Below are 60,948 nucleotides of genomic sequence, written 5' to 3'. Positions count from 1 at the left end.
TAAGAAGAAATACTAATCTATAGCCTAAATGTTACTAAATTTATTACAGCTTAGGAACCCCTCTCAATATTACATGGCAGGAACCATGGTTATCTTTAACTGAGTCCCAGTTTGCTGTTAATAAAGCTCTCCTGAAAGTTTAGGATGAGCTGCAGAGACACAGTGACAAAGGATGGCACATAGGCCAGAGGCAGCAATGAGAACAGCTAAGCTAGACTCTGAAACAACTTTTGCAGAGAGAATTCTGCTAGAACCAGAATTCCACTCAGAAAATGCCAACTGTTGTTTAAAGCCCACTGTTAAGTGGCACTGTTGTGTGCGAAGTGCAATGCACTGCAGCACAAGGCAGCAAAGCAGCAGGTCACAAGCACTGAAGCTGCAGCAGTTTTAAGGGCTGCAGCCTGAGCCAGCTACTGAGCCCTTCAGTGACAGTTGCATTTTGCAATAGCAGAAATCCTTTAACAGGCCACAAGACAATGCAGTGTCTACCGCAGAAGTGTAGATTGGGAATGAACACACTATACTCTCCAAACTGGCAAAATTTGCGTTTAATTTACAACATAGTAAAGGTTACAGGTAAAAAGCTCAACAGAAAGTGTGAAAACGCCTATTACATATTACACAAGTGTACAAACTTCTGTACAAAGCCCCTTGATGTTATACTGTCCCCTCCTGTACTGGCCAGCTATGGCCTCTAAGCTCTGAAATAATGAGAGCTTGTAAAAACCCAGAGAGGAGAAGAGCTTTAAAAAACAATTTTCAGTAAAGCTTCCCTTTTCAAGAAAGTTCTTGCAAAGAGCCACTTGCAAAATAAACAAACAAAAAACCCTACCAAACCCCAATAAAAAAAAAAAAAAAAAGAAAAGAAGAGAAAAAAGACGACCTGTTCAACTTTTACTTGCTCTAACTAGTCTTACCGTAAAGAGTTGCCTTCATAAAACTGACTGTCTGGAAAAAGAAAACTACATCCTGTAAAGAAGCAAAACTAAAAATTAAAGTGAGAAAGGTTTTGAGAGTATGGAGTGTTTGAAAGAAGAACGTAACAGGACTGAGTCATTTTTAATAGCAACTATGCACAGAGTGGCATAACTATATCATGAAGAAGTTACCACATTCATTCATGTAACAGTTTGAGCTAGATATGAAGGCATGGAGAGGAACAAGCCAGTTTCTAAAGGCATCACTCTTGGGAACAGGGTAGCTACTAGCTCTTTTTTACCTCAATACCATGATAGAAGCAATCACTCTGCAGATGCAGAAGTTGCACTGATTTCGGAGCATCTGTTCAAAACAGGTCTAGTGCCTACAGCACAGCAGATGCATTATAAAACAGCACTGTTCCAGCAACCATCATATTTTCACAACTCTACATAGCCAGGTAGCTACAGTACTGTACACATTAATGAACAGCTGGATATACTACTGCCATTTTAGTACACATTTCCTGGAGGATTCCCCCAAACAAAGGAATATGACTATGTAGCTGAACTGCATTATGCAATGTAAAAAAAAAAAATTAAAATAAACCTAAGAAAGAAAGGGCTCTGGCCTTACCTTTTATAAAGTCATAGGGTCTGAATACGTTTGAATCAGATTTTGAAATCTGAAACTGTGGATTTGATGGGGTAAAGCAATAGTCCAAATCACATTTCTCATTTTATTCAATGGGAGAAAATGATTAAGTAGTCAAAAAAAAAAAAAAAAAAAAAAGTAATGCCATGAAACCAACTTGTGTGCTTCTTTTATTCAAGGTGAGGCAGACCCTCTACTAGGAATTCATATTCTAGCTTTAGGTAGCACTTGATTCCTACCCACTGTTACTAGCAGCCAAAAACCAAAATAGTGTGTAGATTGCAGTTTTAGTTGTTACACATATGAATCCTCTGACACTATGGCTGCTCATTTGCATGTGTGCCTTGTCATATCTCATGTACTCTAAGCACACAAGTTCCATTTGTAAATAAAAGCAAAATTATTTAAGTTAAAAGGGCCACCAAGTTTAAAAAAAAGTGTATTCCCCTATGTTAACTCCACCTTAAGTTATCACTACTTTGTCAATTATTATTTGTATGCTGTAGGTAGTGTCTATCCAACAGTCAAACGTACCTAGACTTGCCATGCTTGTATGCTGCCATTAGTACCAACACAAGCTCGGATCCATCCATGCGTGTACCCCTTTATCCATCTACACGGCACTCCATCGTGCAACACTGGACTCCACAACTAAGGAAGTCCATCTATTCCTTGTCAATCTCAACTCCAGGTACCCATCAACTCATAGGATGTTGTAGTGTCTTAGGTGGAAATTAAAACAAGCTGCAGCCGAACTAGGAGAAAAAAAAATGCCTCACATTGGTAGGGTTTTGAAAAGGTACAAATAAAAGCTAGCCTGTATTTTGCAAGTTTTAGAACTCAGACCAGTGGGATTTCTGAAAGGCCTGGCCCCACAAACATTTACTTCTGATACAGCTGACCTGCTATAAGCAAGCCCAGCAGGAACAACATTACTCATAGTAAGCACGACACCTAAATACACTCATTTGCAGGGTCATGCCATAAATGATAATTAAATTGTGTGATTCTGCCCCTTCGACTTATGGATCAAAATTCAGAGTAAAGACCTCAGGGGACAGAGGCTAAGAAAAGGCTGCCAGATATTTTGGTTCAAAGGGAGATGGTAGCTATATTGCTTTGTTGTTGTTGTTTTTTTGTGTTGTTTTTTTTTTTTTTTTTTTTTTTAACAGATATAAAAATGTTTGAAGATAGATCTTTAAAGAATTATTTCACTTCTCCAATCTCCATATTACATCTGGTTAGGACATTAAAATTTCAAAAGGACAATACTACACACAAACAGTTTGTGGAGTTCATAACTCCCACCCTCCCTCAACAAAATCTAACTCAGATCAGTAGGGAAGGGGTTGGCTTCTTGCCCGGCCATGCCTCCTTTGCATATTTCTTCTTCTTGGGTTCATTCACAGCTTCAGGATTAAAGACAGCAGGATTTGGAGCTGGGTTCATGTTAACTGTTGAGGGTACAACAGGAGTCAAGTCCACATCCGGGGCAAGATTGGGGTAGGGCATTGGCAGACCACCAATGAGTGCTGTCCCATGGACGCCATGTGATTGGGAACCCGCCTCATTGTGAGTTGGAGGTAAGCCACCATATAATCCTCCACTGTAGGGAAAGTTTTGCATACGCCGTGATGCAGAATCATCTGTGGTCAGTGAGCCTGGATTGTCCAGTCGCTTTTTCTGCGGAGGAAAGTATTTAGAGAATTATTCAAAATATACGAAATAAGCAAGCTATTTAAACTGGATGCCAATGCCATTTTCCTCCCAAAATGCACCTCAAATAGCCACTTGAAATAAAGAAATGAGTGGAAGTTTTCATATCTTCCTAGAGTATTCAAATTAAATATTGTACTGGCAACATACTTATCTTGGGGGAAATCTTAACCCTGCTAGTTCTAGTAAACAACCTTATGAAATCTTTAGCATTTACACTGTTCAACCAAATAATCTCTCATTTTTCCCTTTTTGTTTTCCATACTTCCCACAATTTTAACTGATGTCTAGAACTACCATACTGAATTTTTGGAAAGTGGTTCTTTGGGGAAGGAAAAAAAATGCCATTGATCCCATGTGTTAAAGAAAGGAGCTAAAGATGGACTTTAAGGAAAGTGGTCAAATTGCTTTTCTATACATATATATATAAATAAATAAATATAAATATAAATTTGTAATACTTCTCCTTAACAATAAAATATTTCCCACAGTAGGGCATTATGTTTCTAAGGTGTAATCCACATGTTGAGTTCATCAATGTAATAATGGATCAAATAGAGAGTTAAAAGTTACTATGTACCTTAACAGGCACTACTGCTGTCTGTACCATGTTCCTGAAACGCCCAACAGACGGGTCCACATCCTCTGTAAAGGCAAGAACAGTGAAGCTTTCAGTAACAACACAGAAAAAGATAAAACATCTGTCAACTAAAGCAGCCTATATGAAGAATTGATACATGGACCTTCTCTTCTAAAAGCCAGCACTCTAATAGCCCTCAGTAAACACAAGCATGCTTAAACAAAAAGAGGAGATAAGTGTATGGGTGGGGACACCTAGTGGTTTTGTCTCAAGGTGGGTTCATCAGTTATTCTATTCTATCAGTTATTCTATTAAGGAAAATGCACTTCCACTAAGGAAAATGCAGAAGTGCTCTGGGGATGGGGATGGACAGTCTATTTACACTGTTCAGACAGAATGGAGTTCTGGGTTAAAAGCCGCTGCTGTACAAGGCAGGGAGATGAAAAAGGTAGAAGTCACAGGCTTAAGTAGGACATGACAGCTTCTCTGAAATAGCAGAATATTCTCAAATATTCACTGTCAAATTTCTGTTCTCCTTATCTGTTTACAGCCATGATGAATCTCTATGTGAACACCCGAAAGAGGGTATTTACAGTCACGAACTAGAGAGTAAAGCCAACTACTTACCAGGATTGATGATTTCATCATCATCACTGAACGTCACTCTGGAATTCTTTCGTTTTCTCTTTGGTCTCTGAATATCCAAGTTTCCTTCCTCTATGGTTAGCGTGGAAATTCTTTTGTTGTGGGCTGTATTAAACTCTGTCAGGTTCTAATAAAAAAAAATGTGAAGAAGAAACAGTTTAAGCGCCTAGTGTATGAAGTCTGTGTTAATCACTGGTTGTACCCACTGTAGCTTCAACTTTAGACTGCTAGGAAGAAAAAGTGTTTCAGTGCTGGAACAGATCACCCAGAAAGGCTTGGGAATCTTGTCTGTGAAGATATTCAAAACCCAACTGACCATGGTCTTCAGCAACCTGCTCTAGCTGACTCTGCTGGAACAGAGGATTTGGACCATTATGCAAACTGCTTTTCCACTCCACTGGCTAACTGTAGGAAACAGGGCTGCATTCACTGTTATTTGGGGAAATCACCAAATAACAGGGGAAATCACCCCTGACCTAGGGCAATGCTAACTGGAGAGAGACAAGGGAGCTCTCTGCAACCTTTTGCAAAAAGATAATTGGAATAGTAGGATTAGGGCACTGATTCTGGAAAGCAGCATGAAAACAGGCTTATTGTGGTAGAACGAGATGATTTGTGTATAGTCTGAGGTGTCTTCTGCCAGAAGATATATTCAAGAACAAGAAATTAAGAACCTGAACCAAGCAAACAAGTAGGGAATGCCATTTGTTTAGATGGATATACCATCTTGGTACAATGTAACATCACACTCACATCAAGTTCTGTCTCCTCTTCTGGCAGGCCCAGCAAACCCTTGAGCTCTTCATCTTCACCGCCCATTTTCTCATCTCCTTTAACTGCTGATGGCAGTGTCTGAGGCTTCTCTCGCAGAGTATATGCCCGTGTAGAAGCACCAAATGAAACTGTGGAGTCAATGGGTATCTGCTGGGGTTTGTGAGCTTCCAAACGGATATGACCCAAGAATGTGCCATGTGCTGAAAAAAACATCAGAATGGAAGAGTCTGTAAGTCATCTGCTTGAGCTCACAGTATTCAAGTTTATGACTTGAGATGTTCAGAAGCTGTACATGATTGCCATGAAATACAAGTCACTGAAATACTGCTGAAAACATTAGTTATTAAGTATGTTTTACCTGATATCTCACAAACTAAGATAACTTACATCAGCCCATAGAAAATCATGAAAATAAACATCATTTAGTTTCTGGATTCTTGCAGGTCTCAATGGACCATGTCTGGAATCATTCCCTCAGTATGTCAGGTTTTAGTTCTTGGAAACTGCCCTCAGAACAGAAAGCTTCATTATAATTGCAAAATGAAGTTCAAGTCACTTTCTTCCTCTCTCTTGAAAGGAAGACTCCTAAGAGTCTAGAAATACTGTTTTCAACACCAAGTGAAGCAGAAGTAAGTTGACTGGAGCATTCATTCTATTGCTCCTAACCATTGCCAATCGTTCACTAAGGTGCTAATTTAGATTACCGCCATCTAGCCACACAGTGTAAACAACAATAACGAAGAAAAGGAATGTCTCATTCAAAGATGTTTAAGCACTGAAACATAGTACTTCTGTCTGGTTATATGTCATGTTACTTACTGCTGTTTAGATCTATGAGGAAAACCCTCTTGAGATGTTTGTGATAGACCAAGGCAGCATGGACCCGAGAGCAAGACTGGTGGTCAATGGTAAAATCACACAGATCAGGATTTCTCCCAAAGAGATAGTATTTCTTCTCATCAATTATGAGCTTCTGAGGTAGAATATCAAACAGAAGAACATATTAGACTCCTATAATCTTTTGGATCTTCCTGAAAAAGTTCAAGACCATGAATAAAGAGAGCAAATTCAAAGGAAAGCATCAACACTTGATCAATATTTCAGTTTTTCCTGAGATTGTTCAATATAGAAACTCACATCTTCTAAAAATTGAAGCAGCTGAATATGGAAGATACCCAGTTATTCCCTTCTTTAACAGCTAATGTAAGACAGTCTGGCAGGAAGTATGAGTATCTCGCTACAGCAGGTTCTCTCCCACATCCACTCCCAATGATTTTTACGTGTCACTTGAGGCAGATGATCTCGGGCCTTGTTGAAACCAGGAATCTATGCTAAATGATCTCTAGTCCAATATAGAACATCAAAATTATAAAATTTCAAAACAGAAATGGGCATATAGATTTAAGACCTTTATTATAAAGATGTAAAACTAAAGATGTTCTGTCATATGAATCCATGCTGGCCTATTCAAGCAAACTATTAATTTTTAGACTTTCTTCTTAAAATTCATCCTAGTTCTAATCTCTTCTTCAAGGAAGATCTTGCATACTGTAATATCAGTCATGTAAAACACCTAAGAAAACCAAAGGAACATGTTGACACTGTTCTATGGTGTATACAACATATTCCTACTAACATACTTTACTAAAAGGAACTCCTTATGCCTAAATGCTGAAGTACCTAAGCAGTGCAGCCATCTTCCTCATTGCATTGCAAGAGCTTAATTTGACCTGTGACACTTCCAGCTGCACAAATCAAAAGCTGGCAATCCATTAGGTATTTGTTAACAGATGGTTTCTCCTGCTTTTCTGAAACATTCACCAAAGCCCACGCAACGTTTCAATAGCCTGATCAAGATATTAAACAGTACCAGTCCCAGGAAAGGCTCCTGAGGGGCAACACTTGTCATCAGCCTCCACCTGAGGAGCCACTGACCAAAACTCCCTGGGTGCGACCTTCAAGCCAACTCCTTGTCCACTGAATGGTTGACCCATCAAATCCATCTCTCCAGTCTGGAGATCAGGATGTCATGTGGGACCGTGTCAAAGGCCTTACAGAAGTCCAGGTAGATGACATCAATCAGTCTTCCCTTGTCAACTGATGCAGTCACTCCATCACACAAGGCCACCAGATTGCTCAGGCATGATTTACCCTTGGTGAAGCCACACTGGCTGTCTCAGATCACCTCTTTGTGTTGCATGTGCCTTGACGTTGCTTCCAGGAGGATCTTTTCCATGATCTTGCCAGGCACAGAGGTGGTGCTCACCAGTCTGTAATTCCCTGGCTCCACTTTTCTACCCTTTTTAAAAATGGGAGCAACGTTTCCCTTTTTCCAGTCACCAGGGAGTTCGCCTGACTGCCAGGACTTTTCAAATATGACGGAGAGAGTCTTGGCAACTGCATCAGCCAATTCCTTCAGAACCCTGGGATGCATGCCATCAGGGCTCATAGACTTGTGCTTGTTCAGTTTCATCAGGTGGTCTTGGACCCACTCTTTGCGTACAGTGGGTGGGACTTTGCTTCCCCAGCCCCCATCTACAGGTTCAGGGGAACAAAAGACTTGGGAAGCCTGCTGGTAGTGAAGGTTGAGGCAAAGAAGTTGTTGAGTACCTCAACCTTCTCCATGTCTGTTCCTACAGTTCTCCCTTCTCATCCATCAGTGGGGGAAAACTCTCCTTGGCCTTTCTTTTCTGAGCAATGTACCTATAGAATCCCTTCTTGTTAGTCTTTGCATCCCTTGCCAAGCTCGGTTCCACCTGTGGAACCTACACTCATTAAACAGCGTTTCAAGACATTTTGCGAAGATTGAAACAAATTCATAAATTTGAAATGTTGCAACAAATCACCAATAGCAAAAATCATTTTATTGGCTTTACTTCAGTATAATGTTTCTTACAATTTTTGTGCCTCTGAGCTATAACCCAGTGTCATCCTTTATACACTGAGCTTAAACACTTCATGGTTTGTTTTAATGTTGCACTTTTCAGACCCAGCAATCACAAAGTATACCTCAGACCTCTATACAAGACCTGGGATACAGATGGCTCGGTTAGTATCAAGTGCACAATAATCACAAAGATTTAAGGATGTTCTTAGTTGGTTACTACTGCCTACTATGAAAGATAAAGAACAGTAAAACCATTTACCACACATCCCAAACCCAAACCAGAAACAGATGTATCAGATCCAAATTATGCTCATCTGTTGAAGAGTTCCCATACGTATACACAGTACATTATGTATAGCTGCTGACTTAAGTTCTCAGTTATGGTGATTACAACAGACACACTGGTACACACTGTATGGCAGTCAAACTGTACCTCACTGAGATGCTTTGACACTGATAACCAACATCAGATACTAAGGAGATAAAATACAAACTCTACAGTCATTCCTTATCTCTGTGCTATTACATTCCCCAGTGAACCTCAGAGTACTTGGATAGCAGACTAGCAATGGCTGCTAACACTACGCTTTGGAATGGCAAAAGAACTCCTTTAGGTTATCAAGAGAGTTGATGGCAGGAAAAAGGAATTTGGATGTTTGTTGTATCACTTTTTTTTTCCCCCAATACAGAAGGAGACGCCAGGCTTACAAAGCCAACTTGGGCCTTCTGTAGATCCAAAAGCTTTGGTCCACACAGCCTAACTACCCCTTCTCAGATTCTGAGGACACCAGGACTGCCAGTTTATCAACACTGAATTTGTTTGTCCATTGTCAAAAGCAACGATGCATGCTCAGGATCCATATAGCATTCTGTTGCCTTTTTTCATTCCCAGCCGGGTCTCCCATGGTAGCCTTTATGGATGAATTTAGCAGAGAGCTCCATATAAACTCTTTCATCCTAAAGCTCTCCATTCTCCAAAATCCGAAAGAAACATGGTAAGAAAAAGCCGGTCTCATAGAGTAAGTCTCGAAGGTGGGAAGACTGCATTATGTTTGGCCACCTGCCACATGCCAGAAAACAAACAAACAAACAAACTTTGTAGGCTTTGCTCACTATCTCATTACATGGCCTGAAAGGAAAAGTGGAAAACCTTATCCCAAATACAACCCTTACCCCAGGTGCTACTGGTAGGATGGCAGTCGGAAGGCTGAGCTGAGAAGCAGCCCTAATACAGCTCTCGAACTTCTAAAAATGTTTCTGAACCTATAACAGTACCATGAGAAGCTGAAGACACAGGCCATGGTTTGAAAACAGAAAATGCAGTGGGGCTGAAAACAGAAAATGCAATGGGGTTGAAAGCCATAGGAAGAGCTGGAGAGGGATAGCTACAATGCAGTCCAAGTGGCTGGTAGGAGCCAACTCATTCATGTCTTGTATCATCTAATGAAGTACTGTGAAGATGTGATAAATGTGTTAGTATCTAGCTGGGCAGCCTGCTCAAAGGAACCTGCTTTAGCAGGGGGGCTGGACCTGATGATCTCTCAAGGTTCCTTCCAACCCCTACAATTCTGTGACTCTGCTTTCAAACTAAGGCCGAGCAAAGATCTCTCATAGGTCAAGGCTAGCTTTGCCAATTGTCTGTGTCTTCAAATTTGGACTAGGAGTACTCTCTCAAAACAATCTGTAAAATGAGCAGTTATGGACTATTTCACTAAAAATAATCATTTTAGTGGTTTCTGGCCTGGAAAAATACAAGGTTATTTGCAAGATCTCCACTTACCTTTGCAGAGCATATTATGCTCTCTTCATCAAATTTTAAAGAGGAAATTTCTCTGCTAGACACTAGGAGGAATACTCGCTACTTTCTGATGCTCCTGTGGTAGCATACAGCACAAACCAGGAAAGACAGAAAGTTCACAGAGTCATAGAATGGCTTGTGTTGGAAGGGACCTTAAAGATCACCTTAGTTCCAAGCCCCCTGCCATGGGCAGGGATGCCACCCACTAGATCAGGTTGGCCAAGACCCCATCCAACCCAGCCTAGAACACCTCCAGGGATGGGGTTCCTTAAGTCCTTCATCTAACGTTGAGCTCTTAATTTTCCAAACTTCTGCTCATAAGGGTTAACTCAACTTTGTAAGCTTCTGTAATCCAGAAACTTTTGTCTTTTTCAGTCAATCAAAGGTTAGAAGTCTCTTAATGACTACAGTAGGGTCACTGGCTTGCATCCTCTCTGTCACCAAAGGTATAAGCTTCCCCTCCCCCTGCTGCCTTGTTTTAATTTATTACTTTTGATTGAAAGATCTCCTTTTGAAAAATCTGAATGTCAATCAGTACAACACCAATAATATGACTCAACAGGGAGAGCTAAGACGACACAAAATAGAGGAGAAAGACTCCTTTGCAGTAATAAAAATTGTTCACATCTGTGTTCACTTAGATCTAGAGCACGGGATGAAGATCATGCTGTATTTCATGCTATAGGACAGGGCAACAATCGTGCAAAATACGGGATGTCTAGTTAACCTTACTGTAAAACAACATAAAAAAGTGAACTGACCAGATGAGTACCTCAGACTAGAGCATAACATGAACTTTTATTCTTAGTCTTTTCTATTTGAGATCTCTTTCCCCATGTTATTTGAGTTCCTGCTCCTGAAATTCCTAAGACAATGTGCCTTCTGGCTCCAGTCTGATACTACATATACAAGTATATTGTAGGAAACAAAATGGCAACTTTAGTCCAAAATTAAGTTTGGAAGCAGTAAGCCTCTGCCAACTACTGAGTTCCCTCACAAACGTTTTGTTTTTTCCTCTCTTACTAGGACAGGGTTAGTATTCAGAGATCAAATTATCATTGTTTCAAAGCTGAACACTGCAGTTTTGTATCCCTTCAAACATTGCATCTAATAGGAAGATAACTGATAAAAGCACTGCATAGGTAGAGACAATACAGGCAAAGGAAAACACTTCCACTTCATTCAGAAGTTTCAGAACGTAACAGTGATTTGAAAATAACAAACATCAGAGAGAAGGGAAATACTTCTAAGTGTGGAAAACATTGGAAAATTTTCTACTGTTAGTGCCTACATATATGATATACCGAGCTCATACAACATCTACTTTCATACCTCAATGAGTTTGTCTCCTTTGACTACATCCAGATGTAAGCCAGGTGGAGGTTTTCCTGCCCTGGAAAACAAAGGAAGTTAAATATAACATCACAATATTTGGTAAAAGGTTTATCAGTATTAGAGCTAATACTGTATTAGATCTACTGACTAAACAAAAGGAAGCAGATTTATTTTAGGAAAAATATGAAATTACCAAAGATTGTCTTTTTCCTCCCTGCAGATTCCTTCTGACTACAAACAAACCATGTATTTTTACGGTATGATTTAAACTAACAGAACACGAAGTATTTCAAGCTTTACTTCTCCAGCCAAAAAATAGCTAATTTACAAAATTAACAGAGCACCTCCCAACAGGAAGGTCCCGACAACTAGAGAAGAGGACAGAATGTACCTGTCCACTTAAGGACTTGCTTGAAGGCTCCATTTGCTCATGTTACCTTCAAAGCAGTAGATCCCTTAGCTGTGGAGAGGAGCTGAAACTTCTACCATGCTCATCTCTAGAAATGGTAACGACCACAAGCCTAAAGGGGGCTTCATGCATATTAGTAACAATATAGAAAAACGTTGGCCAATGGCTGGTGTTCTTTCATGCTCATCCTGTAATCAACCTTTCCTACCAACACAGGTAGCATGGAAGAGACCACAGCATTAGACAGCAAAGAGACACTTATCCTACAACTGTACAGTCTTTCTCCACCAAATTCTCAAACACAAACAGCTAAGTTCCCCCATCCCTCCGGCTCTATCCCTCCTCACCCTGGGAAGCAGATTTTCCTGTCAGCTTTATTTCCACCTGGGCAAAGGGAGCACAGAGGCATATAGGACTCGACAATGCACAGCAAAGCAATGCCAACACATATCTGAACACAAAAGCATTAGCAGCATCAGAAACACGCTTGGCATTCTGTGGTCATGACATGCCTGTGGTATTGATATGCTGCCCTTCACAACACAAGATCTTTGACTGCTCAGAGCAAACAATCTTTTTCTTTAAAAAAATCTGTATTTGTAGTACTGCTTTACTGATAATATCACTGCTGCTTGTCTCTGTCGCTGCATTAGGCTTTCTATGAAATAGCGATGACCCAGTTCTCAGCTGCATTGCTGCCCTTCAGAAGAACCACAGAGATCACATTCCCATTTACTGCTTTTCTTACTGCACACAAGCCAAGAGAATGGTGACAATGGGCAGTGACATTCTCAACATGGTTGCAGAAGAAAGGTCCCCTGAAAGTTGTTTGAAGAGGTTAAATATAGATGTTTCTGTTCCTGGGGCGTTTTGAAGGTCTATTCTGTGTCAGTTGGTTACTACACCAATGCTCTCCTAGATAACTTCATACATGAACACGGTCCTCTATTATTCCTATTTCGTTTCTTTCTCAAGTATTGCACATGTGTTTTTCATTCTTGCTTCAAATCCATTATACCAGCCTGCTTAGATCTCTCCCTGGCCCTTCCTGAAAATGCCAGTTGGACTTTCACAAGTTTTTGTACCAAAATAAGATATCAAAGATGGATATAGCTGGTACTTTCTTATTCTTTTGGACGAAAAACAAACAGCAGCATGGAAAAGTGTCTAATCATAGACTGAGTTGGAAGGGACCCACAAGGATCATTGAGTCCAACTCTTGAGTCCCCAAAGGACCACTCGAAAAATCAGACTGTGTGTTTGCGTGTTGGCAAAATGCTTCTTGAGCTCTGGCAGACTCAGTGCTGTGACCACTTCCCTGAGGAGCCTGTTCCAGTGCTTGATCACCCCTGTGATCTAGTGAAGAACCTTTACCTGATATCCAGCCTGAACCACCCCTGTTGCAGTTTCAAGCTGTTCCCTGGGTCCTTTTGCTGGTCACCAGAGAGCAGTGCCTGCCCCTCCGCTCCTCTTTGTGAGGAAGCTGTAGACCACGGTGAGGTCTCCCCTCAGTCTCCTCTTCACCAGGCTGGACAATCCAAGTGACTTCAACTGCTCCTCATATGTCTTCCCCTCTAGACACTTTACCATCTTTGTTGCCCTAAGCAGACAAATCAAGGTTCCAAGGGCAGTCTGCTAAAATGGTGACTATCTCCTAGGAATGGGATTCTGGCAGTGTGGGGAAAGACCAGCAAGTAAAAATGCCCCCAGTGAAGCTACACTACGTGGATGTTTAGTTTTACAAAGATTGAGTCTGCCAAGCACTCAAATACAGCTAGGGGACCATCTCCTCTTAAATATTCCTGTAGGACCACATAGCCAGGCAACGCGCTCTTTCTCCCTGTGCTGCTCTAAGGTCTCAGCTCTCATTTTTCATTGTAAGACAGATTTCATTCACAGATTTACTCCTCAGGTCCACTTCTCAGTGTCTCTTCTTTTTCCCTCCAGCACTGGCAAACTTGTTTTTCTCCATTCCACTGAAATTGCCAAGTTCTAGTTACTCTGCAATATAACACCCCTTGATAATTTTTGCAAAGCCTGCCTTACTTGAATGATAGAAAAGCTGTCACACCTCCTTTAAAAATCAGTAAGCCTTCCAGCAAATTACCTCTACAAACAAGTCCCCTTACTCAGTCTTGCCTCTGCTTCCCCCTCTTCAGTGAGCTCTTCCTGGTTCTTCAAGGGTCAGCATGTCTTAAAAAAAAGATTTTAGCGACATCCTCAACCTACCTGTAGAATCATGAAAAATGTCACTGTTTTAAATCTGCTTTTACCTTCACCTTTACTTTTGAACTCGTAAAAAAAGCCTAGCAGCAACAGAGGAAGATGTTGTCCTCAGCTGTGAATTAAGACGCTTTAAAAATTTATCCATTCTCTGGTTTCTTATGGAATGAGAATCCTTTGCAGACAGTAAACTTCCCTCTCTACCTGTGCCTATAAAAGACTGAACACAGTTAAGGCAGTAAACACCAATTGGCATACTACCAAATCAAACTCACAGAAATCACTTCTGGTAAGAAAAGCCCTTTAGAAAAGACTAGATCAATGTCACTCTAAGGTTGCTGAAGTTTGATTCCTGTAAAAACCTTAATAAAAAAAAAAGTTCTATGTTCTAAACTAATTAATTGCAGTCACTGAGTATCAGTATTAACAGCTCTATCTGGAAGTATCAACAACCCTCATATGCTCTGCCCTGTCAGACCCCCAATCTAATGGAACAAGGAGGTAAAACACTGAAAAGAAACCACTTGCAAAAATCTACTGGAAGAAAGTTTATTAGAAAGTTGGTACTGTGCTGATTAGAAGAGAACAGTCTAGAGAACAGTCTTCCCTCTCTCATTTTCGATACAAAAACGTTCTCTTTCTCCTACTGACCGATGTGTTAAGATATCCACTAAATTATTCTTCCTACACTGTTGTGAATGATGGAGAAGTTACTTGAGGTCTACAGAATCTTATCTCCATAGAGCAGGTATGAGCAGCCTGGCTTAGCACTGCTATGAGACAAGTGATCTCACTTCACAAGTTATCATCAGCAGTGCTTGTGTTTGACAGAGAAGAGGTTGTTCTGTACTTTTCGGATCGCATATCACAATCCCCACTGCCTGAGCACCTTCTACTCTCTACAGGCCAGCATTCTGCATATGACCTTAAAATCAGACCTGCAAATGGACTGTTACTGACCATTAATTTAATAATTTGAACTGAAACAAAATATACTTAGACTGGATCTTCCAAAGCTTACTTGGAAGAAGAGGAGCCTTCCACCGAATTAGCACAGCTGATTGGAAAGGAGAATATGACAGTATCATTAAATTAATTGTCTTGATCAGAGCTAAGAGGACACCCTACACTAGAATTTTTCTTCACTGAAAATGAGTACAAGGAACTCAAGTAAGTGTCAGTAAATGAGAATTTATGGCAATTTGTAAAAAGGAGTAATTAAATGCAAAACCCAGATATTTAGCGAAATATCCTAAGAGACTCCAAGTATCAGTCTTCTACACTTAAGAGTTCAGCAATCTATTGCTTAAAATACCCTCAGCTCTCAGATAAATTAAGGCATCAACCAATGATACTAATTTTAAAACATATTTCATGGGCAATGTGGAAACTACAAACAGTAAATTCAGATTCTGACTGGGAAATAGATAGAAAACATTACAAAAAGGATCTAGCAGACACAGGAATTGACTAGCAGTCTGACCACAACAGTCATCTAATCTGTACTCCAATATTCAACAATATTTTCATTTGGAGATATGTGACCATACATGGGGCATGATAGTTCTTCCAATGCCAGGGAAGCATTTTTCTTGTTTTAAAGAAGGGCAATTCTTGCTTTGAATTACACATATTCTGCTCCTTTCAGCATCTGTAATAATGCCAAGACAACTACCATGCTGAAGGAGCATCTTAGTTTGGGACAATACAACCAAGCACTGAAGTGGCTTCTTTTCTACTTAGATGAGTATCATGAGAAGGAGTTATGAATATGGCATGTTGAAAAAACATGATACTTACCAGCCAAATCATTTGGCTTCCTGCAAGAGGGAGTGCATATATTCATGGACTATGACAAATGAGCAGAGAAATGACACTAAAAATGTTACCAACAGACAATGAAACAAAAGTGCATGTTATTCACTACCTGTAGAATAGATGGGGAGTTACAAAATGGACTGCCTTCACACTCAAAATATTCCCAAATGGATTAATGGAATCTTTTATATATTTTTTTCCAACACCGCAAGGTGAACTTTCCTTAGAATTATTCTCTTCAAAAACACACAAAAGATGTGTACTACTTACACAGTAGTCCAAAAATACTATATTCAAGTTCCTTTAGACCACTTCTCTGTAAAACAAGAGTGCTATCAAGAGTCCATTGCTGTTTCTGTATGATAAACATTAAGAACTCTATCTCTTGCATTCCTATGGAATTGTGTTGGGCAGACCAAAGTGACAAAGAGTATAGAACCTTTTGCAAAAGAAAATCACCTCCAGTAACCAATATGGGATGCCTCAAACAGCAATACTTTCCTGGTTTCCAACAGTTAGCAGCCACGAGATTCCTTGAGCTGGCATCTATACACACAGGTATCCACATAAATTGCTCTGTGAACCTCTGTAAACTTAAAGCATTCACAGAATCTTACACAAATGGTTTCACAGATCACCTACAAAGAGCTAAAGTACCATCTCCACTTCTTGGCCACAAATCTACTACTAATTTCATCTTACAACCCCTGGTTATTCTGAAAAGGACAGCAAATACTTGTCTTCTACAGATTTTCTGTACACTATTCAAGACATCCAACGTATCCTTCAGTTGTTCCTTTTCCAGACCACAGAGAAGCCTAAGCTAGCCATCTGTAGTACAGCTTCTTCTATCTTTGAGATAATACTTAAAAACAATACGAGAAAGAAATCACATTCTTGAATTTTGAAGAGGCAAGTAATATCTCAGTGTACCAGAATTGCTGGAGACAACTAAGACGACGTCAACAATGGTATTGGTGTAGTAGACCATCATTTTTAAAAAGCTTTTGACAAAATTATCAAATGGTCTTAGGAAAACTGAGGTGTGACAGGGAAAGGACACAGTAATCCACAAGGGAATGTAAATGATCAAAAGTCAGGGCTCTGTGATGTTTTTATGCAGTCTGGAAAAAAGGGAGCCAATGAACAAATGAGAAAAATCACTTATGAAAACCACTATGTAAGAAACTCAAATTGTACTACAATACTGCAAATAAATCCTGTGATACAGAACAACTGCTTCAGAAGACTCTCTGGGGGGAAAGAGTAGGAAGAAAGAGTACTCTTGACTGCTTATACATGCAACAGAGGAAGACCACCTCAATCATACATATGCAACTATGACCTCCAAATTCCTTATTGCCACTCAGGAAAGACCTGGAGCCATCATGACTTTGTTCAGAAAGAATCAGAAGAACACTCCTCAACAGCTGACAAAAAACAAAAGACATCACAAGGTATAAACTACAGAAATAAAACATTTTCCAATCTTGAAAGCTCTTGTTACCCTGTAGAGAAGGGAACAAGAACAATAACCAGGTCTTGCACAAGGGGGAAAAAATAAACAGGACTACCTCTCTTCAGGGGAGAAAAAAAACAAACAACACACAAGTATTTATTCTCTTAGTCCTCTTAATGAATGCTACAAAGCTAGCGTATTTATTATTTCTTGAAACACAGGAAACAAGGAGACTTGAATTTGAAAACAGTGCAGAAAGCACTGTCACTTGATGTTGTGGAGTTAAACTGTAAGATAACAAAGGAAAATTAGAACATTTGCGGAGATTAGGTCTGGTGTTAGTTGTTGAACACGACCATCCAGACACAGTATTCAGCTCACAAAATCCTTAACTTCTGGTAGCCGAAAGCCAAGAGTGTAGTCAAGAGGTCAGAATAGACAGGGCTTGTGCCTAAGTTATTGGTCACTATCATAACAGGAAGCCATCTTGGCTGATGCTTTTAATTAGTACTACCATTCTTAAGCTCTTTCCCATGGAAAGAAATCAGAATAAAGACCCCCCTCTTATAAAAACACAGGCTGATGTTAGTGATCTTGTGTATCAGCAACAGAAATAAGTCAATTGCCTTTCTCAAAGCTTGACAAAAACACCACAGATGTTGAGACCAAGCTAGCACTGTAACTTGGTTAGGTGACTTAACACAAAGAGGTGCTATAACAAAGTTAAGGCCAATACATTTTGGGTAATTATTTCAGCTCACACATAATGGTTTCTCCCAAATTGGATGAAGAGGGTTGCCAAAAGAGCTGACCAGTAATCCTGATCCAACCTCATTCAGTCTGGAAGAAATATAACGGTTAGGGCTTTTCAACTTTCAATAATACAGGTTGCTAAGAAACATTTACGGTTTCCTCTATTCTTAGAAGCATTAAAATGTTTCTTGCCAAACTTTCAGCTATAAGAAATTCAGTTAAAAAATCCTTCAAGTTTGAACTTGATGACCTTTCCTGTGTCAGTAGAAGGAAGGGATGTCATCCAAGGGGACCTGGACAAGCTTGAGACGTGGGCCCACGAGAACCACGTGAGGTCCTGGGCAACCTGGTCTGGTGGGTGGCATCCCTGCCTATGGCAGGGGGTTGGCACTAGGTGATCTTTAAGGTCCCTTCCAACCCAAGCCATTCTATGATTCAAAGTATTTGCCCCACTTCACCTTGGCACTTTATTTGCTTGTTACAATGCACAGTTACATGCAGTAAAAGATTTTACCGGTTCACTATGGTTCCCTTGGTTACTTATACAGAAATAAAGTCTCTATGGAATACAGGGAAATTTGGAAATCATACACAGAATTTAATTCCTGAGAGCAAAACCATAAATATGCTATTAGTGAGAACTAAAGGTTTGATGACAGAAAGCTGGGAGGAGTGGTTGATACCCCAGAGGGCTGTGCTGCGTTCAGAGGGACCTTGACAGGATGGAGGGTTAGGCCAAGAGGAACCTCCTGAGGTTCAACAGGGGCAAGTGCAGGGCCCTGCACACAGGGAGGAATAACCTCAAGCACCAGTATAGGCTGGAGGTGACCTGCTGGAGAGCAGCTCTGCAAAGGAGAACCTGGGAGTCCTGCTGGCCAGCAGGCTGACCATGAGCCAGTGATGTGCCCTTGTGGCCAAGAAGGCTGAGGGGATGCTGGGCTGCATTCGGAAGTGTTGCCAGCAGGCCAGGGGAGGGGATTCTGCCTCTCTGCTCGGCCTGACTGAGGCCACACGTGGAGCATTGTGCCCAGTTCTGGGCTCCCCAGTACCAGAGGGAAATAGAGCTACTGGAGCGAGTTCAGAGGAGGGCTATGGAGATGATGAGAGGACTGGAGCACCTGTTGAATGAGGACAGGCTGAGAGATCTGGGCCTGTTTAGCCTGGAAAAGAGGAGACTGAGGGGAGAGCTCATCAGTGTGTATAAATATCTGAGGGGAGGGTGTCAAGAGGATGGAGCTGGTCTCCTTTCAGTTGTGCCCAGCGACAGGACAAGAGGCACAAACTGAAGCCCAGGAGGTTCTGGCTCAATATGAGGGGGCACTGGGACGGGTTGCCCAGAGAGGTTGTGGAGTCTTCTCGGGAGATAATCAAAACCCGCCTGGATGCCATCCTGTGCAAGGTGCTCGAGGTGATCCTGCTCAGCAGTGGGGGTGGACCAGGTGATCTCCAGAGGTCCCTTCCAACCTTGGCCATTCTGTGATACTGTTTCATGGCATCAAAAATTCAATTTGAACTACACTGAATTAAACAGAAATTCATGTTCATTCATTAAGTAGTGAGCAACAATTGAACAATTATTTGATAAAACTATACCTACATTTTTTGAGTGAGAACTTCCCTGTAGCAATCAGAGGAAGAAAAGAAAGGACTTAAAATATCAGCAAGGCTAGCCACTGCTCTGGCTGGCCATCTTGCTGTAACCACTATGCTTACCAGACAGTTGTTCAAAAGCCTTCTTACTTGGATAGTTTCATTTCTATCTTATTTTTTCATCAATTTTTTTCATTTCCATACTAAATTTGTTTATTGTTCTTGTCCTTTAGCTGTGGTTTTTTTTTTTTTGTTGTTTTTTTTTTAAATTGCCAATACCATCCCTCTTGTCCCTCTTTCAAAATATGAAGCCAGTGAACACCAGCATTGTTTCTATTTACGGGGCAACTGGAGCTCTGTTCTGTCTCAGTAAGATCTCCATTTTCCATTTATGAATTGGGACATTGCACCTATTTCAATCCAAACAGAGCTTTCCTAAATGCAGTTAACAGAAAAGACACTTTTTCATAAGTACCTTCTTAAAACAGCAGTGTTTTAAGACTCTTTACAGAGATACATACTACTACACATCAAGTGGAGTACTAGTCTTTTTATTTATCTATTTATGAACAATGATGTTACTAGTCAATGACAGTCACTCTGTGATTAACCTATGTACTTGCACTTTATCCTTTTATTTCTGAATATTAAGTTTCTGGCTTTTAGAGATTCCTAATTTAGGCAGTTAGAGATCTGGGCAAACAGCAGTGTATGAAGTTTAACAAGAGCAAGTGCTGGATTCTGCACCTGTCATCAGCATGCTCTGGCAGTCAAAAGAGCCAACCATACCCTGGGGTGCATCAGGAACAGTACTGCTAGCCGGTTGAGGGAAGGGATCGTACTGCTCTGTGCTGTTGCGGCCTCACTTCGAGCACTGTGTGCAGTTCTGGGCACCACAGTATAAGGACATAAAACCATTAGAGAGCATCCAAAGGAGGGCTATGAAGACGGTGAAGGGTCTAGAAGGCAAGACACATGAGGAGTGGCTGAGGTCTCTTGGTTTGTTCAGCCCAGAGCAGAGCAGGCTGAGGGGAGGCCTCATAGCGGCCTGCAGCTCCCTCGTGAGGGGAGCGGAGGGGCAGGCGCTGAGCTCTGCTCTGTGGGGACAGCGACAGGACCCAAGGGGACGGCATGGAGCTGGGACATAGGAGGGTCAGGCTGGATATCAGGAAAGGGCTCTTCACCGAGAGAGGGACTGAACACAGGCACAGGCTCCCCAGGGACATGGTCATGCCACTGAGCCTGCCGTTGAGTTCAGGTAGCATTTGGACAATGCTCTGAGATAAGGTTTGATTTTTGGGTGGTCCTGTGTTGGACAAGGAGTGAGACTCAATAATCTTGCTGGGTCCCTTCCACCTTAAGATATTCTGTGATTCTACTGTCCACCCTACACTTCTGTATTTTCTCTTATTTTTATTGTTCTCATGTTCAAATTACACTGAATTATACCAAAAGGACTGGATAGTACTCTGACATCTTTATGTTGACTACACTTGTCACCAGTTTTTCTGTATTAGAAACTAAACAATGTTTTTCTTCAGTTTCTTCGCCTCATGCTCCAGAGGCACTGTGTTATGCTCTGTGTTATGCCAGGATGACTCTGAGGGATTTTTATAGATGATCTCTGCCCTTGATGGCAAACCAGCTACTGCAGAACCATACAGTAATGGAAGAAGTAGGTATGGACAGTCAAGAAGATGAAGACTAGTCTAGGCTGAGCTTAACCAGGGAAGGGGCAACAAGAAATGAAACATTTCAGAAAAAGTGGACAAAGCCACTAATGCTTTGGGATGTGATGCTAACTAAGAAATGCCAAATAATGGAACTGAAGTCAAACAAATGAGCTGACAGTAACTTTTCAACAACTCTAGGGTTCAGTGTTGACATACTAGCAGGGTTACAACACCTATACCCAGCTGAAACTGAGCAGCCTCACTGAAATCAAATCCTATCCAGCCTAACGAGAAATTTTGAGTTTTAGCTGTTAAGATTAAAGTTGTCCTGTCTATGTCCTTATCGTGTTAGTTTAAAATCAGGTCAATTATTTAGGTTTCTAAATGTGGACTCAGAAGCCTAATTTAGCCAATTCCTAAAACGTTGGCCTAGGTGACTACCATGCACATCATCATGACCAACTTCAAGGACAAGGTAGAATTTCCAGAACTCTAGAGCACGCCCTGTCCAGGGATCTGTGTAAAATAATTTCCAAGAACAGCCTGTTCTTAGCTCAGAGAACTGAAGAGATGCCACTGTTACTTTTAAGACATAGTATTTTATATGTATATACATTCTAGAACAGGCCTGAAACCCCAACTACTGGTTTGTCCAGACAAAGTAAGGAGAGATTCCTGATCCCAAATGAAGGTTAAACCAGGAGAAAAGGAGAGATGGACAATAACCATTTAAATCATGATACTCTCATCAAAAGTGGACCCGGATCATTTATATCTGATATAAACTACTGTTACTCGTTAGAGGTACCTCAGAAGGTATGCTAGTGTGTTAGTAAAGCCAGGATAAGTAATTGTTTTATAAGGACATTTTCTAATCTCATGATATGCCTAAATTTAATCCACAAAAAGCATTTTCAACATCTTTATAACAACTTCATTCCAATTTTAAAACGTATAGTCTACGTCTTTACTAATGCATATGGAAGAATTACAGTACATGCATAAGTAAAAAACCTAGTTGGAAATAATACTTTAAAATATGTAATACTTTAATATAAAAGAAATACTTTAATATAATTGGAAATAATACTTTAAAAAAAATGTAAGAAAGAGTATGTTATGAACTATGAAGAAGTAACCCATACCAGCATGAGAACTAATTCCAAGTCCAACATTTAAGCCAATAAAACCTTTCAGTCTTCTCTGGAAACTGGATACTAAAACATTATCCACGTTAGGAGAGAACAGATAAAACAATGAGAGCAGACATCAAAAGCATGGTCAATAACTTAAAGACAAGAAAAAAACTACTTCTAATTATGTTTAAGATATATTTCTCTTATGATGGGTGTTCACAGTCCCCACGGCAGTTACAGTTGGAGGCAGGAAAACAAATAGATAGGTAAAGTCTATGATTTTGATTTTAGTGTAGGTTAATTAGATTGAAAAGAACTCACTGCAGAAGAAGCTGCTCCTCACCACGAAGATCCCCTTTAACTCGATGGTTATATCTCTCTCTGCTAAGATCTATGCTGCTACCTAGACAAAAGATTTTTCAATGCTCATGCAGCTTATGTATACACTGAGATTTTCTGGAAGTCAGAGCTTCAAATAATGATACCACTGCTCCAAGCCTACTACTGCAAGCTATTTTCACTCTAGAGAATCCTAGCTATGAAAGACCCATCACTTATTCAATGTCACATCTGTGTGCTTGTTGGTTTGCCCTGGAGGAAATAACTACTTTCAAATTGTGAGAATCTGTAATGCAGTAGATGCCAAGGGAAGTCACATAAAGCTTTAACAATAAATATATTCTACTCTCTTTCCAGAAAAGAAAAATAAACCATAAGTAAATAAATCGAACAAGCGAGAAGAGCTCCTCCCTCCTAGTGGATGAGACAGTAGAATACCACTAGCCATGACTGCCTAATATTTTCCATTTTGAGTTGCCTGTACTTTTAGCAGAAAACAAACACACTTGTACTGGTAGCTATCTGTATTGCTTTCCTGATCCAGATTATTATTATTTTTAGGTTTATGAAACAACTTACCTGTTTCAAAACAAGCGTTAAGCAAAACTTTTTTTTCCCACAAAAAGGAATCTTTCGCTTTGTCACACTTTTGCATGACAATTTGAGTAAGATCAAACTGTATCAGGTATGCCTTTTAAGTATCCTTGTGTAAACATACAGCTTTTACTAACTCAGTACCTAAAATATTACAATTTGCACCTATACAATAGAGGAGTAAGAAAAATAAAGAGCTCCCTTAGAATGCACAAAGAGAGCATACACATAGGAGCTCTGGTTTACCTATGAAGTACTTTAGGAAATTATGGTAAAAGAACATACAGATTGCAAGAAAATAATCACCAAAAAGCTTGGAATTGTCAGAAAGAAACAGGCCTGAACAGTTCAGTGCCTGACCATGACCTCCTTTCTTCTGGGCGTGAAAACTCCAGCTTGGATCATATTCCTGACTCCCATCTCATTGCTTTAGTATTCAGTGCAATGGATTGTGCTTCAAAAACAAGTAAGGTCAGCACCAGCACAATGAAGAAAGCCGTCTGTCTGTAAGACCCTGTCCTGTTTGTAGCGGAAGTTAGAAAGTACGCAGCTGAAGAGGCCCTCACAGTTATAGTCTATATAGTCCTGCCCTCCAGATGGTATTTATTTAGGAATTCTTCTGCAATAGCTTACAAGTGACTGAAACGAGGTATTTAGCAAGCTATACTGTTCCAGCTGTTCAATCTATGGCTTTCAGAGGCAGAAATTGTTCAGATTTACCACCAAATATAATCTAAGTTGTGAACACTATTGTATAAAAATGCTAAGGAAAAAAAAACAAAACTATGTTTCAAATTTCAAGTTGAACATCCAGAACATACTGAACATTTTTTTTTGTTTTTATCTAACTCTATCACATCACTATTTTACAGCCATCTTGCCTCACACAGATACTTGATATTGTACACATTCAGTATACTTTTTATTTAAAATTTAAATGACTGTACTAACGGAAGCAGGCACTTATAGAGCGTGTAAAAATTTGAAAGCACATTCACTAAGCATCTATGGATTAAGCACTGCCATCAAGCACCACAAAGTAGGAGACGTAGTAAAATCCAGATGACTATGCAATTAAAGACTGCAATCATGAACAGGTATATGTGCCTAGCTTGTACAAGTATATAAGCCCTTGAGTTTTCAGCTTTAACGTCGTGTCACTTTCTATGTGACTTAAACTAAAACTACACACATCCCCTGAATAATCAGCGATGCGGCACCTGAAGGAGATGGCACAGCAGAGACCTATTATTAGTCATCTATTCAGAAGTGCTAAGCAAAACAGGGCCCCAGACAGCCTCACCTAAGGCCCTGTTTTCAGAAGAAGGCCGGACCAGATGATTCCCAGAGGTCCCTTCCAGCGGAGCCTTTCCTACGAATCTAAAATCAGCAAAATTCACGTTCCTAAGGCTGCATCTCCAGCTCATCGCTTTACCCTGGCTTCTTAATTCAACACAACGCAAAACCAACAAAAAGGCTGGTTTCAAGCTGGCAGATTTCTCGTGCTGCACACATAGCACACCCCGCGAGCGCCGCTCGGACCCTGGGGAGGAGGCGCAGCACCTCCACAGCGCCGAGCCGCGGGTGAGGGCCGCTGATGGCCGCAGAGCCGCCCCGCCGGGACCGCTGACAGGCCCGGCGCGGCCGCCGCTGCCCGCGACCGCCTCTGCAGAACGAGGGAGCTCGGGCCCGGGCCGGCGGCCCCATCCCCGCATCCGTCAGCCGCCGCCGGCCCGCGGCCCGGCCCGCCCCGGGCTCCCCACACCCGCCCGCCCGCGCCAGCCCCGGCCGCGGCGCCGCCCCCTCGGCCCCGTCCCGCTCACCAGCTGGGGCACTCGAAGAGCGAGAGGCCGCCGCCGCCGGCCGAGTTCGCGTTCGCCGCCATCTTGCGTCTGCCCCATTCAGGCGGGCGGAGGCAGGCTGGGAAGCGGGAGGACCGGCGCGGGGCGCGATCCCGGCGTGCCCCGCGCGGCGCCGTGGGCGGGGCCCCAGCGGAGCCGGCAGCCGGGGGCTGGGCCCCGCCGGGGGAGCGGGGCGGGAGGGCTGCGGGCGGCCCGGGGGCAGCCGGCGGCAAACGGAACGGGGCTCCCAGGCCTCGCTTTAACGCGTGCGACGGCGTCTCGCCTTTCAGCGAACGGCAGAGGACAAAGCAGATGGCAGCTGGTACTCGCCACGCACCGCGTTACCGTTACCGGTACCTGGAGTTGGAGGGACGGGCAGCGGGCGGCTCTGGAGCCGCAGCTCCAACAAGAGCAGCTCCCTCCAACAAGAGCTGCTCCTGCAAGGGTCAAGCACCCAGAGCCCTGCAGGAAGAGCGGCTGCTCCCACAAATCAGCTCATCCCTTCCCCAGCTCTCTACGCAGCGCAAGCCACCCGTGAGCCTGCCACACGTGGCAACAACCTGCTCCTGCTGCAGCAGAGACGCGCTTCTCACTGCAACTCCTCACGCTTCTGAGCATCACTCAGGATTGCTGCTCAAAACAGTTCCTGTGGAGCTTAGCTGTGTAGCTGCTGCAAAACAAGGAAGACAAAGGAGTCAAGCAACTGCAGCAATCCTAAGTCCAGGGAGCTGGGTTAGTGTTCTCAATTCCCACTGCCTGAAATTGGCTGGAAATAAGGCACCCAGGCTTGCCTTAAAGCAGGGGAGGGGGTAAGCTCTTTCATTTCTTACAGAGGTGTAAGATCCAAAGGAATCTCCCCCTACAGCAGACAATGCATGAAGCAGCAGGATCTATTTTTAAATAAGGAGCAGAACAACACGTAGTCAGTTTCCTTGCTCTCAAGTAAGATTTTACAGTACAGCTTCAGCAAGGACTTCAAGTTCTACTGCTCTGCAAATAATCAAGGTTTACCTGCATCAGAGTCAATTTTATATCAGCTACTGTGGTTTATATCCATGTGAGAAAAATCAGTGGTTTCAGCTGTTTCATTCTGAAGAATCAGGGCCCACACAATTAACATCAGAAGAAACACTGCTGTTGCTTATATAAAGCAGGGTAGGTGTCTAAATCACAAGAGAAAGAAGCTGTGACAAAGGCTTTTAAAAGTGTTTATTAACAGTTATTAGATGGAATGATGGCGCAATAGTGCAAACCACTGTGCAATTGGGAGAACATCCTCCCTTCCCAGCTTTCACATTTACTTTATTATACAGGAGACATGGAATAAGGATTAAATACAAAATGGGTCAGTATGATGCATTTACCACACTGTGTTGGGCTTTGGACAGATTGCTGTTCCCTCAGTGCACGTCAGTTCAGAGCTACACAGTGAGGAGTGCTTGCTACATTCTGTCCAGCTCTGCTAGCAAGACAGTTGGAACCAGCAATCTTTTTCATTTGCACGCTCATCCACAGTCTCAAAAACCTAGCACTTCACCCAACCAATTTCTGCACTTTATTTCATAAAGAATGGAAAATACCAGACATTCACAAGCCATACAATATTTGCTAATACACTACAATAATCTTCAAGATGCAAGATTTCACCTATAACTCATCTATCTTGCTGGCTTGTAAACCTGGAAATGCCCACTTCCTTATATTTCCACAGTTTTCTCCCTGAAAAAAACAATTAGGACCAAGCAGCTAAACTGTGTATTTTAGTGCTTTGAGTCAGCATTGGAAGAGATTTATTTGTCTAATAACAAGTCAGCTAGTTTCTCTAAGGAAGCTGCATTGACAGACTGTAAGTTAAAGGACATCCCTGTCCTCAAATTATGTGTTCCAAAAAAAAAAAAAAAAAAGCCATGCACGGAAATTAAAAACAGTGAGCCTCAAGGCCAAACTGACCAGTTACTAAGTACACAGTGGTTCCAACTATCATCCATACATACTTCTCCTTGCCTTTCAGATCTGCAATGGCATCTCTCTTCAATTGAATTTAGAACACAGCCACTTGGAGACTAATAAAAACCATGGGGCTGGAGACTTTAGAAACTGATGAATTAAGGTAGTGCAAATTATTGTTGTGCCCTCTTTGAATGTCATTCTTATTCCAGTCCAACAAGTTACCTACACATATAAAAAGTTAAGATTGTGCCACTTGTCAAAAAACAAGACATCTCCAATTATTGATCACACTTCAGCGTACAGTTGGGACAGTGAATAATACATTACAGAAAGCAAAACCACAAGATGTTAGTTACATAAAACAATATAATTTGTATATAAACTGATATATACTGTCTCCATGGTTCACTAATTCCAAATACTAGTTATCTGCACATTAGTTGCTAATATTAGTTGCTATTACTATAAGTAGTACCAGCTTGTGCTCTCTCAGGGTGGTCAATTCATTTCTGAGACTAGTCAGCCTGTTGGTGCTGGGGGGAGGAGAAGGAATTCTCAGCAATGAGACAAGGTTCCATGTGAAGATTTCATTTTTTTGTCTGCCAGATAATCAAGACTATGATTATAGAAACCACAGCAAGACCAACAATCAGGATACAGATCTTCTTACGGGATTTCTTCTAATGAAAGAAGAAAAAAAGCCACTTATACCAAGAACAGATGATGACAAAGAAGCAAGAGTTTTATCAGTTAATGTAACTAATGTTTCATCCTGGCTTGCATAAGAAACAGTGTGACCAGCAGGGCTACGGAGGTGATTGTCCCCCTGTACTCAGCTCTGGTGAGGCCGCACCTCGAGTACTGTGTTCAGTTTTGGGCCCCTCGCTACAAGAAGGACATGGAGGTGCTTGAGTGGGTGCAGAGAAGGGCAACGAAGCTGGTGAGGGGCCTGGAGAACAAGTCCTACGAGGAGCGGCTGAGGGAGCTGGGCTTGTTCAGCCTGGAGAAAAGGAGGCTCAGGGGCAACCTTATTGCTCTCTACAGGTACCTCAAAGGAGGCTGTAGCGAGGTGGGGGTTGGTCTGTTCTTCCACGTGCCTGGTGACAGGACGAGGGGGAATGGGGTTAAGTTGCGCCAGGGGAGTTTTACGTTTGATGTTAGGAAGAACTTCTTTACTGAAAGGGTTGTTAGACATTGGAACAGGCTGCCCAGGGAAGTGGTGGAGTCACCATCCCTGGAAGTCTTTAAAAGACGTTTAGATGTAGAGCTTAGGGATATGGTTTAGTGGGGACTGTTAGTGTTAGGTCAGAGGTTGGACTCGATGATCTTGAGGTCTCTTCCAACCTAGAAATTCTGTGATTCTGTGTAACTAGCTTCAGTGAACTAGAGTACTCAATATCCATACTTATTCAGCGGAAGTAACCAGAGCAGTCTGTACACTTGCATGTTCCTTAAACAGCATGATCCTGCAGCTAAATGTAGCTAGCTTAGGAGCACAGTGGTCCAAGACAGTCAATTAAGTCAAAATGCAACAAGATTTGCTACTTTTACAGAAAACACGAGCTTTACTTCAAGTTAGCTACAGAAAGGGAATTTAACGCCTACCATATATTTTTCACCCAAAGCGATGCCCCCATGGCTTCAAAGGAAAGCTAAACATCTCTAGCTATTTGGATTTTCTAGGTAAAACAAATAAAAACACTAGTCCTCTGATGCAGTCTCCACATAGCAACTTGGAAGTGGTGCAGAGGTATCATCGCATTTCTACAGTTTAAATGATTTAATATATAGTTACTGTACCTGGACTTTACAGCTTTGATCATCTTATTCATTGTAGGAAACTAGTCTGTCTACATACACCAAATATTTATAACTTTAAAGATTTGAGACTAGTTATAATACTTCATTTTCTGTCCAGAAAAACACATCTAATATATGCCTAATAGCTTCCAGACTTGGATTTATTAAAAGTTTTGAAATATTAGTAAGAAAGCCATGGAGACAGGGAATACTACATGTGGCCAGGTGGCAAAAGCTACCTTCCCCTCCTTGCAGCTTAAACAGCACTGGAATTCTATTGCTTTCCAGCATCTCCCCACTCAATAGCTTGAGAGCGTCCAGTTCTCTACTTTGTATGGGAGTCTGAAGTCCCAGCATTGAAGCGTTTATAGGACTGACTCCAGCAGAACCCTTGCTCCTTCACAGAACCTAAGTCCACACGTAAGGTACAACAATCACAGAATTGTTGAGGTTGGCAGGGACCTCTGGGTCCATCTGGTCCAACCACCTGCTCAAGAAGGAACACCTGCAGCAGGGTGCCCAGGATCAAGTCCAGATGGCTTCTGAACATCTCCAAGGAGGGAGACTCTACAACCTCTCTGGGCAGCCTCTTACTAGCACTCAGTCACCCACACAGTGCAGAAGCGCTTCCTGGTGTTCAGATGGAGCCTCCTGTGTTCCAGTTTGTGCCCACTGCCTCTCATCCTGTCACTGGGCAGGCACTTCCATGAACAACAATGAACAGATGCTACAGAAAACTATGAGCATTGTAAAGGAGATTTAAGCAGCAGTGAGAGCCACTGCAAAAGAGTGAATGGGACAGGAAGGTCAGACTACAGGATAGAAACTGAGTGGTTAGAAAGTTGCTGTAAAACCAGGTCATCAGAAATTTCCTTAATCTGGGCAAAGATTTTATTTGTTTTTGCATCTTTACATGTAATTTTGGCTTGGCTGATGTTTACAAGATGGGCACAACATGATAATTTGTTGTTAGCAGAACTGTTCTGCCCTCTCCTGAGAATGGCAAAGAGACGAATATTTTACTTGCTAAGCATATACAGAGAATGCATAGTCTGTCTGTTCCTTCATCTGAATTAGAACGCTAAATTCAATACTATTTTTTTGACTTAAGTGCTTTATCTATTCCTTTCAGAACTATTTTGTGTGAATGCCAGCTTGCACAAGCTGTTCTTAAATAGCTCGTTTGGTGTGATACAATCCTTAATATGTGTCCTGCTACGCCTGTACCATTATTGCTCACCTGTACATTGATAATAACGCAAGCACATAGAATTTACCTGATAATAGGCAGCTCTCTGTAACTGCTCGCTGGCTCTTTCCACATGAACTTCTGCACTTTCCACATTTGCCTCTATGCTATCTATGGAAAAATAAGAGAATGTGTTGCAAAAGAATTCAAAGCTTCACTGTTTAGAAAAAAATATCAGAAATATGATGATACTTTTTATACAAAATATCAGAAAAATTGAACTATGCAGGCAGATGACGCCATTAAACTAAAGAGAAACTTCCTATTATCCAAACACTTACCAATCATATCTCCTTGGTCATGAATCATCATGGCTAAATCCTTAAATATCTGATTGACATCCAAAATATCTGCCTGAAGACAAATTTGACAAGTTACAACAAACACTGGTTACAGCTTTTCTAAGCCTCATTCTTAGTACCTCTTCTGAACATTGCTTGAAATAACAGAATAGATACCATCATTTACTGACATAAGGGACTTGATGCTACTGTTGATGTAACTCAGGATTAACACCAAAGCCTGCTCCTCTAGTAGTGGGAGTAGTTCCCACTACTCACTATTTGTTTCATGCCACTAACAATTAGCACGGTAGGGAATTGAGATGGACATTGTGACATGAGTTGCTCCTACCACCTCTGAAGGATCACCAGGATCTTTCCTTTCACTGAAGGAAAATATACCTAGTCTCCTTCAACAGGAGCAGGGAGATTGATCTTGGCATCAATCCTCCCTACAAGGAACTCTGTTCCTCCACCTTCAAGTCTCTTCAGCCCATCCCATTATTTAGCACTACACAACTTCTTTGGTTCATCTCCAAATACTGTTAACCATGCAGAATCTACTGTTCACCTCTAACTGCCTGATTGCTGTTTCTCTTTCTTTAATAAGTTCAAGGTCCTGTTCAGTTATTGCCACATCTTCTTCCTGAGATTGCATTTGATTCCAATCTTCACCACTAGGAAGAGATGGAAAGAAAATAAGACACTGTTTGTTTCAGCAAAGGCTTATTTCCATACTAAATTTATAAAAAGTAACAGTGAATTGAAGTTGAAAAGACTCCTACAAAACAATCTCTCAAGTTCCTGGTCTTGCAACCAGATACAGAGGCAGATTTATGACAACTACAAACAGGAACAACTGCATAGTAGTGACAGGCCAGGAAATGTGAAGGAACTGGAAAACAGTACACGCATATGATATTCTATGCTAGGATGTGACCACTGCCTATAATGTTATATAACTTTTTTTTTTTTTTTTTTTTAATATCTGTACCTTCCTTTCCTCTCACCATCCACCCCAAAAGGTGGGATCAATAAGGGTGAAATTCTTGGTGGAAAGTAGCCTGCAAGCACAACACTATCAGAACAAAAGAACACCTGAGAAGCATGTCAGTTCAAAGATGCTCACTTGCTATCTGGCATTTGGAGATACGAATAAAGAGTATATTTTAATTAGTTTAATTAAGAACTGCAAGTTAAATCACACACCAAGAGAGACGTTAAGAAAGAACTCTGCACCTCATCTACCCCCATCTTGATTTCAGCACTTTGTAACTGTATGTTACACAAACTTTTGCAGTGAAGACAGCACACATAGTACAAGGTCATCTCCGTGTTCTGCATAAGAAGTTCAAGTGTAGCATCAGGGAAGTGTACCTGAAAACACTAATGTCACAATATGCCTGTTGGGTATAGAAATCTAAATCACACAACATATAAAAAAGAAACCAAATCAAGCTACATGTCTAGATCATAGACAGCCGAAACACTGGAATTCAGCTCTGAGATGACCGTAGGGTTTTCAGGTATTTAAGGCAGAAGTTTCTGACATGTAGCACACAAGGACAATTTTAAAAGTAGAGTAGCTGCTGCTACATGCTCCTGTATCTCAATGAGCCAAAGGCCTCTGCATGAACAGGTACTTAGGTGGTTCCCCTTCCTTTAGTAAGCAAGGCCTTCAAACTCATCACAGCATATGTGTAACTGAACAACGTGGGGTCTTCAGTTCTGACTCAGTATATGGAAACACAGGGCTAACAAAGGGGATGCATACCAAACAGCTGATCAGATGCAGCACAGTTTGCAGAGGGAGTGTGGGTAGATGAGACATGTAAGCTAGGTCTCGAGTTGGAACACTAGGAGGTTTATACAGATAGGGCCAACATATTTCACCCTGCATTTCTAAAATACATATAGTAGAAACTGACACAGTAATCACAAACTTTTGGAGTGTCTAAAGTTCATTTTACTCACACTACAGAGTTGATAAAATATGCTGCATACTTACTTGCTATGCAAGCGCTGTTACTGCAGAAACTATACAAGCATCTGACGCTATCATAATGTTGAGTTGTGCATCGCAACATCAATTTGTTATTATGTCCAGGGCTTCTGAATTTAAGACAGCCTTGTACACTAGTCTGTAATAGCTCTAACTTAGCTGCTAGATAATACCCAAACCTATAGAATAGGTACAGAATAAGCTCTTTGTGGAAAGAGTCATGGTGATGGAAAACATGTCTGGTAATCTTGTGCTCAGTCCAGAAAACCAGAAGCTCCAACTGCTACGTTTTAGGGACTGTACTATTTCCATTGGGGCAGTAATCAATAACCTACATTTAAGTATAGTAAAATACTGTCATATGCACTTAGTGTTTTTTTCTATGCTGTATATTACAAGTACTGTAATAATTGCATTTCACATCTTTTGGCTTTTCATTTAGCTAACAGAGCTTTGCCCAAGTTACAATAATATACCTTACTACAATGATTTTAATTATACATAAGTAACAGTAAAAAACAAGAATGCAAGAAGTGTTACCTATCAAATGAAACTAGCTGTTCTTCTCTGAACCGCTCATCAGCCTGGAAGAGATAAATGAGTTATTAGACTTGTAGACTACCAGAAGTAGCAGCAAAACCAACTGACATATCTAAAAGACAAAGGCATGTACTGTCCAGACAGTTCTTTGAGAATGCTACTGTCACTTCAACTTTCAGATTTAACTTAAGGTAATTAAAACTAGACTTAGATTCATCTTCAGATTTAATTTTTAAATTTAGATTGTCTCAGCAAATATCAAATGCAACTGAGAGATGAAGAGTGAGTCTGTTCACTCAGATCAGGTGTCATTGTCTGTCACTTATTTTTTAAGAGCACAAACCAAGTGATAAAGGTATTCCCTTGTACAAGTTAAGAATGCATACTTAATACAAAGACTTGGGACAAGGGGAGAAAAATGCTTTCACTGGTCTTTTTATCATGACTTCTTAAGAGCTACAGGAGCTCTTGTAAAAACATAACAGGGAGAATAGGGAGAATATTTGAATATACATTGGAGATGCTAGCAAGACAGAAGCTACAATAAAATAAAGCGCGAGGTTAAAATGTAATTTAAGTTATGGTAAGCTTCCAATCAACCTCAATCTTTATAGCCTAGTGCTGATGTCAAAGACCAGCCTGCAAAACTAAGCTATTAGCTGTACTTTGACTTCCCATCTCATCCTCCACAACATTTGCAACTACAAGGATTCCTTCCCTCTTCTACTAACCTTGAGGAGAAGCACATTAAAATGAATGCCTAGTACTTATGACATCTGGAATGACAAAATAACGTACTGAGGCCTCAGTTATGTGTCAGTAGGCAGATATGAAGCTGACTGGCAAGTAGAAATCTCTGAAAACACTTGTAATTCTCTATTTGTAGGAATTTTGTAGTGACGTACTTACAGAAATACGGGATCCAGCTCTTGCCCTTGCTACAGTCTCTTTTTCCTTCTCTGATACTCGTCTCTGTATTGCCTGGAAATTATTTAAGGCTGCGGAGAAATCATTCATTAAACGTTCTTTCTGAAGCCTCTGTTGACGCTGAAGAATTGAAACAAAAACAAGTATTCAGATATTCCCATTCACTTATTGTAACCAGACACTCCAAAACATCAAAAAAACACGCTGCCATTCAAGTGATCTTTTGATTCCACCATTCTGGATCTGGAACTGGAGAGAACAAAAAGCCCATCATATTTTCATTTGCCATACCAAATGTCTACGCCTTGTTAGTGCAGAAAAAAGTTTCGTGCAACACAAAACTAGATTTAAATCAGAGAATTAAGACTGAACTAGAGAGGAGTTCTACACTATTAAGTTTATTAAAAACACATTCCAGTAATCTACCTCATTTAATTACGTACCTTTTGGATACTTACAAACTTTAACCCTCTATTCCTTTACTTAGCCAATTCGTCTTAATACTCTCTTTTCCCAGTAAGGCTATCACCTTAACTTTCTCACAAAGGAGGCCTGAGCACAGCAGAACAACTCTGGATGTGTGGGGCTGTCTGTTCTCAAGAACACGCCCCACTATCCCAGCTTAGTGAGCTGTCTCTCTCAGCCATGCCACACAAGCCTGCTGTTATTTTAATCAGAATATCCGTTCTGATAGAATAACAATTTCAGTTTATCTTTTCTTTAGTATCAAGTTATTTAGCTTCCCTAGATCACCTCCTTTGAGTGTTGTGACATCCCAGTTATGGGAAAAATGAAGTTGTGGAAAAAACTTGTCCCAAGGACAGTTAATACTAAGGCCAATTATGTTTTCCATTACAGAGATTTACAACAGCTGTCTCAGGGCTCCAGTATTCTGGAACAGCTGTTCTCAAGCTTTCTAGTATTGTGATCCTTCAACAAGCTTGTATCAATTCAACAGCGATGTCTAAGAAAAAAGCATTTTCAATGAGTTCTCCCCTGCATAAGCTGCTACAGCAGCCTTATAATACTCTGCAGTTTTCATCTGAGCTGTCTGGAAGCAATAGCCCCTCTGCCAGGAGAGATCCTCAACACGATACAAGCTCCTACAGATTTTGACTGAACAGCTCCATCAGGTTTCATTTACCTTCAGAAGTTGCTGCCACATTCAGCAACATGCATATGTCAATTTTGCTCACCAAAAGGAGATAAACTGAAAAATACTTGCTGAACAAACATGCAAAACATGGCCATGCTTACAACTAGCATTTAAACCTTTAAATACAGAATTAGATCTACTAAGAAAACAGCTGCTGACCACAGATCATCCCACGAGAGTATCACAAAAGCATATAAATCAATACCACAGTACTGATTTAAAGTAGAGTCGAGAAAACTTCAACAGCAGAGGACTGTCCTTTCCCACAGGGAGACCATGAAGGACTGTTTAGCAATCATAATCCTTGCCTCACCAAATTTATTCAACTATGAGCAAAGTGAGAGCTCCTTCCCTCCCCCACCCCCAATACAGCTAATGAATCACATGCAAGGGAAAACTTTTTTGCAGGATCACACTTCATATTGACATGCAGTTTGCACTAAGCTCTTCTCCTAAAACACCCTCATGTCACCAAACACTTCCTGATCAAGTGTATTTTTCAGAAATTTACTCAGAAAAAGAACTACATATGCAGGTCTCCATAAACATTTACAGTTATTTGCTGCTGTTGAAAAGTGTCATGTTGTCCCTCCCCCACCTCAATGTCATAGTCAGGACATAGCCAGCTTAATTTATTTTCCCACTTCAAGAACTGTCTTCACTGCAGAAGGCTGCTGTCTTTTCAGCTGTGCCAATTCAAGCTCAATGAACTTGTGTTCTAAGTTAGCTTAATGAAAAAAGGGACCAAAAAAACCCATCCTCCATGTAAATTCTGTGTGCATACCTGTTCAGAAGCAGACAGAGGAAGTGGCAGAGACCCCAGCTCCTTTAGATATTCATTGGTCTCTTTGGCAAGGCAGTTTGCAGAATGCTGTAGCTGTTGTCTAAAATAAGAGTTCAGAAGCAGTTATACAAGTTTCTTCCAAAAAAGCAGTCTCTGAGCATTTCAGTTTTCACAATATCAACCAAGAAAGCATTCTGGGTTCACATGTCTTTATGGATCCTTTTTCAGTAATGGAAACAGCTTCTACTTTGAGAAATGCAAGGCCTTTTCCAAATAAAGGCCTTAAACCCCCCACTCAGTCACAACATAAAGATTCAAAGCTATCTACTAAAAGGATCTACTGAAGCAGCACCTCCATTAGTACTGCAGTTACAGGAAGCCAATGGTTACATGAAGTATAATGTTAAGACATCATCTTGTACATGAAATACATGGTTTATTAGAAAGATTAGTGCTTCTCAGAGAACAGAACTGCAAGTTTCATTTGGCAGCCATATGTGTATATGTAACAGCAGAGACCAAGAAAATACAATAATAAAGCAAGGATCAAGTTGTACTGGAATTTAATAGGTATAAGATGTGTCAACAGATCTGGGTACTCCACATGCACAGCAGCACAAGTACAATTTAGGACAGGTAAGACAGATGCTTTATTAACTACAGCCATAATGAAAAAACATTCAGACAGCATCTCTCTCTCCCTCTGCTACCTTGTTCCATGCCAAGCAACTGCAGACACACAACCTATATACTGTTTTAGGAGGGAAAAAAAGTAAGGAAAAGGAATCACTTCAATATTAACAAGCATGTTATCCCCCCTTGAAGGGATTGACTCCTTGAGTAGCCTGTTAACTGCCACAATTCTACAAAGCAATCAAACAGAAAATGTGGCAATATGGAGAGATGTCTCTTGGTGGAGCCTATAGGAGTAGCACACCCAGTGTTAGGTTAGAAATGGGGAGTTTGAAACAATCAGACATCACTTTTTTTTTTTTTTTTTTTTAATAGAAATGTTCCTTTAGGATAAACTTTTCAGCCAGACCTCTCAAATCTTAATAATTCTATTCTTACACCACGTCCGTTTAAGTGAAAAGCAGCTATTTAGCCCAACAGATCACATGAATTGGCATATTCAGGCTGCATTACTATCTAAGTTGTCCAGCAGTAGATGAACTGCATAAGCCATCTAAGCCTTTTGTATTAAATTTGTATGGCAGCTGACAATTTGTGGAGTACAACCACTCACATCTTAGTGAAGAAGAGCCATTTCCGCAACAGAATTAGAGTGGAAATACGTTAATTTGGTCACCAGTGATTAGTTCTTTGATCTACTGATTAAGTACAGGTTAAATCACCTGAACAGCTCAGGAAAGCAGATTCCTTTTTCTCTTTGACTCTGATCACATCCTCTAAATGCAATGTACATTAGCATGAACTATCACCGTGAGTCATGCGTTTATCCAAAAATCCACTATTAGAAAAAAATTGGGATGTGGGATATTCAGAGTTTCAAGGTGCAGTCACACAAGAGATAATGGAAGAACTCGCTTTCAAATTTCCTTACTCCAAAAATTGTTCTTCTCATAACTTGCTATTTATGCTTTTCAAGTTTGTAAAAGATGCACAGACTTTTCTTTGCTGCTTTTTACTGCTCTTACATGAGGACTAAGTACCCAGTATGCCATTCATTCCTTTTAAACCACAAGTGAAGCTATTAAGACTAGTCCTCAGTATATTAGCCATGCATTAGCTGTACTTTACTACCCTTTTTAGATACTCTATACCAGTTTCTAGTCAGTCCTATCCAGCAGCTTAGAATGGCTTCTCCAGAGTCCTGGAGGCACATGCCGCGAATTACTTAACACATCTAGTCTTTTTTTTTTTTTGTGGGACTACATTAAATTGCATCTGCCCAAAGCAAGTTATTCTGTTTCTCTAAGAATACAGAGGCAACTAAAAGAACCTACATAAAAGTTAACTCAGTTAATACTTACAAGTTTTCGTGGAGCTTGCTGGAATCCTGCTTGGTTCCCAGCTGGCTCATCAAATTCTTTATCTGCACAGCTATGATAAAGAGATCACAAGATTAGTTAGTAAGACAAGTTCTAGAGTATTTTATTCCTTTTGAAGTTATTCTTCCAGCTTCTCCTAAAGAAGGATTTCTCTTAACATTTCACTTAACTCAGGCTGGTAAAACACCACTTATGCTTTGCATTTAAAGCAAAGAATGCATTTTAAACATCCCCATTTAGATGCATTCTAGATTACTAGACCAACTTTTCATCTAAGAACATGATAGAGGGGTGTACGTATCCTGAAGGCAAATACCTGTAGCTAAAGGCATGCCATGCTCCTCTTTCCTCACTCTTTGTTTCCTCACACTCTTTGTTTCCTCACACTTTGTTAGTTTTTGGAACTAACAAAGTTGTTTGTTTCTAACAACCTTATTTCAGCATTTTAGGCCATACCTCTCCTACAAAGGAAGGCTGAGAGCTGGGCATGTTTAACATGGAGAAGAGAAGGTTCCGGGGAGACCTCATTGAGGTCTTTCAATACTTTAAGGGGTCTTATAAAAAAGATGGACTCTTTACTTGGGTAGATAGTGATAGAACAAGGGGGAATGGTTTTAAACTAAAAGAGGGGAGATTTAGATTACAGATTAGGAGGAAATTCTTCACTCAGAGGATGGTGAGGCACTGGAACTGGTTGCCCAGAGAAGCTGTGGGTGCTCCATAACTGGAGGCATTCAAGGCCAGGCTGGATGGGGCCTTGGCCAACCTATTCTAGTGGGTGGCATCCCTGGCTAGGACAGAGGGTTGGAGATAGATGATCTCTGAAGTCCCTTCCAGCCCGAGCCATTCAATGATTCTATGACTGTGTTGCCATTTTCACATATTCTAAAATTGCTTAATATATTAGTGCTCTGTTTTAAAAACGGATCTGAACTAATTGCACAGGTTGCTAACAGGTTTTTTATATTTATATATATATACACACACACACACACATATATATATATATGAATTATGCTACTCATTATAGCCAAAACTTGCTGCAGCACTGGCACAGTCTTTCAAGTACAACAGATAGCACTGGTGTACTTCACAGTTATCTTACATCAATTTGAAATCAGGTTGTAGCCAAAGAGATGTTCTAGCCCTCTTTTTACCATATTACTCTCTTTCAACGGTTTCCCTTGTGCAGGCACTAAGTATCATGCAACCACAGTATGAATAGCATTAAGCTGTTAACCTTTCTGAAACGCAACTACCGCTTCTTCTCTACCTCAGATGATTATACTTGAACAGATCAGCAAGCTCATTTGCTGTAGCTGCACATTTTTTAGCATTATTAAAATAAAGATGTTAGGAGCACCACTTACGACAGCAGTACAGTGCTTGGTTGGCTCAGGTTGATCCTGACATCATATCCTATCCCCTCCAGTGGTGAGACAGGCAAGATCAAGAACGATCAACTCAATATAGTTCTACAGACAGCTTAATGGTGTTGAAATATCCAATGAGTTTAACAAAATTTACTTGCAGTTCAGTGAGATCCTACCATTGCAAGTTCTGTTATTAGCCTGGAGCATGCCACTGCAGTTAACAAAAGGCGTTGCTAAAGAAATATCAGGTTCCTACAACAGCCAATTCTTTTAAAGGGATGTCCAGCAGCTTATAATAATGGCAATTCAGATGGAGCTACAATATGATTTAATCAGTATTTAGGCAAGGATTTTGACTTCTGCATACAGCAAGCATAACAAGTTTCTTGGCTTCTGTTAGCTCATACAGCGAAGAGCTGTTTAACAACAAACACACTGAGACAAACACAACTTCTAGCAAGACCACAATAATTTCACTGTTAGTCAAGTTAAACTGACAAATAACGCACCAACTGTGTTCTGCGTATGGATATCAAGGACCAGGCAGGTGGCATTTGTGCTATAATGTCTAGATACTTTTGCTATTTATTTTTTCTCTCCTTTGGAGGAACGTTCCTGTACAAGTCTCACTTCCATGCCAGGCAGTGTGTTTTTTGTTCTCCTCTGTGCCAGGTTGATCAGTCTGCTGTGCTTAGCTTATTTCAGCCAATAACAATGCGCAGAATCTACATTAAATGACAGAAAAGCCCCTAAGAGGCCAAAGAACGAGGCTGGAGCTCTTCACCTTTATTCTTTAGATGCTGGGTATAAGTATCAATATAGATAGCCTCCTCTGCCAATAGTTTTCAATTTAAAAATACTTTTTCAGGCTGTAAAGTCATCCATATACAGACTATTACGCATTTCAGATTATTTACAGCATTTTAATCTCTCCTCTAGATGTTTAGGTAACATAGAGCCTTGCAAGGAATAGTTTTACCAGCTCCCTCCAACAGTTCACTGTACATTTTGTGTGAGGTGCTAATTCTACTGAGTTTCCCAAAAGGAGGGAATAAAGTTCAGCTGTGTCCACTGTTTGGTTGCTGTTTTTCCCTACAAGGGATAAAATGAGGAATGCGAAAGCTTAAGGCTTCAGTTGCTCTTCTCAGGTTTGAATGGAAGTCTTTTATAAATGCAGAACACAGTTAATTACCATAACAGTAAATCAGATGTTCTGTGTGCTCCCAACTACCTTGATAAAAAACTGTAAGGCTATTTGTTTCATTTGAGATAGGCGGCACACTGAGATAGGAAGGCTGCTGGTCATGAGACAGTGGAGTATCGTACAATAAATAAGAGAAGCTGAACTGACTAGAAGATCATAGAGAAGTCCCATGGAAGGGAAAAAAGAAAAAAGCCATGTTATCTGGCAAACTAGGGAGCAATTTTACAGGCAGCCATGGCTATACCAAGAGGAAACAAACATGACCGAGGAGAAGCAAAGCAGTCTCAGCAACATTCATAGCTTTGTGTAATCAAACTGGATAAGTCACCATCTTACAGTAGAAAAAACATTTTCAACTGACCTTGCCTTTGTGTGCATACATTTAGACAGCTAATTCTATTTTTTAGAAAGGCAGCATGTTTAGGAAGGGGTTGTATCAATAACTCTTTTGGAAATGATTCAATTTGTAAGCAGTATTTCAGTGATCAGTAACAGAATTTCAATGACTACCTTACGACATTGATAGCATTCTCTAACGACAAACATATGCCCAAGAAACTGCAACGCCATTTCGTTAACGACACTGTTCGGCAGCAGAACATTTCTTTGCATAATTCTGCTCGGTAATTTAAGAGGAAGTCGCAAGTAAATATAAGCCTTCAGGAACTCCTGCGGCAGCAGCTTCTCCAGGATGCCCGGAACGAGGAGGGGTGAGGACCTCTGGCTCCCCACTTCCACACGGCCGCGTCACACCCGAAGGCACCCAGACACGGAGCAGCAGCCCAAAGGCGACAGCGGCTGGGCTCGGCTCCGCGGGGGGCTCCCGCGGGTGGATAAAAACGCCACGACCGCGCACGCTGCCCGGGCTGGCGGCAGCTGACAAGCGCCAGCTCTCGTTAAACCCCAGCGAGGCGGGTGCGGAGCTGCCGCACCGGCCGGCTCTCGGCCCCCGCCCGCCCCGCCGGGACCCTGCCGGGGCTCCCCCCGCGGGGGGCTCCCGGTGAGGCGCGGCGGCCGCCGGGCTCCGCTCCACCCCCCCGCGGGTCCCGGCCGCACTCACTGTACTGCGCGATGCGCTGCACGTTGGCGCTGCATGTCTGGATGATGCCGCCGAAGTCCCGCGGCGGGGGCGGCGCCCCGGGCCGGTAGGGGTCCAGCGGGCCGTACGACATGGCCGGGCGGAGGCGGCGCGGCTCGGCCGGGCCCAGCTGCCAGCGCCCCACCGGCCCCTGCGCACGCGCGGCCGCCGCTGACGGGGCGCCCGCCTGTGCGTGAGGCGCCTGCGCGCTCGCGGCGTGGCGGGGCCGCCGGGTGCCGTGGCGACGGGGCGGCCCCGAGGCGGGGCTGTGGCTCCAGGCAGCGCGGCCGGAGCGGGGACTGGCTGAGGGGGGAAGCCGCGACCTCCCTCTGCCCCTGCCGGGGCTCGTGCTGGTGCTTGGGCTGGGCTGAGGGAAGGAACTCCTCGGTTTTGTCAGGTCGGGCGGTGTCTCGATCGGACTCGTGCTGTGGCCAAGCGCCAAAACCCGCAGGAGAGAAGGAGGGGGATGTGTAACTGCAGGGCCGGGAACAGGGGCAGACGAGCCTTTGGGCATAATCTGTGCTCTCATGAAAGCAGTACAAAACAAGACCGTCAACATTTTAGGCCTTGGGAATAGATGGGAAGAGTTCTGCTGTAGCATCTCTGAAAGGCAACGAATGATACTGACTTTGTAAAAGGCCTAGAATTTATATAGTTGTGGTTTAAAGCCAGCAGATGGCTCAGCACCACCACACCACTCTTCAACTCCCCTCCCTCAGAAGGACGGGGGAGAAAATACGATGAAGAAGCTCATGGTTGAGATAAGGGCAGGGACATCCCTCACTAATTACTGCCACAGGCAGAACAGACACAGCATAGGGAGCTGAATGTAATTTATTGCCTATTGCTAACAGACTAGAGCAATGAGAACGAAAAGCAAACTATAACCTTCCTTCCATCCATGTACTTGTATCTTCTCCCCATGAGCAGTGGAAGAAAATGGGGGGTGCAGTCAGCCCATTACACTTCATCTGCTGCTTCTTCATGGTCACTCTGCCCCTGCTCCAACGTGGAGTCCCTCCCATGGGATGCCATCCTTCCTGCATGGGCTTCCCACCAGCAGCAGCTCTTCAAGAACTGCTCTGACATGGCACCGTACCATGGGGTCTGTCCTTCAGGAGCAAACTGCTTTGGCATGGGTCCCCCATGGGTGGCAGCTCCCCCCAGATCACCTGCTCCTGAAGAGACTCCTCCATGGGCTGCAGCGTGGAGATCTGCTCCCCTGTGGTACCCCATAGGTTGCAGGGGGACAGCCTGCTCCACCATGGTCCTCTCCGTGGGCCACGGGGGAACTTCTGCTCCAGTGCCTGGAGCACCTCCTGCCCTTCCTGTTTCACCAACCTTGGTGTCTGCAGGATTCCTTCTGTCTCAGTTTCTCAATCCTCTCTCCCAGCTGCTGTTGTGCAGCAGTTTTTTCCTTTCATAAATATTATCTCAGGGAGACACAACCAGCATCACTCAGTGGCTCAGCTTTTGCCAGTGGTGGGTTCTTTTTGGAGCTGGTTGAAACTGGTCCCTATCTAACATGGGGCAGCTTCTGGGCTCTTCTCACATAGCCCTCCCCTGCAGTGCCCTGCTACCAAAATCTTGCCATGTAAGACCAGTACCTTAGTCAATAAAACACAGGGAGAATAATGAATAACTGTTTAAAAGTAGAGCATACATAACAGTTCAGGATTAAACTTTATCCCTTATCTTTCCATTATTATAGTTATTAAAGACAATTATGAGCACCCTCACAGAATCACAGAATGGTTGAGGTTGGCAGGGACCTCTGGGTCCATCTGGTCCAACTGCCTGCTCAAGAAGGAACACCTGCAGCAGGGTGCCCAGGACCAAGTCCAGACGGCTTCTGAACATCTCCAAGGAGGGAGACTCCACAACCTCTCTGGGCAGCCTTTGGTACAAAGGTTTGCGGAAAGGTTGTTCCTTTCCGCAAACAACTGCTTATAATTGCGTCTGAAAATATAACGCACACATACTGGCTCTTAGGGAAAGCCTGTTGTCAAGATAGCAGAGCAATTTAAATTGAATTATCAGTTATATCATTTGTTTGGACAACTAATTTTATTCAAACCAAGGCTGTAAAATTAGTTTGATTTTTTTTTGTTCTTTTTTTAATTTTTGCTTTAAAACCCCAGACCTGTATGTGCAATAGGCACTTATTTAAGCTGAAGCATGTCAACAGTTTGTCGAAGTTGATTTGACTGCTCATTTGCTTGATGCAGCACACAGACAAATGTGCAGATTCTGAGTGGTAGCACACACACTGACATTTGACAAGTCAATGTGTCTTCAGTGAACACAAACAGAACTTAAGACAAAGAAGGCAAGCAATGGAGAATGCACTGAGGGTAGCACAGTCATTTCCCAGATTGACTGTTTGTAACAGAAATTAACTTGACATAGAATATAGTAAATTCAAAACACAGTAGCAGATATAATCCTCCCTGCTGCCCCCTGCAAAATTATATTCCTAAAAAAGATTTATTAAAGTAAATTGAAGAAAGGGAAACATATGGATGTGCTGGATTGTGGTAGGAAGTAACTTGTTCTGAAAGTGTTCTCTTTTAAATACACTAAATAAGCAAACCATTGTCAGGACATGAAAATAAACACTGAAAAAGAGAAGCAGCACTTTAATATATATTATATATATATTTCTTTCCCACATAAGTGTACAATAATAATCCAGATCTCTGTCTTCTTGACTGAAACAGATTCACGGCTTCCAAAGATCTATGATGACAATGGAATTGTTTGGCTGCAGCTGAGATGTACAGTGTACTTTACTGGGTGAGCTGCTCTTCTGAAAGAACTTGCATTTTAGTGTGGTGCATTTGATGTTTAAAATCCCACACTCCCTCTGTCCTTTGAGGAATAATGACACTCTTATATACAAGAAAAAGCGATCCTTTTCTTACTCTTTTGTTCTGTTTTGACAGTGTCAGGTCTGAAGGGGTGACAGACAAAAAGCCAGTCACTTGAAGATGGATATGCTTTGTTGTGTAGATTTCTGAACTGATAATTTACACATCATATTGTCTGTTGAAAGCAACCAGCATCTTATCTAGTTGCTTTTATGCCCTGTGAGATGTTTTTATTTAGTTATTTATTGGGGGTGGGGGACATGTCACCAATAAAAATGTTAATTACAAAAGACGGGAATCTGTGGGTCATGAGATTTCACTGCACACATTGACTGATCCATGGGGGTGGGAGGGAGCACAGCTTAGGCTTCCTGATGCCATATAATTCCTACTCTAAATACAAAGGTTTTCCATCAATGGTAGGCATAACTGTTGACTGTAAAATCAATCCATGTTGTGTACCAAGATCTCCTGCCTCCAATTCTGTCCATCCTTGTGGAAAAAGTAAAGCCCAGTTATAAGAAAAGGTTTACAGCCATTTTATGTAAGCACAGAGTGGGGAATTCTTCAGTGTTTGAAGAAACAACTCCTCAAACATGCAATCATTGCCATTATCTTGTTTTGCACACTTCTTCAGTGAAGTGGGACCACTATAGAGAAACCAAGACTGCAGATCATATAAGTGGTAAAAAAAGACCATGCAGGCAATCCCTTGGTTCTGAGGGACCTTGTGGCATATGTAGCCCAGGGCAGTGCACAGGTTCTCTGACAGCACTTGCTACTGCCCGATAGGGATTTCACCTGCACTGCAGTTTTACCTATAGACTCATCAGTGTAAATTCATCCTAGTTTCTAGATGTATCTAAAAAAAATATCTCCAGCCCTCCAAGGAAGATTAGTCCTATCTCGGTGGCATGCTTGTCATGGGGCTGAAGGAACAATACTCCCACACACACCAAAAAAAAAAAAAAAAAAAAAAAAAAAAAAAAAAAAAAGCTGTGGGAAGCAATGGAACAGACAGCAGAGAGAGCATGCGTATATAAGGAAGCCTTGACTGGATTCAAGCCCAGCTATCTGTACGCTGTATTACCCTAACAAAAGTCACTAGTTTACATGTTGCTACCATGAATTTAAGATCTTTCTTCATTGGCTAAATCCAATCATGTACAAAAATAGCTACCACATCCAGAGTGCCTGCAGTGATGATGGAGTCTTCAGAGATCTATTAAACATCTTCATAAACAGAAATTTAATCTGGAATTATCTCTTGAGAGGGAAACAGGATGTGGAATATGTAATCTCAGTCTGGTTGGATGCGTAACAGACCTGTTTAGCTGCTGACTGGGTTAAACCACAACACCTGTCAACTGAAAGAAAGATTTGTAAGCAGAGAGGATACAGAGAAGGAAAAATACAGAGATCAGCATCATGGATTGTCACAACTGAAGTGATGCCTGGAAGCCCAGCAAACTGCAATTCTGTCTACTGTTTTTGTTTCTGAGACTGCAGATGTGCATAGGTGCAAAATGGAATTGCTAGTGAACACAGCCCTTCTGGCAGGTGAAGAGGTCACAGTGTTGCTTCTGAGGACCGGTTCTGCTCTGGAGGTGATTACACATAATTGCTTCTTACTGTTCTTGATCAGCAGTGGGAAGTAGCTCATTTCCAGGCAGAAGTGCTCTCTGGCTGGAAATGAGCAGGTCATGGAGGCTGGCTGTTGGAGAGACAGCTGTTCCCTAGGCACATGTAATCTGAGCATTGAGAAGTGGGTCTGGGAAGCCCTGGAAGTCTTTTTAGGCATCATGCACTCATTCCTGCTTGGGTATGTCACCTAAGCAGAACATGTGTTTCTGCTCTGTCTTCAAATGACATGTTAAATCTGAGCTGCTCTGAGTTGGAGGATCTTCCTGACTGTGCTGGAGGTGGCTGTAGGTGCAGAAGAGCTGTATAGTGGAGCTCTACAAAAAGGTGCCTCTCCAGGATCCTAGGCTTCAATGGCTATCACCAGTGGAAGCAGAGGACAGGACGCTGGTGATAGCATGGCTGACCACCTGGTGTGTGCTGGCACAGAGGGCTGTGTATGTCAAGCTTTGGCAGAGACCTCACTGCCTTCATTTTCTGTGGTACCACAAAATGCTTGGGAAGTTTCTAAAAGTAGAGACTGTTCTGGAGTCTGTGTGGATGAAATGGAGAGGGGATGGAGTTGTCAGCTGTCTTGGTGCCTTTGTACCAGACAGTGTCCTTGCACCCAGGCAATCTCCACCAAACTCATAGCGTGGCTTGGTGAGACCTCTGTGTTCCCACTGTGCTTATAGCAATACCCAGTCCCAAGACCAGGCAGAAAAGAAGATTGTTGGCCTGGATTTATTTCAGGAAAGGCTGCAGCAGTGTTGATTAAAGGAAAGTGCGAGAGCAGAGCCCATGGCAGGGTACCAGGACCATTTCTGCACCAGTGGTGGGGAGATAGGGCATAGGGAGCTCATGGGGTAGAAGTGTAATTTTGCAGAAGGTGTTAAGCTGCCAAAACAGCTTTTAGGGAAATCCCGTTCACAGCAGTGTGCTTGCAGTGCGACCTGCCTTGGTGACAAGGAGGATTATCAGGGCCCTGGCTGCTCTCTGATTTTTGTGGGTGCGAAATGCAGAGGTGTCACTGCCACCACACACAGCCCAAGCCGGCCACGGGAAGGAGGGGGCCAGCACCCACTTCGTAGCGATGACGCAGGGCACCCCCCCAGCACCCAGTTCCCCCAGTGCCGCGTCTGGACTGGGCTGTGATGCTCAGCAGGGCCACCGGGGGGCAGCAGCGCCCCGCGGGAGTTCCCTGGTGGCCGCGGGTAGCCGGGCCGGGGGCTGTCCCGGTACCACGGCTGGCTTGGTGCCAGGGCCCCGCTTTCACCTCTCATGGCCCCTGAGCCTCCTCTGCGTCAGGCGCCACATCCCCAAGTGTCCCTTCTTGCAGCATGTCCCTGTGCTCCTCAGCTTCACGCTGCCGACTGCTGAAAGCCAAGTTGCAGGCCCTGGGCTGGAAGCAGGCCCAGCTGCCCATGGGGCTTTGCCTCACCTCTGTGATGAGGGTGGTGGGAGACAATAGCCAGAGCCAGGCCACCCACCTGTCTGGAGAACCCTCCTGTCTAGTTCCAGCCCCTACCCCTCAGGCATCAAAATAGTCCCTTGCTCTCAGAGCAAAGGAAAAGCCAGGATCTGCTTTTCAGAAGGTGCCAGGATTTCAGAAACTGTTTCTTTAACAGAGAGGCCTGTGAGCTACTTTGACTTAAACCAGGTCCTTAAAGAAGTTCCTGCATGGTGCTCCCGGGGTCAGCTGCTGCTCTTGGATCAGGAGCAGCAGGATCCGTCCCTTTGCTCCTAGCTTACTCATTGCCACTCTCCCACTACGTTTATTTATTTATTTATTTTTCTGGGCATACTATGTATTTTAGCCTATGTTCCAACTCATGTGACCTGTGAAGGTGCTATAAGGTCTTTTAATGAAAGGTCGTACCCTTGCACCATGCATACTCTTCCAACATGCTAATGCTCCTCAGAGATCTCACACAACCCTGGTCAGCAGTGCAGAAATGAAGGAACTGATTGAGCATCCTGCTTTAATGAGCCTCCCTTCTGCCCAGTGGCTGTGTAAAAACTGCAGCGAATGCTTTTGTGCACGACATGAACCAGTGGGCTGGGGGCTCCTGCTGCCTGCGTGCCCTGAATGCATGTGCCTGCTGAGCACACTGAGGCAGATGCAGGGTTTTGCATACTGAAAATATAAGGAGGGCTTTTTCAGCTCTGAAAGCTGTTTATTCTTTAGAATGTACTGACACCAGAACGGAAAGTGCCTTTTCCTGAAACTGGCTATTTATAAACAGCCTGCTCTGCCGAGCCTTGTCGTGCAGGGGGGCAGGAACTCTTGCAGCGTTACTTTCATTGTCTTGAATTCACCCACAGGTCCTTCAGACAGGAGCAAACAGATCTTGCTGACCATCTGCTGGGGACACGATACAGCACTGACAGCTTTTAATAACTCTTTGGAGTTTCCAAACTCCAGTGATTATCTATTTCAACCTTAAACACTTTGCTGTCAGCATTGTCTATGGCCCTGGATTTTTGCAAAGGCTTTGCAGGAGAAATTAGTCATTTGTGGCAGTGATGCTCTTGACATGTGCAACAGTTGTGCTAGTTGGAAGAGCATGATCCTTGGGGTGTACTGGCAGAAATCAACAGCAGTTCTTAGCGGTCTTTTCAACTCACTGAGCAATGTGCAGTGTTCACTGCATGCACACACTTGTGGTAGGATTTGTCTGCTCTGAGATGTCTAAAACATAACCTCCAAGTCTTAGCTTGCTTTTCTTTCTTGCCAAAGGAGGGAAATAGGTACCTTCAAATCTCATCTCCATGAGGTGTCTTTCTCAGGATGTTATATAATTTCATTTTGAAGGGACCCTGAGCAACACGCTTCCTAAATTCCCCTGTCCCACTCCAGCAGACCAGCAGCTCTGTGGGGCAGTGCTGAGTTCCTCTTCTTCCAGGGACACTTTTGAAACCCATCAGAAGCTCCAGGAAAGCTAAGAATATGTTTAATTATTAAAAATACTGCTCCTTCCCCATCCTAGCTGTGTCACCTTTGCAAACACAGTTTGCTCTTGGCACTGCTCAGAGTACAGCATCAGAGTATTACTTTGATTTTTCCATCAGTAGTGATGTGCTTCCGGCTTTTGTGATCTGGCTCTCGGTAGCCTCATGCAGATGACCAGTGTGGCTGCCAAAACAATACACAGGTGCTCAGCTGAGAATAAAAGAATGAATTAAAATTCTCTCTCTCCTTCTTATGGTTTGTATTGGATTTATATTGGTTTATCTTGGATGTTTATATCAGAAGAAGGAAGAGCTGTGAGCGGGATTGGGAGAGGACTACACAGCCCTCCAGCCATGCAGGAAGAGACAGACTTCAGTGTGGTTCTGCACAACAAATGCAGGTTGGAGAAATGCAGGTGGAGAAATGAGGATGAACACGTATGGCCAGGAATCAATGAAGACCTTGGGGGAAAAAAAAAAAAAAAAAAAAAAAAGAGAGAGAGAGAGAGAGAGAGAGAGAGGGAGAAGATCAGAAAACTGTTGAACTGAGGAAATGAGGTCTTTTCACCCCCTTGATATTTCACTGGTCATGAGTAAGACATGAACTTTTGTAGCAGGCTGAACTTGCAGAATTCACTGGAAATGTGAACTTGGGGATATTTGTGGCAAATCTGGAAAAGAATATACATTCCTGAGGCTGCTGAATGCAATATGTCTCTCTTCAGACTGAAAGTTTTCACTGTATCTGAGCTACACACACACACAACTGACACTAGGACTTGACCGACTTGTCAAAACTTCTTTCAACTCACTAATGCCCTGCAACCGTCTTTCCTATTTACAGTTGAAACAGGAAGAGCAGGACTTGGTCCATACCTTGGTGTAGCAATTATGAAGCAACCTAACGGCAGACTGTAACCAGCATCTGAAAATCGTGAGTGTTGTAATGTGCCATGAACAGCTACATGCCCCAGAAGAGACCCTTATTTTACAAATACTGCAGAAAGACGGATCACAGAGTTCCTACTGTGTTTTCTAATCAACAGTGTTTTATCAGAAACTCAAGATGCAGATTCCTCCTTCTCTCTTCCTCCTTCAGGGCAAAGGTTGAACTGGGAATCAGGCTGGGATTAGATGCTTGCAAAAGCAGTCACTTGCAAAGCTTTTATTATGGGCTCAGCCCTTTGGCTCTGGTATATTGCTTAAATTTGGCAAAGAACTGCTTTTCCTAATCTCCATTCAGGCAGGGACATGTGGAAGGTCCTGGGAATCCCTACCTCAGTTGGAGAACTTGGGTTCAGCAAACTGGGACTATTCCCCATGAATTCTCCACAGTAACATTCTCAAGAGATTGCAACTTGCCTGCCTGGCTGTTCAGTGATGCACAGCCCCTCTGTGTTTCTCTTCTTGCCTGTGATGCCCTTCCCCATGATCCAGAAACCAGAGAATACATGAGGCTGCTGACCCAAAAGAGAGATAAAATTTCAAGTCATCAAGCCAACAGCTGGTGCTTTCAGACCCTCTTCCATGTCTCTGCGTGCATGACCCTGAGCCCATGGCTGGCTCCTGTGGATCCAGATGGATATGCAGATGAGCTATGGGAGGCACCCCACTTTTTCCCATGTCCTGGCTCGTATGGGGGTACTTGTGTGTCAGCTCTTCTTTTTCACTCCTACTCAGTGCCATTAGCAGTACTATGTACATCACATGAGGCAGCAGATGCCTAACTGCCATTTCCTGCAAAGCCCCAAGCCCTCCAAAGAGGGCATTTGTAGAAGAGGCCAAAAAAGCTTCCAGCATCGTTTGCTACAGTCACAGATCTCCTATCCCACAGCTCTCAACAATGAAATGAAAGCAATTCTCTGAGAAATCTTCAGATGGAAAAGAAAAGCCATTTCACCAAAGCTGTCATTCCAAGCCCAGCAAGTATATAATGTTTACATGTGCACTTAGTGCTGGTGCCTGTTCATGAACCTGAACTTTCTTCCAGATCACAGCAGCCTGTGTCTGGGTGAAGGACTCCTGCTTCTCTACACATCATCTGAAGTTGCCTGCCAGACCTAGGATCAATATTTCTCTCAAAGTTGGTTCATTTGTTGTATTATTTTGTTTATGTCCACAGAAGGATTTGGCTTGTCCCTTTATATACAGAACAGTCACCTGTATGAAGGTAGGCATCTTCTTCGTGGAAGCTTTGTGCACTGGCTAGGAATCCATAATTAATTGAAGTTAATTGCATTATCACTTCTACCCTCTTACCCAGGAGGCTTTATGTCCTGTGCAGGCCAGCAGAGAGCATGATATACAGCAGAAGTTTTTTTAGGGGATTCCTAGTGCCTTGGCTGTACAGTGCCTACAAAACTTCCTTATTCTGAGCAGTGACTGTCTCATATGCTAGGGGAGGATTTTAGATCATTCTCAAATGCATTTGTGCAAAACTTGTTTCTTTCTCTCCAGAGAAACAAAGTGATATTTCATAATTTTATTGAAATGATTTTATTTTTTTTTCAGTTTCCTTAGTAGAGAACTCTAGATCTGCTCATTCATTGATGTTTTGCTCATTTGTTCTTGTTGGTATGTTGGTCTCATTTCTGGTTTCACTTCCACACTCTTACTGGGAGACTCATGTAATTAAGAAACAAATTAGGAAATTTAGAATGGAAACTACTGTTTGAAACTGCTGATGTTTGGAAATTTGGTGTTGTAGTGGATTTACTGTATAAGTCTGCCAAGACTGTCAGTTCCATGTGCATCATAAATGTCACTTGAGATCTGTGTATCTTAAGCCCTTCTCATATTACATATTAGAAGGGATTACATATTAGAAGAGATCTTTAACCTGACAGAACAAAAATAATTTTCATGGACTTGTCACTAGTCTTCCCTGGACTAAAACACCTTGCATGAGGTTTTTGGGTTTTTGAAGGCAAATCTATCAGATAATAAGATGATCTGTGGAACATTTGCTCCAGGTTCCCTTTTATCCACATAAGAATTATAGACCTAGATGTGACAGACCCCAAAGGTTCCTTAAATCACATCTGAAAAGCAGTAACGCTGATGTCTCAGCAGTAATAGAAACAACGGATTTTTTACCTAAATAGAGGTAAAAATAGAAGTTTACCAACCTCTATATTAGACATTCCTCCTTTGAAGATATCCAAGTAAGACTTGACCTGACATCTTCTTCATCTGATAGCTTTGTGGATACTGTAATTCCTTAAAGCCTATCTGTTGTCATCTACATACAGATGAAACTACACTCACGTGGCATTACCTTTATGTAGAGGAGCTGTGTGCATTGCAATGACATTTGCCCATGCTTTGTTTTGAATTTTCACTAGAATTTATCTTCAAGCCAACAGACTTTTTCACTATAAGACTGATGTTTTGACTGTTGGTCTGAACCCTAGGCAAACACCTTAGCTCTGGAAGCAGAAGAGAGTGTGAGCACCAGCACTGCCCGTTCCCTAGACCCTGATTTTGCTCACTCTGTTTGGTTGTGGGCAGGTGCCACGGTAAAGCACAGATTTAAGTACACATTGGAGAATATGCATGATTAGTCATAGAGCAAGCTCTGCCCACAGCTGGAAATATCTTACCTGGTGCAGTGTGTTCTGAAAAGAGACTGCAAAGTAAGAAGGAAAAGGAGCTACTGGAGCAAATAACTTGTTAGTAGCAATGTCTATAGCTGGAGATGGGAATGTGCTTCAGGTCATTGCACTGGGCCAGCTTTAACTCTCTTAGTTTCTCTTTCTGAGGTGCACAGCTCAGTGTGAACTGGTCTGGAACCTCAGCTTGATACAAAACTGCTGCTTAGCAAGTTCAATTACAAATAAAGCTGTGGGACTTCTGAGGTGATCCAGAGTAATTTGAAAAGGGATAGTCAGCTTGATTCAATGTGTTTCATCTGTCATGCCTCTTTGACAAGAGGCCTAAAGAGTCTGTGGCTTCACTTCTCTCATATACTGACTAAGCAGCATCAGGAGTAAGGACGGTGAGTTCCTCTTAGTTCCTCACTCTGCATAAGGGAAGGAGCATGTTGGGATGTGGGAACAGAGACTTCTTAGCCTCCTTTCAAACATCAGCACCAAGCAGCAGACAGCTGATGTTCAGTGGTGTGTGGACTATACAGTCAATATATATATATATAATATATATATATATACAGGACATGTCAAAAGAGGACTTCTGGATCTGCTAAGGGACTTGGGAACTGGCTTTGATCAATGCCTTGGAAGAGGTTATTGATTCTTCTTCTTATTATTGATTCTTCTTCTTCTTCTTTCAGGCAAGCAACACCATCCTTCTTAGACATATCCTCATTGGCAGGTGCTTGTAACTTGAGGATCCAGAGCAGGGGTTAACACCAATGTTTCTGGCATTCACATAAGCAGGCCTAACTCTAGTTTCTGTTTGCTAAAAGCAGAAGCACCAAATCAGAATTAAAGAAGCACCAAATTACCCTGGTATGTTTGATCCCCTGAAGGGTCAGGCTGCAATGCTACATAAAGCCAAAGTGATTCTGCCCCATTGTGGCAGCTGTGAGGCTCTTACTCATGTGTTTGCAATTGGCTGCCTTCATCCAAATCAGTCTTATTTCTTGACAATGCAGTGAGGCAACGTTATTGTGAGGGAGCCTATGCGAACAGGCAGTGATCAGGTGCCTAAGTGTTGTCCAAACACAGTAATGGCTTTCTTGGGAGGCACCAGCCCTGCAGCTGATGCATCTCCCTGCCTCTTTCTGTTGCCATATACCATGGGATGAGAGCTGGGACCTGAGGAAGCACTTACCTATAAGATGGGATGGGAGCTAATGTTCAGAGCATTGCATTAAACCCTGTAGGTGTGGTGCTGTTTGGGTGAGGGGTGTCCTGAGCACCCAGCTTATCCTTTGAGGCAAATGCTGTAATTTGTTTTGGAAACTGAACAGGATAATATTGGGTATAACTATGGTTTTATTTTTTATGAGCCATGAATGCTTGACTAGTAACATTTACAGCATGGCTAGAGGAGAAAACCATATCTGAGATAGTTCTCTCTTGTAGCCAATATTTGACTGAATATTTCTTACTAAAAGTGTTTTGGAAGTGTTAGAAGATGAGGAAAATTGCAAAATCTCCTTCCTTCTTCACCCCTCTGATAGCCCAGAGGACTCACAAGCAAAGTCAAGATGTCTCAAGAGCAAATTGTATTCTTGTCCTGTGTGTCTTTAGTAGGAACAAACTGACCCCAGGATTGTGCTGCAGAGGAACTGAGCAAAGCCTATTCCTGCTGTTTTAAGATCAAGAAAATTCAACCATTTTTTTTTCTAAGGGGAGAGGGATGCAGAATCTGTGAGCGCCAAGGTTAGAAGGCCTGGCAGTATGGAGAAGAGAAGATAAGACTCTACACCCCAAACTTCTGAGGCAATTGCAAACTCAAAGATACAAGGCTTAAGAGAAAGGTGAAGAAACAGAGCGCTAAAACTAAAACCCAGCCTTGAGTTCAGGGCAGTGTCACCCTGAATGTCATGTGTATGATTGCTTGTGCCTTTAATACATGTCAAATGATGGAAGCAGTCTGGAATCTCACAGGGAGACAGCAATGTCTACTGATGTGGCCTTGGTGGAGGGGATCAGGGAGGAAGGTTCATAGTTAAGAGGCTCATGGAGGAAATAGTATATCAGATAATGGGCAGCAAGGAGGGCAAAACATCTTATGACATGATGGCATCAGTCTGTACAAGTTGGCAGTTGTAGTGTACATAGGACAATGACCCTATCAAGAACACCCCTGGAAAGTATTTGAGATGGTGGGAAAATGAAGGGATGGTGCTTGGTTGCAGTTTTTAGGAATGCAAGCATTTGGGCAACGATCACACTAGTCTTTTACGTGCAGAGGTGGTCTTCCTCAATCTCCTAGGCCAGTACGGCTCACAGGAGAGAGAACCATAGCAGTACATGCAAAGGCACATGTGATATCACACATGTGATAATATCACACATGTGATATTATCCTCTGGGAGAGATATATGGAGTCCCTGCATACAGATCTCTGAAAATAGTCAGTGCTTGTGCCAGCCTGCAAGCAACTTGAAATGGAAGAAATCAGGAAAGAAATGAGAGCAGTGCAGCACTGAAACAAGGGTCTGGAGAAATCCCATCCTCTGAGGTTTTCAATATTTGACTGGATAAGGCCCTGAAAAATCTGATCTAGTGAAGACAGTCCTGGCTGGAGCAGGAGATTAGACAACATGACCTCCAAAGATCCCTTCCAGTCTAAATCTTTATGTGGTTCTTTGATGGATGAATGAAAAATAGAACAGCCAGACCTAATTTTAGCATTGGAGAAATCCATGATGCATCTACGGTTTAAACTACTGCTGTTTCTTATGCCATCCTGTAAAACTAGACAGGACAGAAAAAGGTGGTAGTGACAATCTACATAATGAAGTGATTATTGAATGAGAAGAGGCTGTGTAAGGAGCATCAAAGAAGCTATAAAATCATTATTGGTGTGCAGCAGATGACTATGGAATGATTGGGAATTAGGGCGCACCCAACAAAATAAATTGGTGGCAGGTTTAAAATGAAGAGGAGCTTACAGAGCTTAAAGATCTTAGCAAGAGCTTGCTTACGCCTTCATAATTCCCTTGCAGATTTCATTGGCAAAAGATGTTGCTGAAGTAAAACATCAATGAATTAAAAACTGAATGTATGTTTAGGTGGTTAGGTCCACAGCTGTGTATTTAACATGGTAAAGACGTAACGGGTGCCTCAGGAGCTCCTCAGACCACTACTTTCCAAAACCTGTGAGGGAGCATCAGAAGGACCATGTACAATCACCCAATTTTTCAAATTTCCTCTCCAGGGCTAGATGGACTTTTGCCTTGGCCTTCCCCAGCAGTTATCATCTTAAGTCCTCAATCCCTTTGGCTGCAAATGGGACATTGTCTCTTTTTGGTGGTGTAATTCTGGCCCATGTCCAAATTTCTGGTTATGGACAGTGAGGGATGATACACACACGGATGGGTGACACACTGGGCTTTGTCAGACCATAGGTTCCTGGGGTACACAGCACTGCCTTGAGGTGCATCTGACAGCAGTGCCTAGGGCAGAGGGAAGCCTGGCAGGCTTGCAGTGCTCCTTCACTCTCTGGCATTGAATGATCTGTGGCTCAGAAACATCCTGGATCAAAACCAGGACCTTTATTCAGGTGGATTTTTTCCTTGAGTTTTTTGTCTATCTGCTGTTTGAAGCCACGTGTCTCAGCACCTATCATAAGAGATAGGTGCTCTTATGCCATAAGAGATATCCTGGGTCAGGCAAAACACTGTCTAGTTTCATATCCTGCCTCCAAGACTGTTCTCAGTGGATGGCTTTGGAAGAACACAGGCATAAGGCAAGCATACGTGTCACTGCCCTGGCCAGTTTTCCAGTTCTTAACCCTCTCTTGTTTGCAGCATCCTAAGTGAGACATTTTTAATGTGCTTACAAACCCTCCGTGGATTTATTTTTCAGGAAGCTGGACAGCTGTGCCTCAAACCCTCAGCAACCTTGCATATCTGCAATGTCCTGTTGATGGGAGTCCCACAGCCCAACTATGTGCTGTAGAAAAACCCACCTCCTTCAATTTGCTTTGGACCTGTGATTTGCCAGGTCTCCTTTAATGCTTGTTTCTTGCACATGCAGAAGAGTGAACAACAGCATCACTTCTCAGATCCTTTCTGAACAGTTCTGGTTAGTCGGGCCTGACACAGAAGCTGCCCCACAGCTCTGAACACCCGAGCTGCCCTTCTCTGAACCTTTCCCAGTTCCACCCTCTCTAAGCCAGGGAGGCAGTAGGAGGAGGACAGCACATGGTGCCCAAGTTGGAGGTGATCCATGCAGACATACAGGGATGGCTTCTGTGGAGCTTCCTACTCTGCTCTTAACAGTTCTTAACCGTCAGCTGGGTTTTTGATCATACAAAAGAATTCATGTAACGTGTGTCATCCTCTCCCCCCACCACCCAACCAATCACTTTCAGGAGGAGCTTTACTGTTTGAGCTACATGTTGCATGAAGAAATACCTCTGCTCACTCAGGTGTCAACCTGGCCTCCACTACCTAAATTTGCAGAGATCAACAAATACCTTCCATTACACTTGGTGAAAATCATTCCCCACTCACCTTCCCTGTTACTTGTTCTATAAAACTTTGCCACACAGTCTTTTGCCTCCCAGCCGAAGAGTCACAGTGTATTTTTTGGCTTTTTTTTTTTTTTGTGAAACATTTATCTGCCTCAGGTGTTTTCCCTTTCTCTACAGCTTCTCTAGCTTTGTTATCTTTTTTTTTTTTTTTTTTTTTTTTTGTGATAATAACGCCAGCATTTGGGACAACTCACTAGTACAGACAGTACACAGGATGCAGCTAAATTGTGTATTTATACTGTAGGACACTCATTGTTTGATTCTTCTTTCTATTTCTCTCCTAATAGAGAGAAATGACTTCCAGCCTTCCCGTTGCTTTTCTGTCTCCTGCTGAACAGCATGCTAAGATTTTTTCATAGGAATATTCATTATAACGCTAAGATTTTTTCATAGGAATATTCATTATAACACTAAGATTTTTCCTGAGGGACTTTAGTTAGTTTAAGAGATCAGCACTGTGTGTGAAGTCAAAAAAGATCAATTCTACACATATCATTTAATATTTACCAGTCATTGCTCATCCTGTCGCCCAGTCAGTCACTATTAGCAGATCCTTCTCCAGTCCTCTGCTACTCTGAACCACCAAGCATTATCAGCAAACTCCATCACCATGAGAACATGTGTGGTCAGACAGGGATGTATATGCCTTTCTGTACTTTCATGCTCATGTACTGCCAGAGGCTGCCTCAAGATCCAGGCTTCATGAGCATAATTACAAAGTCTATTTGGATTGTAACAGAGGGTCTAGCCAGGATCAGAGGTGTTTCACACCTGTTTTCTGTGCACACAAACACATGATACAAGGAGTCATCTTTGGGTTGGAAGAACATATCCTGCATGGAGGCCACTTTTGTCCTCATTGTCCAGACTGACTGGTGCTGTCATTCAGCAATGGTTTGCAGTGCTCTGTGGTGCCTGCCAGCCCCCTGCAGACATCAGTGCTTTGGACCATCACCCTGCTGCCCTCCTGCTGGATGAAGAGGTCAGTGACAGCTTGTTGAGAAAGGCAGAGTTGAGCACAGATGCATTTTTGGTAATCTCGAATGACTTCAATAAACTAGTCTGCAGACCCAGGTAGCTGGGTCTCCCCATTATGCCACCTGGCACTTCTCACTGCGCCATGCCAGCCACCCTGCCAGGAAACCTGGATGGCCAGATTTCCCTGTCAAGCAGGGTGATGAAGGAGAATAGAGCAGCCCAAGCTGCACTTCGTACTGCTGCAGCAGGTCATGTGTGACTAACACAAGGCATACAAAGTAGACAGCATGAAGAAGCGTAGTTGAAACTGCACCTAAACCAAGAAGGCATTGGTAAGGAGGTGATGACTGGACTCATCCAGTATACCCCAGTGAAAATACCTAGCAGTAAACCACTAGCAGAAACCATACATGGTTTTGGCTTGAGCTGTCTAGGAAATCACACAGGCTGACCATAGCACTATATTTTGGGGAAAAGCAGAGGTAACACACTTGAGGAATTCATTCCTGCTCTGAAGTCTGCATTTGTAAAAACAAAACAAAACAACTTGGCATTGACATAAACTCAACTGAGCTTGCTAGGACAAATTCCCAATGCAATTCTGACTGGGACCCTACAGTCACTCTGCATCTCTGGTAGTTTCAGCTCCTGCGCTCTGATTTAAACCAACATTGCACTGCACAGCCTTCCAACAGGATGTAGAGACAGAGCCAAGAGGATATGCAGACATGTCCCTCTGTCCAGATTGCATCAAATGCCAAATACTTCTTACAGAGAAATGTGTTCCTGTTCCTGGGAAACCACTTCACAGAATGCTGAAGTTGACAGTCCTGCAGCTGTGGGGTGAATGCGGTTCCCTGCTTTGTAGCTGTAACACTACAGGCCATGATAGCATATCACACAGCCTGCTTGCCCCCCAACTACGCCCGACAGCCTAGAGCTATTGAACCCCAAATTAACATTCTGAGGAATAAAACCAGTCACCAACTCCTAGCCACTTAACTACAACCTCTGTGCAAACTCTGTGAAGAGAAAGCAAAACTCTTCTTCGTCTTAAACAGCCCAAGCAGTTCTCTCTGCACCTGCAACACAAGTCCTGCCATTTACTTTTTGACAGCTCTCCATCTTACACAGGCATAATCACCAAAAACTTGGTGATTATGCACAAGGAGAGGACAGGACTTTAACACTTGCTATTGAGCTGTGCAAGGAACAGGGCCAGGGGACAGTGACAGGCAATCTGACAGTCTGAAGTGTGGTCAAAGTTATCTGGTTTCAATAACACCATCCATTGTCCCATCCCTACAAGGCAGTAGAATATCCCTGGAATATTCCTGAATTGTAAGAAGACTGGTCAGCAACCCTTTAAAAAGAAAAATCTCAGCTGTGGAGGAATAAGAGATCCCAAAGGCTGTCTTGAATTTCAGAGCCTTTGTGGTATAGAAAACAGCATAGCTGCAACCCAGCTGTTAGAGTTGCACTTGGTCTGAGAGAAGCATAAGGAGTCACCATCCTTTTGTCTGGGCACCTTGGATCAGGCAGGAACAGGACTGCACAGCTTGCAAGCAGCAGCCACCATGATAGGGTAACCACCATCCACATTGGGAAACTAGCCTCAGTACAGAGGAAGCACATCTCATCCTCCCAGTCACACTTGAAGGACTGACTTAGTTCAAGCATTAAACTACAAACAACCCTTACAGCTTAGGTGTCAGGTTGGGAACACTAGCAACTGAATTCACAGCCCACAGATGAGAGCAAAAAACAAGAAAACAAACCACTTCTCCCCAGTACTCAACACTACACCTGTGCCAGAGACAAGCACTGAACAAATGCACACTGGAAATGTTTCAGCTTTTATTTGCAAATTCATCTGTACATTCTCACTTGGTCGTTGAGTGACAGCTGCTAGAAACTGTCAGCAGCAGGGGGCAGCAGCAACTAGGAGTTAACAGGAGCTTTCCACAGAGCCTGGAAACAAGAGACAGCAGAGGAAACAAAACCCCACTAGCTTTTACATTTAACCTTTTCTGAGTAAGGGAATTAGGAATCAAGTCATCTTTATCACATTCAGAAGGGTGTTGGATTTACACGGCCCTGTGCGTTCAGCATAAAGACCTTGCATTGAAGTGACTGCCTGAAGAGCAGCCTGAAAACTATCCCAGGCTTTTTTTGAAGCCAGCATCTTAAAGCTGCAGTACTCTCCATGCATCATTCCCAGCGGTCCCAAAGCCAAATAACAAAAGGAGCCCTTTGCAAATAAATTATCATAGGAAAAAATAAATAAGATTATATTTGGAATATACAGTTGCATGGTCTTTATTTGGTTTCAGAGGTGGAAAAAAAGTGGAGCTAGACTGCAGCTTTAAGCCTTATGCCTAAATCAGCCCAAACACTCAGTAAATTTTACAGTTGATTAGCTATATGGGTTTGGAGATCTGAAGTCTCACAGAAATGAACATTCAGGCACCTATGCACACCCTTCCCCAATGCATAGTTTATTTTTCTCAGCCAGTTAGGAAAAATAGCTTACTGGAAGGGAAGTACCCCCCTTTCTGAGCTGAACAGACAAGACTGAAGACCTTTTTACTGTCACAGTAAGAAGTCCCAAGAAATATCTAACCCCACCCATGTTTGCAAGGGGAAACTGTTTCAAACCATGCACCAGGCAGGGAGACAATCCTCTCTCAGGGGATCCTTTAACTTTGTTGGCATGACAGAATCCTCCAGCAAATCCAGCTACCAGCAGGGTTGCCAGCTGCCCATCACTTCCTGTGCTCAAAGCCTAGTTGTGGCAAGTCATAAGTTCATTATTTCTACTAAACCAGAAATCCTGTTAAAGCCATTTAGAGGCAGCT

At 42.5% G+C, this 60,948-nt stretch overlaps 3 protein-coding genes across 4 annotated transcripts in view; all 3 read right to left on the bottom strand.

Moving 5' to 3' along the window:
- Positions 1–416: 416 nt before the first annotated feature.
- Positions 417–25,239, bottom strand: PPP1R8 (protein phosphatase 1 regulatory subunit 8). Its single transcript, XM_082777471.1, has 7 exons — positions 25,125–25,239; positions 11,305–11,365; positions 6,107–6,260; positions 5,267–5,487; positions 4,496–4,640; positions 3,869–3,933; positions 417–3,255 (listed from the first exon to the last, which is right to left on the bottom strand). The coding sequence occupies exons 1-7, from the start codon at positions 25,184–25,186 to the stop codon at positions 2,902–2,904; spliced, it is 1,062 nt and encodes a 353-aa protein (XP_082633597.1). The 5' UTR covers positions 25,187–25,239; the 3' UTR covers positions 417–2,901.
- Positions 25,240–26,426: 1,187 nt separating this feature from the next.
- STX12 (syntaxin 12) lies at positions 26,427–41,607 on the bottom strand. Its single transcript, XM_082777472.1, has 9 exons — positions 41,481–41,607; positions 37,826–37,895; positions 35,832–35,931; positions 33,874–34,011; positions 32,965–33,008; positions 30,994–31,099; positions 30,423–30,495; positions 30,170–30,252; positions 26,427–27,772 (listed from the first exon to the last, which is right to left on the bottom strand). The coding sequence occupies exons 1-9, from the start codon at positions 41,590–41,592 to the stop codon at positions 27,680–27,682; spliced, it is 819 nt and encodes a 272-aa protein (XP_082633598.1). The 5' UTR covers positions 41,593–41,607; the 3' UTR covers positions 26,427–27,679.
- Positions 41,608–59,917: 18,310 nt separating this feature from the next.
- Positions 59,918–60,948, bottom strand: part of CITED4 (Cbp/p300 interacting transactivator with Glu/Asp rich carboxy-terminal domain 4) — a 2,147-nt gene continuing 1,116 nt past the window's right edge. For both annotated transcript variants that reach the window (XM_082777753.1, XM_082777754.1), the window contains exon 2: positions 59,918–60,948. This exon is cut by the window's right edge and continues 872 nt beyond it. The gene's annotated coding sequence lies outside the window, so the exon portion shown is untranslated.

This window comes from Aythya marila (assembly GCF_965140915.1).
Source record: "Aythya marila genome assembly, chromosome: 22".
Classification (NCBI taxonomy): Eukaryota; Metazoa; Chordata; class Aves; order Anseriformes; family Anatidae; genus Aythya; species Aythya marila.
The sequence above is the reverse complement of the archived record's forward strand: the minus strand, read 5'-3'. Positions and strand labels throughout refer to the sequence as shown.

Excerpts from the sequence above, each read along its gene's own strand:
- PPP1R8 (XM_082777471.1), bottom strand. The coding sequence starts at position 25,186 with ATGGCGGCGAACGCGAACTCGGCCGGCGGCGGCGGCCTCTCGCTCTTC. Across the intron at positions 4,641-5,266 it reads AAGAGGAGACAGAACTTGAT|AACCTGACAGAGTTTAATAC; the intron begins GTGAGTGTGATG and ends TTTTTTTATTAG. Across the intron at positions 3,934-4,495 it reads TGATGAAATCATCAATCCTG|AGGATGTGGACCCGTCTGTT; the intron begins GTAAGTAGTTGG and ends TTGCCTTTACAG.
- STX12 (XM_082777472.1), bottom strand. The coding sequence starts at position 41,592 with ATGTCGTACGGCCCGCTGGACCCCTACCGGCCCGGGGCGCCGCCCCCG. Across the intron at positions 31,100-32,964 it reads CAGCTAGTTTCATTTGATAG|TGGTGAAGATTGGAATCAAA; the intron begins GTAACACTTCTT and ends ATCTCTTCCTAG. Across the intron at positions 30,253-30,422 it reads TGACCAAGGAGATATGATTG|ATAGCATAGAGGCAAATGTG; the intron begins GTAAGTGTTTGG and ends ATTTTTCCATAG.